Raw genomic sequence first — 72,089 nt, 5'->3', positions numbered from 1 at the left:
ACCTGAGCAACCGGGGGTTGCCTGGCAGGCTCTGCCCCTCTAGGGGGCGTGAGCAAAGGGGGTGGGCTGTTGGCCCACTGGGGGGAGGTGTCTTCCCTCCCCCTAATATGGCAAACACCGTTGGGCAAGGCCCCGGTGTAATTTGGCTCATCAGGTGGCAGGCGGCGAGGGGCTGCCTGCCTGAGGATCGCCCGTAAGCTACCCCACCAATCTTGGCATAGCTGTAATGCTAATAAACCTGCAGCAATATTTCTTTCCACACAAACGGTGTCGTGTCTGGTTATTTCTCTGAGATTGCTGTGGAAGGGTCTGCGTGGTGAGTGTTGCCAATATTGGCACTAAGAGTCTTGGATTGTAAACACGGTCATTTGCCTGTTCTACGAGATTGGCGATCGTAGTCTGGCCCTTCACTGGGGCCATGATTGTAATGGTGTAGCAGGTGCAGTGGCACCAGGCTCAAAAGCTCCAGGCACCCCACAAAACACCTAATATTGCTATATTCCACTATTAAACAGCCAGTCACAAGTGCAGTTACCTTGCAGACAACAGTCACGCCCCAATGTTTCAAAGGCCTCAAAGGCATCAAGGTCCTAGCTCAGGTCAGCAGAGAATCCAAAAGTGAAAGTAGAAAGTCTCTGAGTCGCTGTGATATCTCTCTGCAGACCCCGCTCTCACTCTACAGAGGAAAAACCTCCCCCTGGAGCCCAGCAAATACTCACAGCCCCACACTCACCTCTCAATGGGAGTAAAACACAGTGGCGGCATGTCTAGTGGCCTGCATTCCGAGCCCTGGGGAGCCTTTGCAAGACTGCCCGGGGGGGGTTGCGCAGCAACCCCCCTAAAAGGGCGGCCGCCTTAGTGCCGCATGATGGCACTGGGGGTAGCCGGTCTAGTCCCTGGGGTTTGCCAGGGAAGACGTCCGGCAAAAAGACCACTTCCGGCGGAGGGGGCAGGGGTATTTAGGCTGTCCCCGCCCCTTCCTCGCCCTCTTGTTCCTCTCGTCTCGCCTTGTGGTCATGCGTCGGCGTCGTGCAGGATTGCCCTGTCGCGTGGTTGATGGCCGGCCTCTTCTGTATGGCGGTGAGTCGGGCCCCCTGCCTCACGCACTGGGGACCCCTGGTCTGGCGGCGAGGAGTGTCGTGCACATGTCGGGTGCGAAGGATGCCATGGGGTGCCACGCGGTCGGGGGTTTGATCGGTGTTGGTTGTGGAATTAGTTTCGAGGCAGGGTGATATGCCTGGGACTAGCTCGAAGCAAGTTCTCCGTGAGAAGTTCTGGGCACCCTGTTTGCGAGGGACTGTTGGGTCACGTTTTCACGGGTCATGCGACGAGCCTGGGGTACTTGCTCATGTCATTACTGGGATAGGGGTTAGCAGCCTGGTCGCTCCGGTGTGGTTTGGGGAAGGTTCGCCCCCTGCGTGTAACCTGACTATCTGGTATGCTTCTGGTATGCGGGGTGAATTGGAAGCATACTGGTCTGGCTTTGGGGCACGTCCGGCACTGAGTTGAATGGGGGATCACAGAGCGGCGTTCGGTAGCAGAATCTTTGTCCCCGGGCAGGCTTTGTGTGTTCGCTACGCTATTAGACTATGGGTTGCTTCAATTTCGGAAGGTACAATGAGCGCAGGGTTACTGGGCTCGGGTGTGCTACGCTCCTGCCCACGCCCAGTGATGGTTCACGATTATGGGAACAATTGGATGATAATTTGACGAATATTGTGCGGGGAACCAGGGTTCGAGCCTCGCGGGCGCGCCCTCATCCTGGTGTCCGGGTAAAACAATTTTTCCCCGTGCCGGACTGTGTAAGGTACATACGGAGCTTAGGATTGCGCTCCTAGTCCGGGCAATCTATATACGGTGGTGGGCAGTAACCTTTGGGAGGCTCGCCTGGGGGTAGCAGCGGTGCTTACATCGCCAGTCGCTTGCCCCCCCTCCCCCCTCCCACACGGAGCGGCACTGTTTATCTTTGGGGAGGGCGTGGCGCTGCGATACGCAGCATTGGTGTCGGGGTCGCGGCCACATTATATGTCTCGTGGTGAGAGAGGTGGTCCGTCGTTTTTGCCGCCAACTTAGCTCGAGCCCGAGGGCGCGTCCCTAGCCTGGGACGAGGGCGCGCAGTTAATTTTTTCCCCCGTACTTGAATGGTAATGTAACTACGGTGCTATTATAGCGTTCCAATTCCTTCTCGAGTTCGCGCTATGGAACAATTTCGATCACGGTTGCTGTTCACCGAGCGTCACTTCTCATTTCCCAGGTAGAAGGGTGTGATGTACATGTGTTCAGAAAGGTTCCCGCGGTGGAGAACTAGAATAATGAGCAAGCAACATTCCCTTCTCTGCCATGGGATCTTCATTGATATTCACGAGCACTGAATATGATAGCAAGATAATACCCACCTGCAAAAGCAGGAAAAGTAATATTCGAGAAAAGATGGACTGATAAAGGATGCAGGTTCCTAATCAAACAGGTTTTACAGACACGCTTTATCCATCTGGGCATCCATCCTACAGTCAGAACCCAGGCACTAGTGCTTCGTAAATGTGGGAGATAATAGCCAGGTATCTGCCCTGAACCTTCCAACGGCAGGGATGTTTGTAGGCAGGCCTGCTGTGTCTGATCTTCGCCGTGTAGAATGAACTCTTATGGCCCTAGTACAGATTCTCAGAAAAATCACAGTTAACGCTGTTTTATCTACTAAAAGCAGGCAAAATGTCCGGATAAAAAGGGGCCCAGAAATGTGGGATACATGCGTGAATAGGGGCAAACTTTTTAAGGCTCGTTTTTTTTTAGGCATCCTGAAAGTATTACTACCTGTAATATTTGTACTTCGTGTGTGTATAGACCAATGCAAAAATCCTGCATCAGTTGTAAATAGGACTTCAGCCCGCCTGAAAGAGATTGTTTATTTGTTGTTACAATGCAGGATATGGTTTAACTTGGTTGAAGACTGTTTAGATAGCACCATCTGATTATGGAGAGGAGCATAGTTGAGTAGACTGCCTTAAGTCTTTAGTTTTGACTAGGCACTATTTAAGAACTCTGCTTCATGGGTGTGAAATGATTTTCATCTGGCAAGGAAATATATGGAAAGGGCGTTTAAGGGACAACATAATCTGATTGGCACAAATTAGAAATAACTTTGAGGAGGAAGGTAGGGGTCATGTTTATCATTGCCTTGTTTTTGAGAAATATGATATATGGCTTAATGAAACATAGGGGCTGCATTACACTAATTATGTGCTCAAGTAGTAGCAACTCAGCACAAACGGTGAACTGCAGCTATATGCAGGGGCTTTGAGATGGAAGGCATTCGTTTAAATAGCTTATTGTTAAGATCCCTGGGAGAACCCAACATATTTGGAGAGGAAACATTTGTACAAACTTCCATAAAATCCTTACTACTGGGAGAGTGAAGAAAGAAGTAGGGGAAGAACTTTGTCTATAGGCAGCAAGAGCTGCAAAGAGCTAAAAGTTGAACTTAATGAATTACAAAACATGGCCTAGTGCTGTCTCTTTTGGGCCCTTTAGTGAATCACCTGACCTCGTGGCAAACTTGATGCACAGCTTCTTCTATTTGCATGTGGAAGATGGCCAGATGCTCTTGGGATTTAACCGTCGACTATTATGTCTTAACCACTTTTCATTACTGAAGGAACTGTTTAAGTCTACGGTTCCTCTATTCTAAATTATTGTGCTGGTGGTTAAGACTATCTTATGTAATGCACACTGTATATATCCTGTACTATTTTATCATTTACCTTCATTTTCACTGCACCGTCACATGTAGCACCTTATCATTGATTGGAATTGTCACTCAATGGAGGTGATTTATCTCATCATTAAAATACCTAAACTATGTTCATACTCTTTTTTTTTATTATTAGCAGGATTCACTGAACTGCATTTCCCTGTCTACCTGCCTAATTTCCCCATAATGATTGACTTTGGAATATCTCTAATATTTATGGCCTCATACCATAGTTCCATTGGAAGGCAGTGCCCCTTTTCTTTATCGAGATGTGACATACTTAGCACAGTGACATTCTGAACATTTTTTGTAAGTGTATGGTAATTTTATACCAGTAATTGCTATGTTGCAGATTATAGGACATGACCATTTATGTGGCATCCCTTAAATGTTTTGCCTTCTGTGACAGAACCTGTTTTAGTTGGCCACAGGGCTCTGTACACTTCAACTCCTGCTAACCAATAGTAATAGGCTTGTGCTCTCCCTCTTAAACCTGGTAAAATTCCATACACCGATTTCGCACATTTAATTTACTAATAAGTACTTATTATATGGTGCTATTTGTACCTAGGACCTGTAAATTAAATGCTACAAGTGGGCTGCAGGACTTATTGTGTCTCCCTACTATGGAAACCTGAGCTAGTTGGGGAGCCCTGCAGACCAGTTTTGAACTCTTATTCAATACTTGAAGCTTGCGCAGGGTGCACTCGGCGCTGTGGGTGTCTTTCCTGAGAATTGGCTGTTTACTGGTGTGGGGGGACAGCCCAGCTGTCGTACTCGCAGGCAGGCTGACAGGAGATGGAATAGCTCTCGGTGGGCGTTGCAACTGAGCTATGATGAGGAATTCTTTCACTATATGCAATTATAAGCACTAATCAGCCGATAGATGGGCTTGGGTAGGTAGTGCTCTTTGCGTAGTAAATATAGAGATGCGATGCTAGGTGCGCAGTAGGTCATGTAACTGGAGCTCATGTTTATCGTTGCAACACCTTTGCGCTCACATACACAGACATTTGTATAATCAAAATGTATTTCTCTATGCGCATTAGAGTAACGCTATAATGGTGATCATGCAGGCTTCCACGGAGCGGGACACCTGTTAGGCATCTTAAGACTGTTGCCTTCCAGTGGGCCCACGGCACGTGCACGTTTGACCCTGTTATCACACGCTTCTGTTGGTCAGCTGGTTAGCCAATAGAGGGGCTGGTTGTAGGGAGTGCTTATTTTGTAGTTAAGTTAGGGACGCATGACAGGTGCTCAGTATCCCTTGTAACCGGGAGCTCTTGTTTCACGTTTCTACACCGGCGTCACATCATTTACATTTGTACATTGAGAGGTTTCTCAATGCGCGGAGATTCGCCATCAATAGTGATCAGTCAGGATTTCAGTGTGCGGAACACCTAGTAACGACGCGGTGTGCTGGTGGCTGGTCTGCTTGCCAGGGTAATCGCCTGAGCAAGCTGCGTAGCCCTGCAGATTAGTTAACTGTTAAACGATCCTTGAACTCGACGCTGGGCTCCCCCTGCCCCGTTGGTGTCTTTATGTTAGCCTTTCACTTCGGGTGACCGGTTTTCATGAGTGAGGCAGTGGAACCTATACCATTAGGGCTATCAGGTAGGTCTTTTGTTGGATCCTGTTGATGGTAGGATACCCATTTTCGCAGTAACTGTGCTCCCCTGTGTTGGGATTTGGCTCGTCGGTTACATTCAGCTTTCCTCCTGCCCAAGCTATCCTCCTAGCCTTGGGGGGGGGGCGGTTGTGCCTCTTTTGGCCTCTTGGAGTTCAAGGGAAATAGAGGCGTGTCAGCTCCCCAAGCTTGATTGCCACGTTGCTGCGCTTCATGACAGATGTTGAATGTCTCCAGACAAGTGCCGCTTGCAATTTTAGTTTACATTGGTTTGGTGAACACATTATCCTTTCACTTGCGGTCGGAGAACGTAGATTATGTGGTGGATTTAGCATTTCATGTCCTGGGACACTGAGCGGTAAGCTTGCTAGCATTAGGCCTAATGCTTCGTGAGTAAGGGAACCCCCTGGGTTAGGTGTGCACGGCTAGGATCTGAGGGTAACCAGCAAAGGCTTGCTTCCAAGGTTTGTGAAGTGGATCAGATGGGCCAAGCTGTGCTGCATAGCACCACGCATATTCTATAGGTCGCAGTTTGAATACTAGTTCCTATGCACAGTCACTGTTAGGTTCTGATTCCTACACGCCTGCACACCTTCGCGTATATTGTTCATTCGGGACGCATGTTATATGTTCCACCGACTCCCCCCTTCAGCGTTTAATTTCCAACGGGCCAAGAGGGGCGAGTTGTGGGGCAGCAAGTTTCCTGCAGCAGGGAGCGCCGCCAGGCGGCAAGGGCTTGGAGAGTATCTGGGATTTGAAGGTCCCGCTGGGGGCCTGCCACCTGGCCACTGCATGTTGTGGATGTTGATCTCCAAGGTCTTAGGAGGGGTCACGACGAATATCACCGGGGCTGATTCACAGGCGGGTGCTGTGGTCCTGACCTCATTTCGTATGATGCTCCCTGTCGGGTCTGTCTAAGGTTCGCCTAAAAGGGTTTTAAATCAACAGCCTCTCTACGCAGCCTTACGGTGAGCAGTATGCAAGCGGTCTGTGGATCAGTAGGTTGGGGGGAGCACGTCCGTTCCGGGGGTTGTGACTGAGTCCTGGTGTGACGCTTTGAGTCCTAGTCCTGCTTGCTGCAGGGCCGGATGAGGGTTGATTCATAATTGGTTGCGATGGATGAGGAGGCAGAACCCGGCAGCACACTCTGCTAAGCTATGTTACTGGCGGATTGTTTGACCTAAGGCCGAAGCGGGCGCTTCTAGAGCAGGGCCAGATGGATTAGGCCAGGCAGCATGACAAAGGTCTTTTCGGCACTGGCAGAATGGTGCAGGCTGCTAAGTAGTGCCATTGCAGAACAGAGATTTGTCAACATTCTTCAAGGAAATGATTATTAGCAGGAAGATATTGAACCATGGTGAGCAATTGGTTGTGGGTTCGTGCTCAACAGGAGTAAGGGAATTCCATTCTGTTCCATCAGGCTACGGGTACTGTCGATAGCACCAGAAACTGTAACGCTCCTATTTTCGCCCGGGACCAGGCTGCCAATGTCATCAAACTTTGCAGCCAGACACTGAGTAGGCAAAGACATACTTGCGATGGTGCAACGGGCACTCAGCAGTAGAGTAAGATGAGTGTCATCATACCCCGGTATAACGTCAGTGATAAAACGTAAGGTTGTGGCTACACACGAACAGGCACTCTAGGGCAGCTGGGGCGGGAGTGTGCCAGTGCCAAGAGGGTGCGGGTTGCCTGGTTAGGGCTGCTTGTTTGGAGGGAGCACTAATACGGATAGCCACAAGAGCACATTTTGCATTCATAGAAGGCTAAATTGATACTTTTATGGCATGGTGCCAGTTGCTTCAGTTATGCGCATGTTCCTTGGCAGTATCAGGAACATTCAGAATGCAATGTTGGTGGTTAGCCTGTTATCATGCTTTTCAGAGGTGTTTTAGCTCAGGCATGGCCAAGCATGGGCTGGAGGCCGGTGGTCTGCCCTGGGATTCGTGTTAACAGGCAGGTGAAGCAGCAGAACTTAGAGGGGCTTGGGTCTGACCTTTGGTTACATGGGCGGAGCCTGGTAAGCTCACTTAGTAGCCCGTCCTTGAGTTCGACAAAACAGGTACCATTGATGTGAGTAACAGTAACGGGTAACTTCTCCCGCCCTCCAGCACTGACTGGCAGCTATGCAGGTTGTGGAAGTGGCCTTTCAACGGGGGCGATTTGATCCATATGATTGGGGGAAACTCCTGGGAAACATATTTGGTCTACAAAGTAGAAGGAGAACTATTGCCATTCCCAGTATTCAACATAGAGAGGTATTCATGCTTTGGTTCCCCCCTGGGTCGCTCTGTCCTGTCTGCTCCCTGGTATGCTAGCAGAAGTTTGGGAGGGCAAGGCTTCACATAGGGCGGTGACTGTCGGAAGGTGATGGTCATACTCCGACTAGTGCTAGACTCAGATAACTGAGGAAAGAGGAAGTAGAGTGGGCTTGTCAACTCTTAACCCCACCCGCATTGGCACTTCCTGGCAGGAGTGGCTTGTCATAGGTATTGTTCTTCAGCCAGGCAAAGGTAACATTGGACCATCGCCTATTTTAGGTTTCAGGTCAATTCAGTCAAAAATCCACGGGGAGTTTAGAAAGGATGGGGGCACCTGTCCTGATGGGGCATGCTGGCCTCCGGTCCTGTATAGGTTAAGACTTGTTTTGGCTGGACTTGGGAGAAGCCCGGCAATCAGCATGTTGTAAGTAAAAAGGCCTACCTTGGTGGGGGGCCCTGGTATGGATCTTTTCCTACTGGACCTAGGGGAAGCTTTGGCTGCAGCAGGTTGTAAGTAAATAGGTCTATCTTGGTGGGGGGCCCTGGTAGTGACGGTGGCCATTCCCAAGGCTGTGGAGGAGTTACAGGGCGATCCCGAGTCTGCAGATACCAAGGGGTACTTCATGCAGCAGCACAGTGTGGTGCTAAGCCAGGATACCCAGGGATGTCTAGCGTTGTCCCCTGGAAGAACTACGGCGCCCCGTTAGTCCTACGGGCGGTTGTGGGTCTGAGCAACCGGGGGCTGCCATAATACGCTCCGCACACCTCTTTCGGGAGGGCGTGAGTAAGCAAGTGGACTGGTGGTCCACTGATGGGAGGGGGTGGCCCCTCCCAAGGTTTGGTATGCACCAATTGGCGACTGCCACGGTGTGATTCAGGCTTTTCAGATGGGCAGGCGGCATAGGGGTTCGCCTGCCCTGGGATCGGATCGCCCGTAAGATAACCCACCATGTTTGCATATTGGTTATGCTAATAAACCTGCAGCAATATTTCTCCACCTACATATGTGTTGTGTGGTTTATTTATGTACTTATGTGTTATGTCCAACAGTTGCTGATATTGGCACTATGCAAGGCTGCCCAGGGGGGTTGCGCAGCAACCCTCCTAAAAGGCCGGCCGCCTTAGTGCCGCATGATGGCACTGGGGGTAGCCGGTCTAGTCCCTGGGGTTTGCCAGGAAAGACGTCTGGCAAAAAGACCACTTCCGGCGGAGGGGGCAGGGGTATTTAGGCTGTCCCCGCCCCTTCCTCGCCCTCTTGTCCCTCTCGTCTCGCCTTGCCCGCCCCTCCGCTTACCCAGCAGACGGAGGTACAAGGGGGGGGTTAGGTTTTCTAACATGTTACTTTGTGTTGCAGGAGGAGTTACAGGGCGATCCAGAGTCTGCAGATACCAAGGGGTACTTCATGCAGAAGCACAGCGTGGTGCTAAGCCAGGATACCCAGGGATGTCTAGCGTTGTCCCCTGGAAGAACTACGGCGCCCCGTTAGTCCTACGGGCGGTTGTGGGTCTGAGCAACCGGGGGCTGCCATAATACGCTCCGCCCACCTCTTTCGGGAGGGCGTGAGTAAGCAAGTGGACTGGTGGTCCACTGATGGGAGGGGGTGGCCCCTCCCAAGGTTTGGTATGCACCAATTGGCGACTGCCACGGTGTGATTCAGGCTTATCAGACGGGCAGGCGGCATAGGGGTTCGCCTGCCCTGGGATCGGATCGCCCGTAAGATAACCCACCATGTTTGCATATTGGTTATGCTAATAAACCTGCAGCAATATTTCTCCACCTACATATGTATTGTGTGGTTTATTTATGTACTTATGTGTTATGTCCAACAGTTGCCGATATTGGCACTATGCAAGGCTGCCCGGGGGGGTTGCGCAGCAACCCTCCTAAAAGGCCGGCCGCCTTAGTGCCGCATGATGGCACTGGGGGTAGTCGGTCTAGTCCCTGGGGTTTGCCAGGGAAGACGTCTGGCAAAAAGACCACTTCCGGCGGAGGGGGCAGGGGTATTTAGGCTGTCCCCACCCCTTCCTCGCCCTCTTGTCCCTCTCGTCTCGCCTTGCCCGCCCCTCCGCTTACCCAGCAGACGGAGGTACCAAGGAGGGGGGGTTACGCTTCTAACATGTTACTTTGTGTTGCAGGAGGAGTTACAGGGCGATCCCGAGTCTGCAGATACCAAGGGGTACTTCATGCAGCAGCACAGCGTGGTGCTAAGCCAGGATACCCAGGGATGTCTAGCGTTGTCCCCTGGAACAACTACGGCGCCCCGTTAGCCCTACGGGCGGTTGTGGGTCTGAGCAACCGGGGACTGCCATAATACCCTCCGCCCACCTCTTTCGGAGGGGGCGTGAGTAAGCAAGTGGACTGGTGGTCCACTGATGGGATGGGGTGGCCCCTCCCAAGATTTGGTATGCACCAATTGGTGACTGCCACGGTGTGATTCAGGCTTATCAGACGGGCAGGCGGCACAGGGGTTCGCCTGCCCTGGGATTGGATTGCCCGTAAGATAACCCACCATGTTTGCATATTGGTTATGCTAATAAACCTGCAGCAATATTTCTCCACCTACATATGTGTCGTGTGGTTTATTTATGTACTTATGTGTTATGTCCAAGAGTTGCCGATATTGGCACTAGGTGGGCGGGCAGGCCATGGAGAGCCTCGGTGGACAGGCAGGCCACGTAGAGCCTTGGTGGGCATGCAGGCCATGGAGAGCCTCGGTGGACAGGCAGGCCATGCAGAGCCTCGGTGGACGGGCAGGCCATGGAGAGCCTCGGTGGACAGACAGGCCATGCAGAGCCTTGGTGGGCGGGCAGGCAGGCCATGGAGAGCCTTGGTGGGCAGGCAGGCCATGCAGAGCCTCGGTGGACAGGCAGGCCATGCAGAGCCTCGGTGGACGGTAGGCCACAGAGAGCCTCGGTGGACGGTAGGCAGAGGCGCAACTAGAGCCAAATTTCGGGGGGGGCTGAGCAAAAATTTCGGGGGGGGCTGAGCAAAAATTTCGGGGGGGCTGAACTTTAAGCAATAGGCAGAGTGGAGCTGCAGGGGCTCTTAGAGGGGGTGAAACAACAGCAAGGCCTCATTAACATGCAAATGGTCTTTTAAAGACCTGTGAAGTGCTCGGGTGCGGCTGCTTTTTTGCCCGGGAAGGTGTCTCAGCCCGGGCTGCCACACACGACGGGGGGGGCTGAAGCCCTGTGAGTCCAATGGGTGTTGCGCGCCTGACGGTAGGAGCTGGGGAGTCAGGATGGACGGGCAGGTCAGGGGAGCATCGTGGACGGGCAGGCCAGGGGAGGCTGGGTGGACATGCAGGCCATGGGCAGCCTCTGTGGAGGGCAGGCCGGGGGGGCCTCGGTGTATGGGCAGGCCACGGTGAGGCTCAGAGGACAGGAAGGCCACGGTGTGCCTGGGTGGACGGGCAGGCCATGGTGAGGCTCAGAGGACGGGCAGCTGCCCCAGGGCCCAGACCGTATCAGCAGGGACAGCCTAGGGGTATCGGGAGCCTGAGCAGGAAAAATCCTTTGGGCCATAAGGCACAATGTGACGAAGCGATGAACAGCAACAGTGATTTTCTATGCATTCATTCATGCATAATTATATAGCGCTGACATTACCCAAAGGTGCTGGAGCGCTATAGAAGAAGAATATTTTGTTGGGGGAGGGAAGGGTTTCCAGGTTTGTGGGACCTGGATTGTGCTAAGCGGGGGGCACTGGGGCCGGGGAAAGAAAGGTATAATCGGCCCCAGAGATTTGGTGAAAGGGGGGGGGGTCTGCAGTGGAGGGGGCATGAAAGAGACCTGTCAGGGCAATGGAATAGCTCCAGGAATGGAGGGGGGGAGCTGTGCTGCAGTCCGAGGGGTGCAGCCAGGGTAGGGGGGCAAGCGGGGGGGGGGCAAGCAGGGGGGCGGGGTGGAGGGGAGATCTGTGCTGCAGTCCGAGGGGTGCAGCTAGGGCAGGGGGGCAAGCAGGGGGGCTGGGGGTGGAGGGGAGAGCTGTACTGCAGTCCGAGGGGTGCAGCCAGGACGGGGGGCAAGCAGGGGGCCCTGGGGTGGAGGGGAGAGCTGTACTGCAATACGAGGGGTGCAGCCAGGGCAGGGCGGGGGCAAGCACAGGGTGTGGGGTGTGTTCAGGGCATGAAGGCACTTCACATGTCCCTACAGGAGGCTGCACCACAGACCACAAGTAGGAGGGGGGGGGTTAGAGGGAGGAGCGGTGGTGACAAGAGGAAGCATGAGGTGGGGGCTGGGGGAGAGGAAGTTACTGAGCACATGTCTACAAGATGCTGCCAACCCCTTCCTGTCTCTTGAGAGGAGCTGCACTAGAGAGCAGGGGGGGGGGGCACATTTATTGTGTAACCAGGGAGACAAAAGGGCCCCCTTGCCCTTATCTCTCTGTCCTGAAACCTCTCACCATCGCTTCGGGTGGGGGTGCTTGGAGGGTGTACAGGGGCTGCCCCGTTTGACCACCCCCTCAGGATGAAGCACTTCTGACGTCACGGCTAATGGTGGGGGCGACCACACAAGCCCTGGATGCCAAACATAGACAGGCGAGTTATTTTCAAAGCAAACGAAGAGCTGTGTGAAGTGAGCGCGCCGTGTGATCTGCTGCAGGTGAGTTCTCTGTGTGGGAGGGCTGGAGCCGGGGAAGGTACAGAGTGAGGGGGTTTTGTTCCCTTCTTCTTTGTGATGTAATTAGTGGAATAAAAACAGGCCGCTTTCGGAGGGTCTCAGGCCTGTGACCGGTGAAACTATGACTATAAATGCGACGGCTGTTCCGGTGCCGCCGCCCAACCCTTCCCTCTGCCTCATCCCTTCCCTCTATCTCTCTGCACCGTCTCTTCCTTCTCTCCCCCCTGCCCCCTCTCTCCCCCTCAGCCCCCCTCTCTCCCCTCTGCCTCCCTCTCTCCCCCTCTGCCTCCCTCTCTCCCCCTCTGCCTCCCTCTCTCCCCCTCTGCCCCCCTCTGCCTCCCTCTCTCCCCTCTGCCTCCTTCTCCTCCCTCTCCCCCCTCTCTACCCTCTGCCTCCATCTCTCTCCCCTCTGCCCAGTCTCTCACTCTGCCTCCATCTCTCTCCCCTCTGCCCAGTCTCTTACTCTGCCTCCATCTCTCCCCTCTGCCTCCATCTCTCCCTCCCTCTCTCCCCTCTGCATCCCTCTCTCCCTTTGCATCCCTCTCTCCCACGCCCCTCCTCTTTCTCTCTGTTCCCTCCTCCTCCCCTTTGTTTGTTCCATCTTTATTTTTCATCTCTACATACACTTTGGTCCTTGATTTTATCAGGACCAAACTATTGCACCTAAAAGAAGCCACTGGTGATCAACCTTCGACCCCAGTAGGGCTGTCTCAGCCTCTCATCCTTTTGAAGTGGATATTAGAAGCTGTCATGACAAAATATGGAGTGTGATGTCATCTTGAAGCGGATTTGATGTAATGTGATGTTTATTTAAACACTTTTTTAACAATTATGTGTTATTTTCGTGCTCAAGTGTTAGATTGTCTGCGGTTGTGGGTTCACATGACAGGGGTATTGTGGCTGGGGGTCCATGCATGTGCTCTCGTCCAGTGAGTAAATGTGGTGTAAGTGTAATGGTTCCCTCTGGATGGAATCCAGGCATCGAGGTGGAAGGGTGGGTATGGGGGTGGAATCCATTTGTCGGTGTTTATTCATTTTTTTATGACTTTGATGTGTTTGTGCTGCTTTCATAACTCTTTAAAATCAGTTTTTTCTCATAGTTTAAATTGCAGCGTCTGTAAGAAGACGCACAGCACTGTATTTCAGTGTTGGGCCGGCACTCTTAGATCTAACTCCAAGCACCTATTGTGCGTTCCCCGGCTTTCCAAGGCCAGAAAGGGAGCCAGGGCCTTCTCGGTCAGGACAGCTATCCTATAGAATGCGCTACCTCTGCATCGTCGCATACTGGACTCTGAATCCGACCTTCGAAGGCACCTAAAGACGCGGCTCTTCGGCTAGGCTAGCTAGCCGCGGCGTCCCTTATCTGCTCACCTGATTACGGATAAGCGCCCGGACACCTCTCGTTGAGGTAGCTGTTGGCTCTATAGAAGTAACTCTATTGTTATTATTTACTTTGCATGTTTTAATTACATGTGCAGCACCAAACACACAAGAGTGGGAGAAACAAAAGGAGATGGAGCTGAGGGTCAGTTGTGTGGGCCATGCAAGTGTCGGGGTGGACAATAGTGGCAAAGGTAGAATCACTCTTGAATCCTTCAAACCTCTCCCAGTATTGAGGTCTGTGAGTTGGACAGAAAGAGCTCGAGAAGCTGTCAATAAAGAGGTGAGTAGAGCCCTTCAAACGTCTCCCAGTATTGAGGTCTGTGAGTTGGACAGAAAGAGCTCGAGAAGCTGTCAATAAAGAGGCGAGTAGAGCCCTTCAGACCTCTCCCAGTATTGAGGTCTGTGAGTTGTACAGAAAGAGCTCGAGAAGCTGTCAATAAAGAGGTGAGTAGAGCCCTTCAGACCTCTCCCAGTATTGAGGTCTGTGAGTTGTACTGAAAGAGCTCGAGAAGCTGTCAATAAAAAGGTGAGTAGAGCCCTTCAGACCTCTCCCAGTATTGAGGTCTGTGAGTTGGACAGAAAGAGCTCGAGAAGCTGTCAATAAAGAGGTGAGTAGAGCCCTTCAAACGTCTCCCAGTATTGAGGTCTGTGAGTTGGACAGAAAGAGCTCGAGAAGCTGTCAATAAAGAGGCGAGTAGAGCCCTTCAGACCTCTCCCAGTATTGAGGTCTGTGAGTTGTACAGAAAGAGCTCGAGAAGCTGTCAATAAAGAGGTGAGTAGAGCCCTTCAGACCTCTCCCAGTATTGAGGTCTGTGAGTTGTACTGAAAGAGCTCGAGAAGCTGTCAATAAAAAGGTGAGTAGAGCCCTTCAGACCTCTCCCAGTATTGAGGTCTGTGAGTTGTACTGAAAGAGCTCGAGAAGCTGTCAATAAAGAGGTGAGTAGAGCCCTTCAGACCTCTCCCAGTATTGAGGTCTGTGAGTTGTACTGAAAGAGCTTGAGAAGCTGTCAATAGAGAGGTGAGTAGAGCCCTTCAAACCTCTCCCAGTATTGAGGTCTGTGAGTTGGGCAGAAAGAGCTGGAGAAGCTGTCAATAAAGAGGTGAGTAGAGCCCTTCAAACCTCTCCCAGTATTGAGGTCTGTGAGTTGGAAAGAAAGAGCTCGAGAAGCTGTCAATAAAGAGGTGAGTAGAGCCTTTCAGACCTCTCCCAGTATTGAGGTCTGTGAGTTGTACAGAAAGAGCTCGAGAAGCTGTCAATAAAGAGGTGAGTAGAGCCCTTCAGACCTCTCCCAGTATTGAGGTCTGTGAGTTGGACAGAAAGAGCTCGAGAAGCTGTCAATAAAGAGGTGAGTAGAGCTCTTCAGACCTCTCCCAGTATTGAGGTCTGTGAGTTGTTTAGAAAGAGCTGGAGAAGCTGTCAATAAAGAGGTGAGTAGAGGCCCTTCAAACCTCTCCCAGTATTGAGGTCTGTGAGTTGGACAGAAAGAGCTGGAGAAGCTGTCAATAAAGAGGTGAGTAGAGCCCTTCAAACCTCTCCCAGTATTGAGGTCTGTGAGTTGTACTGAAAGAGCTCGAGAAGCTGTCAATAAAGAGGTGAGTAGAGCCCTTCAAACCTCTCCCAGTATTGAGGTCTGAGAGTTGTACAGAAAGAGCTTGAGAAGCTGTCAATAAAGAGGTGAGTAGAGCCCTTCAAACCTCTCCCAGTATTGAGGTCTGTGAGTTGGACAGAAAGAGCTCGAGAAGCTGTCAATAAAGAGGTGAATAGAGCCCTTGCCATAAACTGTCACCTGCAGGTTACACAGTCCAGTCCCACTGAGAGGTCAGGAAGTCCAGTGCCTGCTGGGGTGGACTGTGGATAACATCAGGTTACACAGTCCAGTCCCACTGAGAGAGGTCAGGAAGTCCAGTGCCTGCTGGGGTGGACTGTGGAGAACATCAGGTTACACACTCCAGTCCCACTGAGAGGTCAGAATTCCAGTGCCTGCTGGGGTGGTCTGTGGATAACATCAGCGGCCCCTGACCCTCCTGGTAGGTCGCTCCCTCTCCACACAGCTTCGCCTGTGTGCCCCTGCCCCAGCTGCCGCTGCCGCTGCTAAGATCTCGCCCGTAAGTGTGCTTCCTCCGTTTCTGTGCCCTAATTTTTGCCTTCTGTACCATTGATTTTCCCCCTTCTGTGCCCCGATTTTTGCCTTCTGTACCACTGTTGTTCCCCCTTCTGTGCCCCGATTTTTGCCTTCTGTACCACTGTTTTTCCCCCTTCTGTGCCCCGATTTTTGCCTTCTGTACCACTGTTTTGCCCCCTTCTGTGCCCTGATTTTTGCCTTCTGTACCACTGTTTTGTCCCCTTCTGTGCCCCATTTTGCTTTCTGTGCCCTCGTCTCCCCCGCTGCTGTGCACCCTGCGCCCCGCCCCCCCTGACTGCCCACTGCCCATTCGCTGATCCCGCCTCCCGCCTCCCAGCTGCTCCTCCCTCCCACCTCCCCATATATGCCGGGCACTGCGCGATAAGGAGAGCGACCCGTGACCCTCCTGGTAGGTTGCTCCCCCTCCGCACAGCTCCACTTGTGTGCCCCTGCCCCAGCTGCCGCTGCTAAGATCTCGCCCGTAAGTGTGCTTCCTCCGTTTCTGTGCCCCGATTTTTGCCTTCTCTACCACTGTTCTTCCCCCTTCTGTGCCACATTTTGCCTTCTGTGCCCTCGTCTCCCCCTCCGCTGTGCACCCTGTGGCTCCGCCTCCCTGACTGCCCACTGCCCATTTGCTGATCCCGCCTCCCACCTCCCAGCAGCTTCTCCCTCCCACCTCCCCATCTATGCCGGACTCTGCGTGGCCGCGCTGCTGGCGTGCCTATGGCAAGCCCGTCCTCGCCCGTCCGCGCCTGGACCGCGTCCAGCGCGAGGAACCCTGGCCCCCGCACACACCACGACGCCCACCTCCACTACGACTCCAGCACCCTCCACGCACTCAACGCCGGGCGGTCTCGCACCTGCTGCCTGGCCGCCCCGAAGCGCACCCAAGGACTTTTCTCCTGCCGGAACTGCAGCTTCACCAGCATCCGGCCCGTCAACCCGCCCAACATGGAAACCAACTACCTCAGATGTATCCTACTCAACACCCGCTCCACCCGCAAACACGCCATCGAACTCTGGGACCTACTCGACTCCACCTTCCCAGAGGTCGCATTCCTGACGGAGACCTGGCTGACTCCCTCCTCGGCACCTGACATCGCCATAGCCATCCCGGAAGGCTACAAGATCACCCGCAAGGACCGCACCAACGGAACAGGAGGAGGAATCACCATCGTCCACAGGAACACTCTCAAAATCTCGACACATGCCGACGACACCCTCAGCACCGCCGAACACCTGCACTTCCAGATCCACACTGACCCCAACACCACCCTCAGAGGCACCCTCATCTACAGACCCCCCGGACCCCAACCGCAGTTCAGCGACTCCATCACCGACCTCGTCAGCACACACGCCCTCGCCTCCACGGACTGCATCCTCCTCAGGGACCTGAACTTCCACCTCGAGAACAACAACGACCCCAACTCCTCCACCCTGATCGACAACCTCCGCAACCTCGGACTCAGACAACTCGTCATAGCACCCACATACTCCGCCGGCCACACGTTGGACCCCATCTTAGATCTAACTCCAAGCACCTATTGTGCGTTCCCCGGCTTTCCAAGGCCAGAAAGGGAGGCAGGGCCTTCTCGGTCAGGACAGCTATCCTATGGAATGCGCTACCTCTGCATCGTCGCATACTGGACTCTGAATCCGACCTTCGAAGGCACCTGAAGACGCGGCTCTTCGGCTAGGCTAGCTAGCCACGGCGTCCCTTATCTGCTCACCTGATTACGGATAAGCGCCCGGACACCTCTGGTTGAGGTAGCTGTTTGCGCTATAGAAGTATCTCTATTGTTATTATTTACTTTGCATGTTTTATTACATGTGCAGCACCAAACACACAAGAGTGGGAGAAACAAAAGGAGATGGAGCTGAGGGTCAGTTGTGTGGGCCATGCAAGTGTCGGGGTGGACAATAGTGGCAAAGGTAGAATCACTCTTGAATCCTTCAAACCTCTCCCAGTATTGAGGTCTGAGAGTTGTACAGAAAGAGCTCGAGAAGCTGTCAATAAAGAGGTGAGTAGAGCCCTTCAGACCTCTCCCAGTATTGAGGTCTGTGAGTTGTACTGAAAGAGCTCGAGAATCTGTCAATAAAGAGGTGAGTAGAGCCCTTCAAACCTCTCCCAGTATTGAGGTCTGTGAGTTGGACAGAAAGAGCTCGAGAAGCTGTCAATAAAGAGGTGAGTAGAGCCCTTCAGACCTCTCCCAGTATTGAGGTCTGTGAGTTGGACAGAAAGAGCTCGAGAAGCTGTCAATAAAGAGGTGAGTAGAGCCCTTCAAACCTCTCCCAGTATTGAGGTCTGAGAGTTGTACAGAAAGAGCTTGAGAAGCTGTCAATAAAGAGGTGAGTAGAGCCCTTCAAACCTTTCCCAGTATTGAGGTCTGTGAGTTGTACAGAAAGAGCTGGAGAAGCTGTCAATAAAGAGGCGAGTAGAGCCCTTCAGACCTCTCCCAGTATTGAGGTCTGTGAGTTGGACAGAAAGAGCTCGAGAAGCTGTCAATAAAGAGGTGAATAGAGCCCTTGCCATAAACTGTCACCTGCAGGTTACACAGTCCAGTCCCACTGAGAGGTCAGGAAGTCCAGTGCCTGCTGGGGTGGACTGTGGATAACATCAGGTTACACAGTCCAGTCCCACTGAGAGAGGTCAGGAAGTCCAGTGCCTGCTGGGGTGGACTGTGGAGAACATCAGGTTACACACTCCAGTCCCACTGAGAGGTCAGAATTCTAGTGCCTGCTGGGGTGGTCTGTGGATAACATCAGCGGCCCCTGACCCTCCTGGTAGGTCGCTCCCTCTCCGCACAGCTTCGCCTGTGTGCCCCTGCCCCAGCTGCCGCTGCTAAGATCTCACCCGTAAGTGTGCTTCCTCCGTTTCTGTGCCCTAATTTTTGCCTTCTGTACCATTGATTTTCCCCCTTCTGTGCCCCGATTTTTGCCTTCTGTACCACTATTGTTCCCCCATTCTGTGCCCCGATTTTTGCCTTCTGTACCACTGTTTTTCCCCCTTCTGTGCCCCGATTTTTGCCTTCTGTACCACTGTTTTGCCCCCTTCTGTGCCCTGATTTTTGCCTTCTGTACCACTGTTTTGCCCCCTTCTGTGCCCCATTTTGCTTTCTGTGCCCTCGTCTCCCCCGCTGCTGTGCACCCTGCGCCCCGCCCCCCCTGACTGCCCACTGCCCATTCGTTGATCCCGCCTCCCGCCTCCCAGCTGCTCCTCCCTCCCACCTCCCCATATATGCCGGGCACTGCGCGATAAGGAGAGCGACCCGTGACCCTCCTGGTAGGTCGCTCCCCCTCCGCACAGCTCCACTTGTGTGCCCCTGCCCCAGCTGCCGCTGCTAAGATCTCGCCCGTAAGTGTGCTTCCTCCGTTTCTGTGCCCCGATTTTTGCCTTCTCTACCACTGTTCTTCCCCCTTCTGTGCCACATTTTGCCTTCTGTGCCCTCGTCTCCCCCTCCGCTGTGCACCCTGTAGCTCCGCCTCCCTGACTGCCCACTGCCCATTTGCTGATCCCACCTCCCACCTCCCAGCAGCTTCTCCCTCCCACCTCCCCATCTATGCCGGACTCTGCGTGGCCGCGCTGCTGGCGTGCCTATGGCAAGCCCGTCCGCGCCCGTCCGCGCCTGGACCGCGTCCAGCGCGAGGAACCCTGGCCCCCGCACACACCACGACGCCCACCTCCACTACGACTCCAGCACCCTCCACGCACTCAACGCCGGGCGGTCTCGCACCTGCTGCCTGGCCGCCCCGAAGCGCACCCAAGGACTTTTCTCCTGCCGGAACTGCAGCTTCACCAGCATCCGGCCCGTCAACCCGCCCAACATGGAAACCAACTACCTCAGATGTATCCTACTCAACACCCGCTCCACCCGCAAACACGCCATCGAACTCTGGGACCTACTCGACTCCACCTTCCCAGAGGTCGCATTCCTGACGGAGACCTGGCTGACTCCCTCCTCGGCACCTGACATCGCCATAGCCATCCCGGAAGGCTACAAGATCACCCGCAAGGACCGCACCAACGGAACAGGAGGAGGAATCACCATCGTCCACAGGAACACTCTCAAAATCTCGACACATGCCGACGACACCCTCAGCACCGCCGAACACCTGCACTTCCAGATCCACACTGACCCCAACACCACCCTCAGAGGCACCCTCATCTACAGACCCCCCGGACCCCAACCGCAGTTCAGCGACTCCATCACCGACCTCGTCAGCACACACGCCCTCGCCTCCACGGACTGCATCCTCCTCAGGGACCTGAACTTCCACCTCGAGAACAACAACGACCCCAACTCCTCCACCCTGATCGACAACCTCCGCAACCTCGGACTCAGACAACTCGTCATAGCACCCACATACTCCGCCGGCCACACGTTTGACCCCATCTTCTCAGCAAGCACCCATGTCTTTTTCGACAGCACCAACGAACTCCACTGGACCGACCACCGCTGCATCCACTTCACCTTCGGAAACCCACCACACACCACCACACCCAGCAGATGCCTCGCCGCAGCTGGGGCAAGATCACCGAGGACCAGTTAACCGCCGCCCTCGCCCAGAGCTCATCCACAGACCCAACCGAACCCAACGCCGCAGCCCGCAACCTCAAACAATGAATTAACGACTGCGCCAACACCCTCGCCCCGCTCAAGAAACCCCCCAACACCCACACCAGCAAGAGAGCCAGCTGGTTCATCGAAGACCTCCAGGCCTTCAAGCGAACCTGCCGAAAACTAGAAAAAAACTGGACCCGTGAAAGAACACCGGAAAGATACACAGCCCACAGGAACGCCACCCGACGATATCACCAACTCATCAGATCCGCCAAAAGGTCCGCCTTCAGAGACCGCCTCGACAACAATGCACACAACAGCAAAGAACTCTTCAGCATCGTGAAGGAACTCTCCAACAAGAGCTCCAACACCAACAACATCCCACCGTCACAAGAACTGTGCGACTCGCTGGCCAGCTTCTTCCACCGCAAGATCCCAGACATCCACAACAGCTTTGACGCCGTCACGACCCCGACAACAGCCGACACCCCCACTCCCACGACCACCACCCGCACCAACCGCCTGCTCGCCTGGACCAACACCAACGACGACGACACCACCAAGATCATGAACACCATCCACTCCGGATCCCCGGAAGACTGCTGCCCACACCACATTTTCAACAAAGCCAGTAGGACCATCGCATCCCACCTTCGGAAAACCATCAACATCTCCTTCGAGACAGTGACCTTCCCGGGGAGAGCTGGAAGCACTCAGAGATCAACGCCTTACTAAAGAAACACAAGGCAGACCCCAAGCACCTCAAGAACTTCCAACCCATCTCCCTGCTCCCGTTCCCGTCGAAGGTCATCGAAAAGGCCGTCAACAAACAACTGACCAGCTTCCTCGAAGAGAACAACATTCTGTACCCATCCCAGTCAGGCACAGCACCGAAACTGCCCTCATCGCCGCCACCGACGACATCAGGATCATGCTCGACAACAGAGAAACCGCGGCCCTGATCCTCCTAGACCTGTCAGCCGCCTTCGACACAGTCTGCCACCGCACACTATGAGCACGCCTCCACGACGCCGGAATCCAAGAGAAGTCCCTGGACTGGACAACCTCCTTCCTCTCCGAAAGAACCCAGAGCGTCCGCCTGTACCCCTTCCACTCCAAAGCCACCGAGATCATCTGCGGCGTACCCCAAGTCTCATCTCTCAACCCAACCTTATTCAACGTCTACATGGCACCACTCGCCCACGTCGCCCGACTGCACGACCTAAACATCATCTCCTACGCCGACGACACCCAGCTGATCCTCTCTCTCACCAAGGACCCCCACACCGCCAAAATCAACCTCCACGAAGGAATGAAAGCCGTCGCAGACTGGATAAGGAGCAGCCGACTGAAGCTGAACTCGGACAAGATGGAGGTCCTCATCCTCTGCTCCACCCCCTCGGCCTGGGACGACTCCTGGTGGCCGATGGCACTAGGAGCACCCCCTACACCCACCAACCACGCACGAAATCTAGGGGTCATCCTTGACTCCACACTCTCCATGACAAAGCAGATCAACGCCGTCTCCTCCTCCTGCTTCAACACCCTCTGCATGCTTCGCAGGATCTTCAAGTGGATCCCCACTGAAACTAGAAGGACGGTCACCCAGGCCCTCGTCAGCAGCAGACTGGACTACGGCAACGCACTCTACGCAGGAGCCCCGGCCAAACTCCTGAAACGACTCCAACGCATCCAGAACGCCTCCGCTCACCTGATCCTGGTCATCCCCCGCCGCAGCCACATCACACACCACCTGAAAGACCTGCACTGGCTCCCCATCAACAAGAGGATAACCTTCAAGCTCCTCACCCACGCACACAAGGCACTCCACGACAACGGACCAGCGTACCTTAACAGCCGACTCAGCCTCTACACCCCCGCCCACCAGCTCCGCTCCACAGACCATACCCCCGCCACCTTCCCCCGCATCCGAAGAGTGACTTGCGGTGGCAGATCATTCTCCCACCTTGCCGCCAAGACGTGGAACACCCTCCCCATCCGCCTACGGCAGACCGAAGACCTTCTATCCTTCGGGAGACTCCTCAAGACCTGGCTCTTCGAACAGTAGCAGCAGCCCCCCCCTCGCGCCTTGAGACCCTCACGGGTATGTAGTGCGCTTTACAAATGCTATGATTGATTGATTGATTGAGTCCAGTCCCACTGAGAGGTCAGAAGTCCAGTGCCTGCTGGGTGGTCTGTGGATAACATCAGGTTACACAGTCCAGTCCCACTGAGAGGTCAGAAGTCCAGTGCCTGCTGGGGTGGTCTGTGGATAACATCAGGTTACACAGTCCAGTCCCACTGAGAGAGGTCAGAAGTCCAGTGCCTGGTGGGGTGGTCTGTGGATAACATGCAGGTCACTTGTTATAAAGCCAGTAGAATAGCTTGGTTGATATATGCACCTGCTGAACATGTGCATGGGGGAGTCTGGCTGAAATCATATTGCTGAATTTGCTTTACCGAACAAAAAGTATAATTTTAGGAACATGGACAGTTCACCCACAACCACATGACGTGAGGCTACCATCGCTATTATCAGCACAGGGAGTGAGAGAAGCAAACCTTTAACATGTGAAGGGTTCCGGGCATCAGTGGGTGACAGAGCCATCAGGTGTCAGTCACTGCTGGGGCATCAGCTCTTACAGTGGGGGTCGCACCCGATGGTGCCAACGCACTATACCCCGAGGTGTTCTGAGTGACCCCTGAATCACCCTGACGGAACAGCTGTAGTGAACAAGCCAACATTCACAGCCCTTCTGTTTCATTATTCAAAACATTATGGTGCAATGAAGCACTTTAAAAAACTATTATTTTCTCAAATGCAGGACTTTAAGCCTGGGGCACTGTAAATGTAAATGTTGTAGACTTGTAAAGCGCACAGCTGCCCCAGCAACGGGGCGTCCCGGCGCTGTAGACCGCTGGGGAACCCGTCCTGGCTATCCCTGTGAGATGGTCCTTTTCTGGGTATCTCCAAGGTGAAACCAGGCATCCCCGGCGTCTGTGGGGGGCCGTTGTAGAGATGAGGCAAGCTTAATGCCCAGAGTTGCCGAGTGTGTTCCTGGTTAGAGTAGGTACCGAGGCGAGAATTATCAAGTCCGTTTTGACCCTGGTCCACGACCCTGCCGCGTCGGGAAGTGGACCCTGGTCCCTGGCCGATTCTCTGCTTACGGGTCTGCCGCCTCTAACCAGTGAGCCACACCTCTCCTGTGAGGATTTGGGTGTACTGTATGATATGGCGGGGGGGCCTTATCGTGCAGTACACTCACGAATACCATCTTGGGTCCAGTCAGACTCGTTTTTTCTTAACCTCAAGCCCAGCCGTGGGTAGCTGTGGCTGCGAGCACTAATGTTTAGCAAAGGAACTGTATGGGCCATATGTACGAACTTCAGCTTTTGCAACTCCGAAATTGCAATTTTAGCAACTCGCAACTTGTGAGTCACAAAACCTGATGTACAACAGTGCCTCAGACACTGCCTCATTAATATTCATGAGGCAGGTTGCAATTTACGACCTATGGAGAATGGTTGGCACTCATTGGGATGGTGGCCTGCTGGGGTCAGTAGACTGCCTTGGCTGTGACTGCTTTTTAAATAAAGCACTTTTTAAAAAACAATGCAGGCTGTTTTCCTTAAAGGAAAACAGGATGCCTTTCAAAAAGGAAAAAGCTTTCGTTTCATTTTTAGGTCTCGCATAGGCTGCGCTTGCGCTGTCTCATCGAGACTTTCTATATTCAGTTATGGACTTGAAGTTCCACCCATTTTCCTCCTATCTTTTCAATTAGCTCCTGATAGTGTCCTTTGTAAATGGTGCCTTTTTATTCATTAATAAGCTTATTTGTACTTCCTTAGTACCTCCCTTTCTCCTGTTGTAACCTCCCATGAGGACAGCCCCTGTTATGTGTGTCGTCACTCTACATATTTTAATTACAGTCCGTGAGCACTACTTTCTTAAATCACTCACTCGTGCCTGCACACTCTCCGTGAATGTTTTTTGTTTTTTACCCAGCGCGGCACACCTCAGCTGCAATATTGGTAGCCGCACCTTTCTTTTCTTATTTGGGGCTTGCCAAATTCCAATGCACTGTTTTTTTCTAATTTCTTTACTTTTCTTACAATTGCAGCACGCCCACTTTAGCTGTAAACATCTTAAGCTAAAGTGCAGGTGCCGCGATTGCTTCAAAAGTAAATAAATTGAAAAAAATGCATCCCTGTGCCTTTATTAGGTCTCGCCTGAGCCATCGCATGTGCTGGACGAGACATTTAGTGAGTGAGGGCTTTAGAAATGCGACCACAAGCTTTTGCTTGTGGCTTAAGGCTTGCTGTTACGCGCGTGTATATGCGCGCAGCCGGCATCTGGCTTCCTACCTCTTCCTCATTAAGCGCATCACTCAAGCTCATCACGGGCACCCTTAAATGCGTGTTTTTATTGCCATTTTTTTATGTGACATAGATACATTTCATTTGGCAGAACATTTCTGGGGCCATACTGCATGAAATACACCAGGTGGCGCTAACGTGTATTACAGAGCACAATACAGCATTAGATATAGTGACATTAAAGCGATATTCAGCGCTGCTTTTTTATTTTGATATCGTTTCGTAATTTGTAGAGATTCTGTATCTATTTATATAGAATGTTATTAAACCTCACAGCTTTGAAAAATCCCATAAACGGACGAAATATGTAATAAACAAATCTTTCTAAAACAAGCAACATTCTGACAGGTGTTGTTCTTCCATTATGTACATATTTCAAACGGGTTACTGAGCTGTCAACAATTCAACCCGCACTTTTTTTTGCTGGTCAGAGCATCCTCCGTTGTTATTCAAAGATATAAGAGTATATAAATAACATGGCACATGTCGTATATGTGCAACAGCGTTTAACCACTGCTACCTCTGTAGAGGTAATATTTGACAAAGACCTGCCAATTGCCCTGTCTGTCTGAGGCAGACAGTTTTGGTCCACTTGGCGACATCCAATCTTTTTGAATCTGGACAGCAACAGAGAGAAAGACGGTAAAATTCCTGGAAATATGCCCACACTGTATGATATAAACCTTTATGAGAGACATTCGATGTAACGCTGGCTTTACTGCCCTCTCCCCAGTAATGCGCGCGGCTTGTGGCTGCGTAACACGCGGTGCTTGCATTCGTTCCCACAGGCCAGGCCGTTTGGCCTCTTCAGGAAGCCTGACCAGGTTTAGTGTTTAACATTTGTGGGTTGCACTTTGTGCCTCTTCTGACCGCTGAAAGGTCCAAGGATTGCTAAATTTTGCCTCCACTCCATGTGGCTTCTGCTTCTGAGAGCACTCACTGGATGCTCAGTGTTAGATTAAAAGCTCTGAGATGGGTTGTGGCCAGAGTAGAAGGGTTGGGGTGCGGGGCATTAGCCAGAACAAAACCCATGTATTTACATTATATAAACTACAAGCAGCTCGTATTTGGTATATTCTCCATCGGTTTATTATTCAAACACTTCCATATACCAATAGTTATGAAGAATTGGAAACAGTTGAAAAAATAGTTTTGGCAGTAAGTTATGTTGGATATCTTGTTTGTGTTGATTTTTGGGTCGCAGTCTTTTGACTTGATATTTCCGTGTACTTTTCGATTGGACTCAGATTTTCACACACCACAGAGCGTTTCCCGCCCTATGAGGAGCACTCAATTTAGGGATAGCAACATTCTCGGCACCAATGGAACGTAGCTGCCTATTAGGATAGCACCATTGAAAACCTTCTCTCAGATATTCTGAGCCTGTCTCGTGAAGTGCTTGTAGGTGGTGCACAAGCTTCAGAGCTGATTCTCTGATAAGCAGCCAATGAAGCTTTTGCAGGGCGTGTGTTACAGCTTGAAATGTAAGAATCCTTAACCGCATGCGTTCCGCTGCATGTTGGAGACTTTGGAGCCTGTTCACAAACTATTGTTGCATGTTCAAGTAGAACCCATTACAGTAGTTTATTTTAAACAAGTCTAAGTCTGGCACGTAGGTTCTTGTAAAACCGATGGAATATAAGGGAGGGTTTTCTTCACTATCTTTAGTGTATAGAAGGAGGAGGAAATAGTGGCATTGACTTGATCTCCATCTGCAAGCTTGCTGTCTATTAAGACACTTAGATTGTTTACCTTCCTACTGGTAATGGGAGAGTTCTAGCTGGTAATGGGAGAGTCCTAGCTGGTAATGGGAGAGTCCTAGCTGGTAATGGGAGAGTCCTAGCTGCTAATGGGAGAGTTCCTAGCTGGTAAATGGAGAGTTCCTAGCTGGTAAATGGAGAGTGCTAGCTGGTAATGGGAGAGTTCCTAGCTGGTAATGGGAGAGTTCCTAGCTGGTAATGGGAGAGTTCCTAGCGTGTGATGGGAGAGTTCCTAGCTGGTGATGGGAGAGTTCCTAGCTGGTTGTGGGAGAGTTCCTAGCTGGTTGTGGGAGAGTTCCTAGCTGGTTGTGGGAGAGTTCCTGGCTGGTAATGGGAGAGTTCCTAGCTGGTAATGGGAGAGTTCCTGGCTGGTAATGGGAGAGTTCCTAGCTGGTAATAGGAGATTTCCTAGCTGGTAATGGGAGAGTTCTTAGCTGGTTGTGGGAAAGTTCCTAGCTGGTAATTCGAGTGTTCCTATCTGGTAATGCGCGAGTTCCTAGCTGGTAGTGGGAGAGTTCCTAGCTGTTAATGGGAGAGTTCCTAGCTGGTAATTGGAGAGTTCCTGGCTGGTAATGGGAGAGTTCCTAGCTGGTAATGGGAGAGTTCCTGGATGGTAATGGGAGAATTCCTAGCTGGTAATGGGAGAGTTCCTAGCTGGTAATGGGAGTGTCCTAGCTGGTAATGGGAGAGTTCCTGGCTGGTAATGGGAGAGTTCCTAGCTGGTAATGGGAGAGTCCTAGCTGGTAATGGGAGAGTTCCTGGCTGGTAATGGGAGAGTTCCTAGCTGGTTGTGGGAGAGTTCCTAGATGGTAATGGGAGAGTTCCTAGCTGGTAATGGGAGAGTTCCTGGCTGGTAATGGGAGAGTTCCTAGCTGGTAATGGGAGAGTTCCTAGCTGGTAGTGGGAGAGTTCCTGGCTGATAATGGGAGAGTTCCTGGCTGGTAATGGGAGAGTTCCTAGTTGGTTGTGGGAGAGTTCCTAGCTGGTAATGGGAGAGTTCCTGGCTGGTAATGGAAGCGTTCTCGGCTCTTGAGGCCACCAATATGGGTACCAAAAGGAGTCCTCTTTACTGAGCAGAAGGACCTCCGTCTTCCCAAAATTTAGCTTCAAGCAGTTATTGCTCATCCAATCCCTGACTGCCAGCAAAAAGTGATGAAATCTGTTACTAGTGTTATTGTCATTGCTAGAAAGGGAGTCTACGATCTGAGTGTCGTCTGCATAGAACGTAAGGGAGAAACAAAAATATATGATCAGGCAAGCCAGTGGCGTTACATAGACGTTAAATAGCATCTGGCTCAACAAAGACCCCTGAGGGACTCTGCAGGGCAGGGAGAAGGGGTCTGAGTTAAACTCCTTTATTGACACTGTTTGTTCTCCCCCGCTGAGAAAGGAACTGAAAAGGGCCCCTTCGTTTCCAATCTTAAAGAGGCGGTCAATCGGAAGCCATGGTTGACCGTATCGAAAGCCGCCGATGGGTCGAGTAAGGTGAGTGCCGTATCCAAAGTTGCCCTAATCTCCTCCGTTGCTGCTATCTATGCCGTTTCTGTGCCATGGTCGCTCCTAAACTCAAACGAAGTGGATCCGGGAGCTGGTGCTTCAGCATGAAAGTAGCTAATTGCTGATTCATCGCTTTTCCATGATTTTAGAGATGGGACGAAAGATATGAGGGTCTCTACGATTCAGGTTAGATTTTCTAGCAAAGGAAAAATCAATGCTCTTTTCCACTGTTTGTGAAAATAACCACATTTAAACCTTGTATTGAAGATTTTCAAGAGATGATTTGCAATAATGTCAGGAGCAGGTTGAACAACAGATGGGGGACATGGACACAACTCTTGGAAAGACTCAGACGTGGCTGGCTGAAAACCATCTAAAATTGAATGCCCTCAAAACCGAATTCCTCCTAATCACCCCTCCCACCCAAGTACCCATAATGCAAAGCTGGATTAAACACCTCACTGCACTAAACTGCCAACCTATCATCGTGGACTCAGCGAAATCGCTGGGAATAACACTGGCCAGAAACCTCAATATGTAAAAACACATCACCACCGCAACAAAAGTAGCAAACTTTCAGATAAATACGTTGAGAAAGCTGAAACCTTTCCTGCCGGAAAAGGACTTCAAGCTGGCAGTACAAGCCCTAGTCATCCCAAGAGTGGATTACGGGAGTGTCTCTCTCTGCGGCCTACCCAAAATCACAACAGCCCCACTAAGAGCATCAATCAACGCCGCAGCAAGACACATCAATGGCGCGAAAAGAAGCTCCCACATATCCCCTGATGTAAAATCCCTCAATTGGCTACCTTTTGAAACCAGAATTCATTTGAAAATAGCATGTATGACACATAAAGCCATTCATCACAGCGCACCCAGCTATCTGGCACAGAAACTGGCGCCCTCATGTGGTGTCAGATCTTCAAGGAGCGCTAAAAACCTACTAATGAAACTGCAAAGATTCAACAAGAAGAAAACATACAAACAAACCTTTTCAGGGATGGCGCCCAGAATCTGGAATGCTCTACTCCCGAAACTAGATTTATTCCCTCTACTGCATCTTTCAAAAAAGAGGTAAAATCGCTTCTCATGGCTTAGTACACCTGAGCTTGGACTACTGACAAGTTACGACCCACCGTATCTTCGATATGGAACTTTAGAATGCCTACGGTCCATCCAGATATCCTAGATAGTGTAACTACATGATGCTTGTTATTTTAGGATCGTTATGTTATGTACCATATAACTATGTACCCTACGAGATTATGTTTATGCCATCATTGACTTGCATTGAACCCTATATCATTTACATGGACTAGGTAATTAAGACACTTCCCCTGTAAAGCGCTCTGATACCCGCAAGGGTCTTGTTGGCGCTGTATAAAACTCTCAAAATAAATAAAATACATAAATAAAATGGATCAAACGGGTGCCTGATTTGGTAGAATTCATTAGCTCTTTTCGTTGTTTCTGCTTGACAGGGGCATATTCAGTGAGCGCGTTGTTCTCTGTAGAAGGGGAAACTGAACTACTTTCCTTTGACTCAGATTTGATGTTAGAGTCGAATCTATTGTAAATCCGTTCAACTTTGTTTTGGAAAAAGATAGCTTGCGTTTTGCAAAAGGATTGGCTACTTCCTGTTACATTGTTACAAGAAACGTTGACGGGCTTATTGACGTCTGAAACAGTTCCTTCAATGAATTCTTTGCTTGATTCAATTTTCCGGGTATTATATTGGGATTTTTCTTCTTCTAACAGGATCTTATATTCTGCTATGCATAGTTTATATTTGTATTTCTCTAAGTCATTCTAGTCTTTTCTCCACTTCCGTTCCTGCCTCCTGCAGTGTTGTTTCTGGTTCCTAAGTTTGTCTGAAAACCATGGCGTCAAAGTATTACTTCATAGATGTGCAGCTACTTCAGCACGGGCCAGAGTCAAAAGTGCGGGGCTCAGCCAATTGGAGTGGGTAAAAGTTAATTGATCGAAGTCCCCAGTCCAGTTGGGCTGAGACTCGGAATAAAGCTGATTAAAATAGTCAGATTGAATTTTGTCCCTAGCCCGATGTGTTTGAGAGGTGCGTGCGCTGTGGCCGAGCACTCCCCGTGAGCAACCTTTATATTAAATATTACCCCGTTATGATCAGACCGAGTCAGCGGTAGAATGTCTGTTTTGGTTAAAAAGGAGTTGATGGTAAAGGTGTCATCTTGCGTGTGTCCTGCAAGGTGGGTTGGGCCATCCACCCTTTGGGTGAGGCCAGAACAGGACATGATGTCACTCAAAGCGTCCGTATTCTTCTCCACGTGCACCTCCGAGTGAAAATTAAAGTCCCCTTGGAAGGTGTAATCTGATGAATGTAAACACTTTTCCAAAAGGGTGGTAACATCCTGTATAAAAATGTTTCTAGGTCCGGGTGGATGATAAATGAACAGACCAATGCCTAACTGGGTTCTCGACAAGTCACTATTAAAGGAAAGTGCTTCGACTCCAAGGACGGAACTGGTTGTAAAAGTGCCGGTACGTGGCCTTGATAAACGACAGTGAATCTGCCCTTCGGAGTCCTATACAGTCTGTAGAGCGCGTTACCAGGCGGTACTGCAGACAAAACCCAGGCTGTGATAATCAAGAAAGACTGCAAATTCTATTGAGTGTTTCACCAGTGACCTCGCGTTAATGACAGCACGGGTGACATTTCCTTGACTGGAGTGCGGGCGAGACTCCCCAGTATTAGTTGGGTTACCATTGCCACAAGTTTGAAAGCTCTCCAGTAAGTTATTACAGTCCTTAAGTCAAGTTAAGGGTATTAGCCACAGAACCTGGCTCAGTTCTGATGCAGGTACCCCCCTTGGCAGAGCTAGTAGCGCCTCACGAGTATAGCATCTCCGATGGGGGTGATGGGGCTTGACAATGCCATGGGGTATGGTTCTAGGCGCTGTCATGGCGCGGACGGGTGCTGACGGTCTTGCCATTGGTGCGCCAGTGTGGTGGACATGCTGGCAGAGGCTCTAAATAGCCCGCCATGCAAGGGGGGCATGTCCGAGGTCCGATGCTTTCCCAGCGTGCAATGGCCTGAAAAAGGTGGGAGAAATAAAAGGCTAACCGGGGTCCAGTAACCCCTCAAACTCCCCTGTGGGAGGAAAGATACTGGTAAATAAAAACAAATTCAAATAAAATCTGAGAAGGCAAACTGGTAAAAACAAGATAAAAAGGTACAAACATTCTACATTATGGTACACACTCTAGCAGGAGCCGGGCACCTCCTAAAATGGCACAGATATGCCTGCAAGGAAATAAAAAATGTGGGCTGAAACAGACTATTGCAACAAAGCTTTGGGCAGTTACCTGGCCATCAGAACATTTTTGAAGCAAAATCCAAACTTTACAGGACAACACCATCGACATCAATGTGGCGATCCTGATTACGCAGAAAGCAGCCAAAAGATGCTCCAAGAATGCTCCGGTTGTGGTGCTCGACAGGGCTGTCTTTTTGGGTGCTCCCCGTCCATGGGTGGACTGGGGCAAACAACTTTTCCCCAAGCCGGGACCTGCAGGCACAGTAAAAGCTTTACAGGTCCAAGGGCAGCATCAGGGTCCTTTGGTCCTCTCTCCAATTCTAGTGTGATCTAAGGGTCAGAGTGCCTCGGGTGCCATATTAATCCCAGGAAAGTGCCCTGAGGGTACCACGCGGTCACTAGCCAATGGGCTACTGGGTCCCATCCTATCTAATGATGACGCTCCTGTGATGTGTGCCACCTGGCTACCCCAGAGTGTCACATTCTTGCCCCTTTCAAGATGGCACAACCCTTCCTCAGTTGTTAGGAAGTTGGTAGCCAGCCCTAGAGGTGTGGCTGCCAGAGGGCTACCTGCCCATGGTAGAACCAGTTTGCGGGCAAGTTTTTCCCCGCTTGACCCTGTCTCCACTTTGTCTACAGTAGCAAAAGGCATCCTGCTCTGGGGTGTTGGTGCTACTTCTCTCACAAGGCGGCTTCACCCCTTGAAGCTCGCTTTTTGGGCTAACACTGAGTGGCCATTCTGGGAGAAGAGGTGATGCCTCATTCTGTACGAAAATGTTACTCCAGGAACTGCCATTTCTTCGATTGTTTTAAATCCATTCAGTAGCTTTTGAGAAATTAGTCTTCTAAAACATTTCTGGTGGGTTTGAAATGGTTAACAAATGGAATTATTTAAAGTGTTATTACACTGAGATCCGCAAATCTGTGTTCGTGCACACGCCGTTTGAAAGAATAACTCAATCTGATTGGATATGGGAGCTAATGTTTGTGCTGTCCTTATCTGGTTCTGGAAATCGTCTGTGAAGCTGGTTGACTAACTGCTGCATGAGAAGAATGTTGTGCCTGTCATTATTGGAATCAGTCAATCGCTGCCCACATCCTGAAAAAAAAGAAATGGCATAATAGTGGAGGGTAAGTAAACCCTGACCCCCAGACCATGTTGGGGGTCCAAACGGTTAACGTTCAAATAGCAAGCTTTTTGAAAGGTATATTCTGTTGTGGAATTTGCAGACCCGACTGCAGGAATAACATGCTTCAGCACGACTCCCGAGGTTTGCAAACGTGCAGCAAGTGGTCATGGTCCTTTTTTGGCCCTCTTGCACATTTGTAAACCCCATGGAAGGCTGGACAAGCAACCAGGAGCCTGCAAAAGTTTGCAAATGCTTGACTAGAGTCCACAAACCTCAGAAATATTTGTAAAGAACCCCAGAAATGTACTGAAAAATAAACATTTTGTTGTCACTCTAGTGGATGATACTATAAATGCTGCAGTTCGGGCCCGAAGCGACGTTTCCTTGCCACTATATTGGATAGCACTATAAATGCTGCAGTCCAGGAGTGAAGCCACGTTTCGTTGCCACTCTAATGGATGGCACTATAAATGCTGCAGTCCGAGTGTGAAGCCACGTTTCATTGCCACTCTAGTGGATGGCACTATAAATGCTGCAGTCTAGTGGATGGCACTATAAATGCTGCAGTCCAGGCGTGAAGCCATGTTTCATTGCCACTCTAGTGGATGGCACTATAAATGCTGCAGTCCGGGCGTGAAGCCACATTTTGTTGACACTATAGTGGATGGCACTATAAATGCTGCAGTCCGGACGTGAAGCCACGTTTCGTTGCCACTCTAATGGATGGCACTATAAATGCTGCAGTCCAAGCTTGAAGCCACTTTTCGTTGTCACTCTTGTGGATGGAACTATAAATGCTGCTGTCCGGGCGTGAAGCCATGTTTCGTTGCCACTATAGTGGATGGCACTATAAATACTGCAGTCCCGGCGTGAAGCCACATTTCGTTGCCATTCTAATGGATGGCACTATAAATGCTGCAGTCCATGCCTGAAGCCACTTTTCATTGCCACTCTAATGGATGGCACTATAAAGGCTAACATCCAGTCCTGAATCCACATTTCTTTGCCACTCTAGTGGATGTCATGATAAATGCTGCAGTCCAGGCCTGAAGCCACGTTTCATTGTCACTCTAGTGGATGGCACTATAAAGGCTGCAATCCAAGCTAACTGATCTGGCATTGGTCACCAGCCTTTTGACTTTGTCAATGCTTGATTTGTTCTGACATGGTTTTTGCAAAACGTTATTATTGAGGAAGCTGCCGGACCCTCGTCGCTCTAAAAGGAAAGGAAAAAATAATAAAATGTGAATGACTAAACAGACTTATAGATGACGTCTGACTGAAAGCCACTATAAATAACCGTGTCCAATACATACATTTGATAAAATCGAAAGGTCAAACTAACACCCAGCCTAAAAAATACAAGTGATCTGGTGTTGGCTGCCAGCCTCTTGCCTTTGCTAATGCTTTTTTGTAAATCTTTGTTACAAATAGCTAGAGATGTTTGAAAAGATAGATAAATAGAGAGGCTTGCAAAACAGAGCAGCTCGTAAAGACAGGCAGTCAGGGTTGAATAGACAGATTGACAGAGATAACCTTGTAGATAGTGACAGATACACCTGAAAAGATAGATAGACTGATTGATAGAATGATAGATTTGCAAAGATAAATTTCTTTGCAAAGAGACATAGAAGTCAAAAAGATTGATAGAGCTGCAAAGATAGAAGCCTTATAGATAGAAGGACAGACGGGTAGATTTAGGGTTACTAGATAAATAGACAGGATGATAGATAGACAGGTAGACACATATATATAGACGGACAGTGAGACGGGTAGATCGACACACACACAGACAGAGAGAGATAGGATTGCAAAGAAAGATGGCGCAGCGCAGATTCAATTAGTAATATAATAGTTAAATATCTATATCAGCACGACAAACGAACGCTGAAAGCAAACTAGAAAGACCTGCAACCAGGACATACAGACTAAGTTGGCTTACAAGCAGAGCTGTAGTCCTCAGTTAAAATACAGACAGGAGTGCAGGTATAATTGCATTTCATTGTGTGCATTCTAAAAAGTGAATTACTTTATAAAGAATAGGTTCAAATGGACACCATCTGGTATACTCTGATATAGCAGCAATCTGATAAAAAAAAGGCAGCTCCAAAAGGAATTTACAACATCATTAGCAGGAGGCAGGAACTGATAAATCTGAAATGTGTCCTGCAAGAGATATGAACTGCTACAATCGTAAAATCGTAACACAGAATGCGAAGTATAATACATACAGCGTTAGCAGTAAGATAAAATAATTCTGCAATAGCATGGTTTATAGCTATGACATATATTCATAAACATACATACATAAATAACAGGCTAAAGTGTGATTACTTATCTGGTGCTTCTAGCTAGTTCTTCCCAGTGTACCTAACCTAAGTGTAGTACGAGGTAAGAAGTAGGTGCTGTTTTTCTATAGTCTAGTTTAGCTATAGTTTGGATTGGTGTTGCCAAGATTTGCCAAAAGTCTGTCTAGGTTCTAGTCCGCTCCATACCTTAGAATGAGAGAGGTTGGAATCTCTTTCCGGGTCTCGATCTCTAACACCCCGCAAGGGGAGTCAGAAACACTGGAGCTGGATTCTCTGCGAGGAGGATGACAGCGTCTGGTCAGTGCGTCAGGCGGGGACTCGACTTCCTTCCGAACTTGCCGTGTCGAGCCGTGTCATGCAAGTATGCAGCCGAACCGTGGTTTGCCATGGCAAGTGAAAGTATATTTATACCTTGAAGGTGTTTAGGAATGCCATTATTGACGTAAAAGTCGGGCAGAAGAACGTCATGAATGAATCCCTAAGGAATAGATGTTCATGCATAATAAATGACTTCTTGGAGAAATCAATAATCCAAGCACGGGGAAGTCCTAAAGGCTTAAGAGTCTGGTTTTCCAAGAACTCGTTGTGACGTGGCTAGACGGATGTAGGTAGCCATGCATGTATTTGGTTAGCATGGATAATGCCTAAATAAGGGTAGGATTTCTATGCCTAAATATGGGCAATGCAAATTGTGCCTATATAAGGGCATAAATCAGGAAACCTATATACGGTATCTAAATCGACACACAACACCCACTCCACTTTCGTATGAACGACATTACTAAATTCTAAACATGCTAAACATATCTAAAATATGGCTATACACGGATTGCTAAAAACGGGTCTAAAATACATTGTAAAAAATGCATTAAAACTGTTGCTATGCATAACAAATGCATTGGGGTTGTACATATTAAAGCTATGTTTCATTCCAAGCATATATTTACAGTGAATGCTAAATGAATGAACATACATATATATACACATGATGAAATGGCTCGTAAATACAGAAGAAAAAGCTGAAACCATTTCATGTGAAGTTACATAAAACAATTGTTATTGACAAGGTGACATATTGTCTTTGAAAGTGTTTCAAAGATTTCTGTTCTCTATGAATAGTTCTACTGTAAGCAGATTACTGGGCCAAAAAAAGAAAAATTCAAATTTAGAAAAAAAAATTAATCATAGGAAAATGTTCAAAGTTTAGTCTTTGTTTTGAAAAATGAAGGCCAAATTCAGAGTCTTCCCGGTACACTGTGTGCTGATTCAAGAGTCAGTGTATGGGGATGGAGAAAACATAAAATCTTCTACAAAAAGTCATCTACTGTTGTAGGTGAAAGCTGGATTACCTCGTTTAGAAGACATAGATGAGAAGCATCGCCTTCAGCATTGGTCGCATCAGCAATGTTCTTATCGGATGTTACTTGTGCGCCTGTTGTTTCCTCTCGTACCTCAGCCGTATCAATTTGCGTCTGTGAGATCTCAATGAATGCCGTCATCAGGATTGGTAGCCGCTGGGGATAACACGGAGCATGGGCCGTTACCGGGTCCAGCAGAGTATCGATATCCGTAGGCATGACTGATGGGAGTGTTAGACAGATGTCTAGCACGCATTCTTTACCGCAAAGCAGGCAGCGTAGAACAGGTAAGATGCAATCTTGCCAGATTGGTCTGAATGACAGAAACCATGTGGTATTTAATTCTCATGGACTAGGTAAATCTAAAATGTGGACGATGCGCTCACGACACTTCATCTCCAATAGAGCTCTCTCTATGGTGCTTGGAGTGACGCTGGTGATTTGGCTTGCCATATCATAGCAGTAGGAGCAAAAATAGGATCCCTGCAACGAGTGCTAAAATTAGTGGCAGTCCGCCAAACACAGAGTGCACAAAGTTGGGAATTATTCCGAGGACTGCTTGAAAAGGTGCTAACAGTCCTGAACACACGTTCTTAAATACATGTACAATACCGCTCGTATCAGACATGTTTAAGATACGTTCCAACATTTCTGAGAAATGTACAGGGCAGTTTGTATACAAAAGGGCTTGTATCTCAGCTAAAGTCCTTGCGACTTGTAGATCATAGATTTCTTTGGCCGAAGTCAGAGGCACTGTTTGTTGTAAAAGAATGGCTTTCATTCTGCTTACAGTATCAATTCGTATAGAAGAGATGTTCAAGTGAAGGCCATAAAGGCGACTCCCTGACTGTCTCGGTCTGTGGGAACAATACTTGCATACAGCAAGTGACCCTGGCTGTAACCGTTACTAGATATGGAATACCTGGCAACATGCCACAGCAGCTGTGATCATTCAACATATGCAACTTCCATTCGAAAGTTGGCCAAAAATTGGATTAATCACTGCAGCAGGTGAACCTTGCAGGTGGCAGGATACGTTTATAGTGGAACCATCACAGGCCCCGTGTAAATTAATACCCTTGCATAGGAGAGAACCGCTTAGTGCGTTTTCACAGTTTGTACCGCTGAGAAACACTTCACACCCCCCACTCCAACATCTGAGTGTGTGTAAGGTAAATCCCAGGATATCTTGATGTATTCTTTACCCAACCTTTCATATGTGCCTGCTGGTATATGTTTTAAGCAATATTGAAAATGGAAAGTTGTAACAGGCAGAGTAATTTTACCATGTATGATCCACTCAGTAGCTGGTTTTTCTGCCACCGTGAATGGTAATTTTTCCAGTTTTTCAATGCTTAGCACCGTATAGTCTGCTCCCCCAAGGCACATTGCCAGAACGCAGGTTTTGAAGCGTACAGCCTAATAGCATGATAGAACGTAGCTGAGACTGACCATGTTGCAGCATGACCAAGTCTTGTTCTATAATGTCTATGGCAGAGGATACAATGCTGTCCAATGAATATATCCTGGATGACAGAGTCGTTAACCCATTGTTTACTACAGCGAGAGATTTCTCTAAATTAATACGATCAATTTCTCGTATTCTTTCTGTAGTTTCTGCTTGGTTAACCTTACATATTTCATTATAAGCAGGTAGATACCGGCATATAAGGATTTACAAAAGAGGTCTAGGATATAGGTACAGCACTTATCCCTGTCTCGGGAATGTCAGTAAACGTATGGTGCAAGGATCAGAGAAGCAAGACCCCTCCGCTTCCCAAAAAGTGGAAGAAAACTTTCACTCAAAACAATATAAGGAATTTTGATCCGCACTCATATGAAGAATACAAGTCCATCCAATTTGTGTATTTTTAGATTGTTCTTTATTTTCATATCCTTTCTTCTAGTAGCCAACGCGTTTCGTCCTGTTTAAGGACTTCTTCAGGGCTACAACATAAATAATAACTATTGTTAAAAAACTTTACTATAATAAAAGCTTGTTTTTCTCTTTTTTTAACCATTTTTTTAAAAGACAAACAAAGTGACAAATGCAGATGTATTGACTCAATGCCACTTTTTACATTTCCAAAGTTTCATGAATCCAATTCACCAGGCACATAGTCCTTCAGTAGTAATCAGTGTGTAGGTACAGAAATTTAGACAGTATGGGAAACTCATAGAGTACTGTCAAAAGATTAATAAAAGGACCATGTTGACACACCAAACATTTAATTTCTTCCTATTTTTTCAATAAAAATAAATACTCATGCAGCTTGCTTGTGTAAGAAAGGAGAGGTCCTATATTACATTCCTTTTTATCCTTAACCACAATATAGCCTCATCCATCATCAAGTGTTTTTTACATTTCACATTTATGTGCAAATTCAAATATAATTTCAATACCTCAGCAGATGATTTTCTTATCAGTATTTGAATGATTTTCAATACGCTGGTTTTACCTCGCCTTTCTTTCTACAGGAATATATATATTGCAATAATTACATATAGTCAACAGTCATATTTCATACAATCAATTGTATAACATTGCATCAGTGTTAATATGCAAACAAAAAGATCTGTCCAATTTCCAAATCTCTTATTTAAAGTCCTTAAAAATAATTAATCAAGCCAAGTCAATCGCAATGTTCTTTATACCAAATTCCAATATTATTGAACTTGTTCCATACCTTAAGCCATGTTCGATAGTATTATTAAATCTGTTTTTAAAATTGATGAATGTCCTATACGTAGGAAGATGTATCTTTAAATAGCTTTTAGGTCATCGCTATTATCCGGATCTAAAAAATAAAGGTAAGGACAAAGCTCCTTTATATATATCAAACAAACACATACGCATGTGATCAAATACGTGTAGTGACAAGTTACATAGGTCTAGATCAATGCAGCAAAGTGCAGCAAAGTGAGCAGACTGCCCTCTTTACTCCCAAATAATCCGTGAGCGCGGCTATTAATAACACCATTATTACCCAATTCAAAAGAAGCCCAGAATTGGTGGATCTCAAAGAGTTGTGACTCTGTTGCAATGCCTGTTAAGCCGAGCGCGTTCAGCAAGTCACAGACCTTGCTGATCAGATCATATGATAGGCGCCTGGACATATGTTATGTCAGCGAAATCCGCCATATTAGAACGGCTTTTTACTCACATTTAGCTGTGCGTTTGATCAATCTAAGTTTATTTTTGTCACATGTCAACACCGAAATTCGCGTACATACATGAATATTCGTACTTTAGTATATTAAGGCACATGAAACTATGTGCCAGGTAGCTGTTCCTATCATAAAATGCTAGGGTCAGCCCACAGAGTTGTTGAACGCCAGTTCATCACATGCATACATAAATGCACGATAAGAGAAGATTTTCACCCTAATTTACCGTAAATGTAGTATATTCATCCTTGTAGGCAAGACGAGTTCAACAGGACACCAGTTTAAAACGCTAAGTCCGAATTGACACATGCGCTATCCGACACATAATAGGTCAACTATATCCGCCATCTTAGAAGATCTAATTTATCAAACTCAAGCCTAGGAATCTGATACCGGCATATATGAAACGTTTTTGACGCGGTTTTCTTGGACAAAGCAAGGATTCCCTAAGGTCTGCGCTTTCTTGAAGTAAAATTAAGTGTTGTTTCACATCCTCTAGTGTAGCTTTCTGTAGCCAATCAAGGCAAAGCTTCCCTACACTGTATGTTGTTACTACCCCTGGATGCTGTCTTTGAACATAGCGTGGGTCTGGCCTATTGATTGTGAAACCCTGTGTTTTGTTCAGGAATCGATCTTGACAGTTGTTTGTGTCTGTGGGCCAGAGCAACCATTTGTTCCATTCTGGATCTGATCTGTTTTGATGCAAAATAGTATGTACGTAGACCTCCCCCTGTGTCGTGCTATTACTTGCAGGTGCAGGTATGGACAGAGTGTTCATGTCTTTGATCTTGGCTAACCCAAGGCAGGATGTTTGTTGGACAGTGTCATTCAAAAACATAATTTGCTCAGGGATGATACAGGCTCTAAACAAAGCTTCTACCCCTGCACTTGTCAATCTTTTGTACCCCAGACAGATTTTGTCTCAATGTTGTCTTTCCAAAAGTCGAAACCCTGTCTAGACAGTTGGGCAATAAAGGTGTAACGCCCTGAACGCCTCAGGATCGTTTAACAGACACGATAATGAGGACGCAACCACTTGTGAAGGGTTAGTTATTTTAATGAAGGCAAAAATAATACAAAGATAAACAAAAGTTATAGTCACTGGAATCCTCCAGGCTAAGTACGTTACCAGCCCACCGCACGGATGGTCCTAACCGTCCTCTGCATATACGCCGATCCCGGCGTATGCCAACAGAGGGCAGAAATGAAATGGCCGACAATGCCAATCGGTAGGCTGTGAGGGGCACGAAGAGTGTTGGGGAGAATCGAGGAGTCAGGGAAACACCCAGCCAGGGTCTCTACCTGAAGGGAGCAGCCGCTCAACCTCTTCCTCAGACTGCACCGGGACGCGGAGTCACCTCCTGGTGATGCGTCACCGATACCCCAATCAAATAGCAAGAAGACTGAACCGAGAGCAGCCGCTCGATCGATCCTGTGGACTTCCGAGTCTGTAACGCGGCAAACACCTCCTGGTGTGCGTTACAGCTGGCAGTCCCTGTATCTCTGGTCTGGCTGGGAGTTACGACTCCAACCAGCAAAAGCGCCACTGCGCTTTGACTCAGCCGAGTCAAAAAGCGAAGCTCAATGGTTGACCGGTAGAGCTTCCGGGTCCATCACAGGTGACGATGGGGCAAGACACGGCCCAGGGAGTAACGACTCGACCTACCTCCGTTCTTGCCTTACTGGAGCACCTCTCCGGAACACTGCTCTTCACGAAGCAGGTACGTCGGTGTAAACACAATATCCGACAGCGTTGTACCTCCCGGTTCCTCCCTTTATAGGGCGTGTTTTCCTTGAGTTATGTAACAGCTCTCCTGTTTACATAAGGGCGTGCTTTCCTTGAGTTATGTAACAGCTCTCCTGTTTACATAAGGGCGTGTTTCCCTTGAGTTATGTAACAGCTCTCCTGTTTACATAAGGGCGTGTTTTCCTGGAGTTATGTAACAGCTCTCCTGTTTACATAAGGGCGTGTTTTCCTGGAGTTATGTAACAGCTCTCCTGTTTACATAACCTCTCAACCGCTAAGCATCCTGGGAGATGTAGTCCGTTTTCGCTGGTTACCGTTTTCTTCCCCTCGCATGACAGGAATTCTTGACAGTACATCCTCCCTCTCAGCGGCTCCCCACGGGTCCAGCGCTGGCAGGAAAACGCCGATGGAACAAGGAGACCAAGCGCGGAGCATGAACCCCTTCAGCCGGTTCCCATGATTGCTCCTCCGGGCCATAGCTTTTCCACGCAACCAGGTACCACAGCTTCCCCCTGCGCCATTTGGACGCCCGTATGCCCGATACTTCATACTCCACCTCCGACTCCACGCATACCGGCCTAGGTGTCCCAGACGGCTTGGAGGGTGCAGGTTTGAGCAATGATACATGAAAGACAGGGTGTATCCGCAAGGACTGGGGCAAGCACACCTTCACGTTCACGGGACCCATACACTTGGCAATTCGATAGGGGCCCATGTACTTGGGATGGAACACACTGTTCTTTCGAAACCTCATGTTTCTTGTGGATATCCAGACGTAGTCTCCAGTGCGGTACAGTGGCCCGGGCCTTCTCTTCCTGTCTGCCGCAGCCTTGTATTTTCTCTTGGCCTCTATTAGGACAGCCCTTGAGCGCATCAACGTGTCTTTTATGTGTGCCACTCTGTCCGCTGTGGCGGGAATCCTGTCCTCTCTGAACGGATGTAGAAATGGCAAGAACCTGGGATGTTGGCCATAGTTGCTATAGAACGGAGATGACTGTGTGGAGCTGTGAGTGGCGTTGTTATAGGCTATCTCTGCAACCCATAGCAAGTCGACCCATTCTTCCCTGCCCTGGTCCACAAAACATCGCAGATACTGTTTGAGCGTTTGGTTCAGGCGCTCGGTTTGGCCGTCCGTTTGAGGGTGGTAGCTGGTGGACAGGGCGGTCTTAACATGCAGCGCAGTGCACCAAGTCTTCCAGAATTGCGCAGTAAACTGCGACCCCGGTCCGACACGATCACCCCAGGTAATCCATGCAGTCGTACCACGTTCTTTAGAAGTAGTGACGCCAATTCCCCGGCCGTAGGGACTCTCTTGCAGGGGATGAAGTGCCCCATTTTCGTCAAGTAATCCACCACCACCAGTATTGCCGTCATCCCCTGGTCTACCGGTAGGCCCACCACGAAGTCCAGTGATATGCTATCCCATGGTCTATCCGGGGTCGGAAGTGGATGTAAGAGCCCTTGGGTTCGGCCATGGTCGGCCTTCATGGTAGCACACGTAGGACACTCCTGTCCCCACCTCCTGACATCCACTCTCATGGTTGGCCACCAGAAATGCCGTCCCATGCTAGCCACCGTTTTTTCAAAGCCCAAATGACCTGCGCATGGAGAGTCATGGCACCAGGTGAATGCTTGTTTCCTTAGCCTAGGCGTGGGTATCAATAGGCACCTGCCCTTTAGGGGTATCCCGTCCTTCAGCTGCCATTCTCTGTGACTGAGGAGCCACCTCCGCCATGCGAACGACCTGATCCCTCTCTTTATTCCCCTCAGGAAAGTATCCGGTTGGATAACCCCCAATACCATCCTCGGGGAAATGATGGAACGCTCGGTCGCAGGCAATGGTTCCTTAACTGCAGATTGACGGGACAGGGCGTCCGCCTTCCGGTTTTCCGTCCCCGGCCGATATGTGATGCGGAAGTTGAACCCCGCAAAGAAGATCATCCACCGCAGCTGCCGGGGAGAAAGGTGTTTTGCGGCCGTCATGAACTGTAGATTCCGATGGTCCGTGTACACCGATACCACATGTCTTGCCCCCATCAACCAATGCCTCCATTCGGTGAAGGCGTCCTTGATTGCAAGAAGCTCCTTCTCCGCAATATGGTAGTTGCGTTCGGCGTCGTTGAGTTTGCGGGACATGTACGCAACGGGATGAAGCACCCCTGTGTCGTGGTTGCGTTGGGACAAGATAGCCCCCAGCGCCACATCCGAAGCGTCCGCTTCCACCACGTAGGGGAGATCCGGATCGGGGTGAGCCAACACCGGCGCCTTACCAAAGGCGCTTTTCAGGGCCTCAAAGGCTGTGTTCGCTTCAGGGGACCAGACAAACTCCTTGGACTTCCTCAGTAGCTGTGTGATTGGGGCCACCAATCCTGAAAATCCATCTATAAACCGCCTGTAAAAGTTGGCGAAGCCAATGAAACTTTGGACGTCCTTCACGCTTTGGGGCACCGGCCATTCTTTCACCGCCTTGATCTTTCGTTCTGCCATCTCCTGTCCCTCTGGACTCAGCATCACTCCGAGGAATTCCACGGACGTGACGTGGAAGTCACACTTGCTGAGTTTACAAAACAGCTTGTTTTCCCTCAGCTTTTGGAGCACAGCTTTGACGTGGTGTACGTGCTCCTCCACACTGGACGAGTAGATGAGGATGTCGTCGATATATACGACCACGTAGATATCCAACTCCTCTCTGAATACCTCATTCAAAAAGTACTGAAAGGCTGCCGGGGCGTTGCACAGACCGAACGGCATGACGAGGTACTCAAAAAGGCCGAACCTGGTCTTAAAGGCGGTCTTCCACTCGTCTCCGTCCCTCATGCGCACCAGATGGTATGCCCCTTTCAAATCCAACTTGGTGTAGATACGAGCTTTCTTGACCTGTTCCAGAAGTACACTGATGAGAGGCAAGGGGTACCGATTCTTTATGGTTATCGCATTCAATGCCCTAAAGTCCACACAGGCTCTCAGCTCCCCATTAGCTTTCGGGATGAAGAAGAGTGGCGAGGCGGCCGGAGACTTGGACGGGCGGATGAATCCTAGCTTGAGGAGTTTATCCAGGTACCCCCGGAGATGCACGTTTTCAGGCTCCGTCAGGGCATACAGCCTGCCGCTGGGAACGCTGGCCCCTGGCACCAGGTCGATCTGGCAGTCAAACTGTCTATGTGGTGGTAGCACTTCCGCCTTCACCTCATCAAATACATCCTCAAAACTGTGATAAGCCTGGGGGAGAGCCACATCTTTTTCTGCCGCTGTAGCCACCGTCTGACTCCCGCTCTCATCTGCGTCAAGGGATTCCGTTCTTTTTCCACAATGCAGGATGCAATACGGTGACGTCATTTCGACGCGATGTGTTGGCCAATCCACAGAGGGGTTGTGTTTCTGTAGCCACGGCAATCCCAATATGACGCCATATTGGGGCGCTCGGATGATGTTAAAATCGATTTGTTCCAAATGGTTCCTCCCATATCTCATCGGAAGGACCCCCGTGTGCTGCCCGATGGGCCCCGTCACCAATCGCCTTCCGTCTACAGCATAGACGTCTTCGGGTACAGCTTTGGGAAGAAGCACTAGCCCTAGCCTGCATGCCTCGTTGTGGTCCATAAACATGCCAGTGGCCCCGGAATCCACCATGGCCACAACAGGTATCCACTGGTCATGCACTCCCACGTGCACCGTGAGAAACAGGTGTCGGTGTCCCTTAGTGACCGAGTTGGAAAGTGAAGGGATGGATGAGTGACTCCGAGATGCCCCTTCTTTGGTCTGGGAGTCCTCTAGTTTTCCGCCGGTATGTCCACCACGGCTGTTACCGACCGGTTGGCCCGATAACGTGACGTCTTCGGTAGGCAGGGCATTCCCGTACGTAGTGGCCTTTTTTGCCACAATATAGGCACAATCCTTGTTTACGGCGTGACTCTTTCTCCGTGGCTGTGAGGCTCGCTCGTATTGCGCCGATGTCCATGGGTTCTTCCTTGGATGCGGTGGAAGTTTCAGGACTTCCCACTGTCACATAGGATGGAAGGGATTTTCCTTTTCTCCCATGATCCCCTTTTCTTTCACTTAGCCTATGTTCCAGCCGTAATACCAGGTTGATAAGGCCCTCACATGTCTTGGGTTGAGGGTCAATATGAGCCACGGCGTCTTTGAGCTCATCGCACAGCCCGTGATGGAAGAGCGCCATCTGTTTAGCAACAGGCCACTTGGTTTCCGCAACCAGCCGTCGGAACGCGTTGAGATACTGCACCAGGTCGTTGGATCCCTGTCTCAACTCAAGCATTTCACGGTCCGCCGTGTACGAGTCAGCCCTTCTTTCGAATACCTTCAGGAATTCCTCGCGAAAAGCACCCCAATCACATAAGATGGGGTCGTCCCTGCTCACCAGAGGTACGGCCCATTGTGCCGCGTTTCCAGCCAAATAGGAAATAAGGAAAGCCACACGAGCCTGACTCGTGGGGAACGCCTTTGGTTTGCACGATAAATGTAGCGCCACTTGTGTGAGGAATACCTGCACTGTGTTAGGATCCCCAATGTACCTCTCCGGTGTTGCCAAGGGGACGGCTACCGGCATTTCCACTACTACAGCAGGGGTCTGGTCCGTGAGGGAGGTGCTGGGCGTGAGCGGGTCCAAGTGGATAGCATCCAGTCTGGCTTTTACATCGGCTGTTTCTTGCCTAGAGGCAGCCAATTCAACTTGCACGGTCGCTAAAGCAGCCAGCACATCATCAAGTGTTGCCATGTCTGTTATCGACCGGGAGACAGTTAGTGTATTAAGGTCGGATATTTTGTAACGCCCTGAACGCCTCAGGATCGTTTAACAGACACGATAATGAGGACGCAACCACTTGTGAAGGGTTAGTTATTTTAATGAAGGCAAAAATAATACAAAGATAAACAAAAGTTATAGTCACTGGAATCCTCCAGGCTAAGTACGTTACCAGCCCACCGCACGGATGGTCCTAACCGTCCTCTGCATATACGCCGATCCCGGCGTATGCCAACAGAGGGCAGAAATGAAATGGCCGACAATGCCAATCGGTAGGCTGTGAGGGGCACGAAGAGTGTTGGGGAGAATCGAGGAGTCAGGGAAACACCCAGCCGGGGTCTCTACCTGAAGGGAGCAGCCGCTCAACCTCTTCCTCAGACTGCACCGGGACGCGGAGTCACCTCCTGGTGATGCGTCACCGATACCCCAATCAAATAGCAAGAAGACTGAACCGAGAGCAGCCGCTCGATCGATCCTGTGGACTTCCGAGTCTGTAACGCGGCAAACACCTCCTGGTGTGCGTTACAGCTGGCAGTCCCTGTATCTCTGGTCTGGCTGGGAGTTACGACTCCAACCAGCAAAAGCGCCACTGCGCTTTGACTCAGCCGAGTCAAAAAGCGAAGCTCAATGGTTGACCGGTAGAGCTTCCGGGTCCTTCACAGGTGACGATGGGGCAAGACACGGCCCAGGGAGTAACGACTCGACCTACCTCCGTTCTTGCCTTACTGGAGCACCTCTCCGGAACACTGCTCTTCACGAAGCAGGTACGTCGGTGTAAACACAATATCCGACAGCGTTGTACCTCCCGGTTCCTCCCTTTATAGGGCGTGTTTTCCTTGAGTTATGTAACAGCTCTCCTGTTTACATAAGGGCGTGCTTTCCTTGAGTTATGTAACAGCTCTCCTGTTTACATAAGGGCGTGTTTTCCTTGAGTTATGTAACAGCTCTCCTGTTTACATAAGGGCGTGTTTTCCTGGAGTTATGTAACAGCTCTCCTGTTTACATAAGGGAGTGTTTTCCTGGAGTTATGTAACAGCTCTCCTGTTTACATAACCTCTCAACCGCTAAGCATCCTGGGAGATGTAGTCCGTTTTCGCTGGTTACCGTTTTCTTCCCCTCGCATGACAGGAATTCTTGACAAAAGGCTGCAGAATAAATCTGTTTTGTATTGGTTAAGCTTTTTTTCATTCCTGTCTTGTTCACATTTTTAAAGAAAAACGTTTCTGGATTTCACAAGTTTAACCCTGAAAAATATGGAAATTTCTTTGCAAACGCTTTTGAGCTACCCTTTAGAGGAGTAGGACAATGTTCCCATTGGTTATACATAAATACATTTCTAGGTGTTGCAGTCTTATGCAAGAAATGATGGACAAAATAGTTATAACAATACATTTGTTCATAGTCTGATGAACCCTCTTAATATTCATGATTTGTGAATACTGCAGACATTTCTAGATCAGACATCATGCTATTAACAGTCTCGAAGTCCCAATCATCAGAAAAGGTACTAGAGGTAATAAAGTCACTTAAAGAAATTTTAAATAAGTGTGGAATCTTCAAAAGTTCCGATGGGCAAAAAATGCCATATTCTGTCTGTCCCAAACTATACCATCTGGTATAGTAACGGCTGTGATGTTCACTGCTGACAAGTCTCTTGCTTCTCTTGTGTGGCTGGAGAAGTTAGTTCACTCTTTTACTTGCTGTGTCCATTTGACTATATCTTCCATTTATCAGCATACCTAGAGTTATTACCAGAGATAACCAAAGTAGAAAGAAGAATATTCCCAAAACAATCCATAGTTCAATCCATGGTGAAACCTGGTAAGTCTTTTTCAGGAGATGAAAAAAGTCTGTTTCTTTTTCTTTGAAAGTTCTTTGTGCTGGTGTCGTTTCAGGTTCACTGGGATCCTCAGAAAATGTATCAAAGTTAATGAAATAGCCAGAGGCAGTTCTGTCAATGGTTTGAATTGCATCAGGATTCGTTGAAATCGCTGGAACCAGTTGATCACTTGTTACTTCGTTGTAGACTGGTGTATCAGGACGAACTGTTATTTGGATCTCAAGAGTGACGAGTTCCATGGCTTTGTTGCATAGTCCTTCATTTCTCACTGTACAATCTTCAAAGGTGATGAGTCTCTCAGTTTGAACCTCTTGGATTGTAGCTAGAGGAGTGCGTCTGCTACATTGTCAGAGTCCCCTTGGCCTACTGCTTAGTATCGGCTACAGAGTGTGGTTTGATGAGGTCAATGGACACAAATCTTTTATCCTTTTTACCAGCAAGGGGCGGCAAAAGTACTGTTCTTGATCCGTGGATTGCTAGGACAGGTACTGGTTGTCTGTAAGAAGGCCCAAATTCCTTCCTGTCCGCGATCTTTTCTCTGACTAGATCACCAAGCTTTGGGATCCAGACAGGCCTTGCAGGGACAGTTGTTTTCCCCAGTGGTGGTTGGCTTCAGGAACACGTTTCTTTGTTTTGATCTTAGTTCATTTAAGTCCTGTAAAACAGCCAAACGATCTTTGATATCAAACTTTTGATTTTCCACCACTGTGTCTTTCATGTCAAGGTCCGGTATCAATATTCTTGTCCCAAATAGGACCTCGTATGGAGTGACACCCCCTAGAGAACTTCTTGGCAAATTGTTTAATGAGCGTTGGACCCCATGAAGATGTTTGACCCACTCATCACCCAAACCTAATACCCTAGCTGTTATAGACTTCTTTATGTCCCGTTTTTTTCTTTCCACAACAGAATTACCCTCAGGATGGAATGGAGAAGAGTACCGCAATGCTACGCCCAAACTGGCCATGGCTTCTTTGTAAGCTCGAGAGCTAAACGCAGGACCCTGGTCAGAGTGTAGTGTGCCAATTGCATATGTGCCGATAAAGACTCGCAAATCTTTCATAACAGTTCGAGCATCAGCCGAGCGCTGAGGCCACATCCAAAGGAACCTTGAACGTGAATCCACTGAGACCATGATATATTTCTAGTTACCATCCCTTTGTAAGGGACCGCAGTGGTCCAGGTAAACACACGCTAATGGTTTATCTGAGATTAACAGGGGTGTCTGCGCAGGACGTTTCACAGTTGAGACTTTCATCTTCTGGCATTTTTCACAGTCCAAAACATAGTTTCTGGTCTGTTTCCTAATGCCTGGCCACCAGTATCTCTGTTTTAATAACGATACTGTGGCAGAAACACCTGCATGAGCGCAGGCGATCCCTTCATGTGCTGCTAGGATTAGTCCTAATCTAAGTTCCATGTTTAGTATTACCCTATCCCCCACCCCAGGGATTCGAGCAAACGGAACATTGTTCGCATCAATTGTATATGAGTATTTGAGTGGAAACTTTTTAGGTAACGCTGCACCGCTGCCTTTGCTTGAAGCATTGACAGCCGGTATTATTTCACTGTCTATTTTTGTTTTTGAACGAGTGATTGCAGCTACGGAACCTGTTTGCACAGCCCCCTTCGCGGTTTCATCAGCCAATGAATTCCCTTCAATGTGAACGCCATCACATTGATGACTCAGCGTGTGTATCACGTGAGTGTTTGGTAGTCCGTCTTGCAACTTGTTTCCAAAGCGTTTTATGCTTGATTGTGCCACCATTTGCATCTTTCAAACCATTTTGAAGCCAGTTCTGTAAATATTCATTATATGATTGAACACAGTAAAAAGAATCGCACTCTATGAGTGTGGGGAATTCGCGATCCGTATTTTCAAGTGCCATTTTGAATGCTTGTAGTTCAGCTCGCTGTGCTGTACAATCTCCTAGAGATTGCGTTTTTGTGACCATTGGTCTAAATTTGCCATCGCGCATACGACCTTTAACGATTGCGCATGCTGCACTATAAGCTTGCAACCCCCCGTAGCGAGTTGTGCAGATCCGTCAGTATAAATTATAAATTTGAACTGGTCAAGAGGGAGAATCTCAGTAGGCAGAGGACATTTGTGTTCGTATTGCAGGAATGCTTGTGTTTTCAAATAAGGATCAAAAACATATTCAACATCAGTTGCAGCAAGTGAATTAACCCATTGTATCCATCTTGGATGTAAAGCTTTTGCATTCGGAATGCTCGCTTTTGTAACTGCCTCTAAGGCTGGTACAGGAGTTACGACCATAATGTGTTTCCCCTGTGCTAGGGCTCTTTCTTTTGCTATAGCGGTTTGAACTGCTGTCAGAATTTTTTCTGTTGATTTTAAATTTTATTTCTGCTTGCGTGCACAAATGTGATTTGTATGCAATTGGTACTTTTTCACCTTCGTTAAAAGTTAAGTAGGTGAATCCGCATTGACCCGGAATGATTCGGACCACTAAGTTGCATACGTTTACGCGTGTTTGCAAATGTTTTGTTGCTAACATGGCTGTTTGGAGTGAACGCAAAATTTTGGTGTGTTTTTGTGTCCAATTTACTGTTTTGAAATCAGGTTTGATTAATTCGTAGAGAGGTTTAATCCTTTCTGTGTAATTTAGAATGTAAGTTCTTCCGTAATTCAGGAAACCTAGAATTGACTGTAAGTTTTCAGTGTTTTTGGAGGTTGGAGCAACGCACACTTTTCTAAAAAGTTGGCTGCCAGGCTCTTGCCTTCACTTGATAACTGATATCCTAGGAAAAGGACGTTGAGATGGGCAATTCTTGATTTTTTTAAAATTGAATTTGTACCCTTCAGAGGCGAAGCCCAGTATAATGGTGATTTGTTGCTTACATGTCCGCTTGAAGTGAACGCAGGATATCTGTGTGTTCCTGTGTCCAATGTGTGATTTTAAAATCAGGTTTGATTAATTCGTAGAGAGGTTTAAACCTTTCTGTGTAGTTTAGAATGTATGTTCTTCCAAAATTCAGGAAACCTAGAATCAACAAAGTTTTTCATCATTTATGGAGGTTGGAGCAGGGCACACTTTTCTAAAAAGTTGGCTGCCAGGCTTTTGCCTTCACTTGATAGTTCATATCCTAGAAAAAGGACGTGGAGATGGGCAATTCTTGATTATTTTAAATTGAATTTATAACCCTCAGAGGCGAAGCCCAGTATAATGGTGTTCACCCTGTTCAAGTGCCTGTTCAGGTCATCGTCTGTCAGATAGATATCATCGACATATGACAATGCCTCGTCATCATAAATTTGTTGTAACTCTGTTACCATTGCTGAGAATAAATCCGGACTATTCTTGAATCCCTGTGGGAGATGACAGAATTGACCCTGGGTCCCCATTATTGAGAAAGCTGTCAAATACCTGCTTTCAGGTGCTATGTTTTGACAAAAGAAACCGTTAGAAATATCTAAAGTGGTTTTATAGTTTTTTAAGCTCAATGTTATTTATTAATGCTGTACTATGTGCATTTTGACCTGCTAATGTTTTACAACAAGAGTTTAGGTGTCTTTAATCCAAAACTAGACAATATGTATTGCCTGGTTTGAAAACAGGAAACAAAGGATTGTTCATTAATGAGGTGCACGTTTCAATCACCCCTTGGTATTCAAGTTGATCTAAGATCTCCCTGACCTGTTTTTAGCTTCTTGCTTAATTGGGTACTGCCTCTGTGCAGTCCTACATGATTTTTGTATAATGCTGGGGCTTGGGCAACTGCCCATTTGCTGGCATAAGTATATTTTAAATGTACTGGAACATGGTTGGAGAAGGCTGGCATAATGATGTCTTCGCCATGTGGGCACTCCCTGACAAATTCTGGTGGCCTGTACTGTTCTGCTAGAAGTATATCATAACCCTCTGAAAGATGCTCCCAAAAGAGTGCTTTCACTTTTCTTGGTATGTCCCCCTCCATCTGGAGTGTTATTTCATATAACCTATGTGGAGAACTAACCCTGGTGTCTACAGTCTGAACTTGAATGTCTTCATTCAGGTCCACTGTCTCCAGAAGTCCCTTCAGGTTCTGGTGAGCTATTGTTACTTTTGCTGCACTGTCCAGCATTGTCTGAGCCCATTCTCTGTTCTTGAGTTGTGTTCTCAGAATCCACGGCATGTCTGATCTTCAGACCTGCTACCTTCTTCTTGGAGAATTGAGGTTTTGGTTTGTTTTTCTAAACGTGTTGATCCTCTTTGTACTTCACGCGTTCTTCTTTTTGATCTGACCGTCCTCTTCTTTCGGATGTCTGTGACGATATCTGAAAAGTACGAGAGGAACGTGTATCAGTATCTTCATACCTGTTAGATTTTCTCAAATTATCCCTATTCCTAAGGTTGTACCTCCTTTCAGAGGGCTCCTTTTGAGGAGACCTACCTCGGGTTTTAGAATGTTTCTCTTTTGAATCTTGTTTGTTATTTTCCCACTTCTTTTTTGAAGAGGTAGCATTGGGTTTAATAAAGTCCTTCTCAGGACCTCCATGCAGTTGTGGTTTAACTGGTTTACCACCCAAACTGTCTCTGCCTAATTCTTCATAGGATTTTTCAATGATTCTGGCTAATTCTTGTGGTTGTTCTGTTACATCAAATTCCCTTAATTTCTGGCGGATTGCCACTGATGCTGCTTCTCCTTTAATATTAGATCATATTATTGTTGAGACCTGGTCGAAATTTTTAAGTAACTTCATACCTAAATTCAGAGCAGGCTCTGCCCCGTATTCGTTTTGAATTTGTTTCAGGACATCAGGTGTTTCCGCCATAGACTGAACACCATGTGTTTTAATATAGATAGCAGCAAAGACTGTGCCCCAAGTGATAAGGTCTTCCAGATGTGGTGTGATCCCCACTGGTAAACAGATTGTTAAAATTCTGTTTCTCATAAGGGCTAGTATTATGAAATACTGCTTCAATTTGAGTAATTTTTTGAGCTATCCAGAACAGAATTTGCTTATGTTTTGTGGGCATTTTACCCAGGACTGTGTGTAAAGTCTGTGGAGTGATTTTTAGCGCTTTCCCCTTGTGAGACGTTTGTCTTGGAATAGCTATTGTTGGTTGGACTGTGAAAGTCCGCGTGACATATTGAACCAATTGTCTATAAATTTTGATTAACTCTTTGAGTTGAGCAAGTAATTCTAGATCTGTAATTTCTTCAATGTCAGGTGTATAACTGGCTAAAATCGTCCATGTCGCTCCTGGTCTACCTAGTGGACCAAGCCTGGTAATGTGATTTGAATGTTTCAGGGGGCCTTTAAACCAGAGATCATGCTCCTGGTATGTGAGTGGAATTTCAATATCCTCGAAAGGAATATATTCCTCGGGTGGATCATCTTCTTTGTAGAAGTGAAGCGTTTTAGTTACTGGATGTGATTCAGGGAATACTATCCATGAGTACAATACCTCTGTCTGGTGAGCTGCATATGCCTCTATCACAAAAACTGCTCTACCACCTCTTGGTGTTAGGCCATGTTTTATAAGTTTTAGAGTGATGGCTCTCCTTAAATTTGGAGCGATGATTATCGCATTTTCATCGGTTTCATTAAAACCTGTATAATCAAAAGCTACTACGACATTGTCGGGTACTGCCTCGTTGTTAATGCCGTCTTCTGTCATTGTTTAATGAAAGTTGCAGAGCAAGTTTCAAGGGAACAAAGATAAGGTGCACGATATTTTGGAACACTGTATCCTTCAACGTTGAACAAACCGAAAAGCTAATACATAGGATTTTCGTCCTACTCAGCTATGGTAGATATTATCCATACCCACTCCAGACGTCTTATGGAGTACTATGAGTAGGGGTCTCTGAGAAAAGCATGACTGAGTTACTTCAGTATCTAGCGTTAAATTGGTGCCTTACCAAACTGTTGGGTGCCATGTAGTGTAGTTCCTATATCCCTGATAGGCTCTGCTCATTGGAATAATATACACTATAGTTTTGACATAGGACTGAGGTCAGTATGTCTCTACTGAGTACATTAAACTTAATTACTTGTGTGTGCCAGCTAATTCAGAGGTCACTAGAAACTTCTTGAATAAACAAGAAGGGACGTGGATAGACAGATGTAGGTGGCCATGCCTGTATTTGGTTAGCATGGATAATGCCTAAATAAGGGTAGGATTTCTATGCCTAAATATGGGCAATGCGAATTGTGCCTATATAAGGACGTTAATCGGGAAACCTATATACGGTATCTAAATCTACGCAAAACAAGACTGAACACGGTAAACTGTGCATGTGTCAATCTGTAGGTGTGCACATATGTGGAGACATTTTTTCCAACCTACCGAATGATGCAAAAGTAGCCTCATCACAGCCCCTCTGTTTTTCTTTTTTTTCTAATGTTGTTCCACATTGGAAAAGCCTATACCCCTAAAAGGTGAGACTTATTGACTTTGCCAATGTGTGTTTAAAATGGTTGTAAACCTCCTGTTCCTTGAGTAGATCTGGTCAGAGCCTCGGATCTCTGGAGTTACACTATGTGGAGGATGCTCAGATTTCCTGTCCGGGTCCTAGCCCAGGCTCTCTGATAGTATAAAGGACTCCCTTGCAGCTGTTGCTTATGTTTTCCTCCGTTATTGTGATGCTCTGTGTTGCATGGTCCATTTACTGGAAAAGGCTCCATCTTGTATTATTTGTTAGGTAGGATAGGATAGGATAAATACTTATATAGCGCAACGAATGCCGAAGCGTCTTGGCAGCGTGATAATAGGAGCATTCCCTGGACTAAGGAGGCATCTTGTCGCTATGAATTTAACATTGTAGTTTGTCATAGGGGAGAGGGTCTCATTCACTTTAAAAGCAACCTTCTCTGGTGTCTTGGTTTCTCCTTGAGTCCATGCTCCTCGATAGAAACGGACCATGGGAGGTGTGTATACCCTAACTCTGATGATTGCATTTTTTCATTGAAAGTATAATCTAGAATTTCTTCACCTTACTTAACAATAGGGACAATTAAATGGCAATAGATTTTTGTGATGGACTCTGCATTTCAGCTTATTTAGTGTTTCTTTTTCTTAATCTAACAGGTGAAATAACTGCAGTGATAAACGAAAACGATAAAGCCATTAAACATCACTCGTGTAGGAAGTGATGTAAAACAGAATACCTCGAAATCTCCTTTCTTGAAGGTTAGTGCCTCGTCAAAATATGTTTTTTACAACAGAAAACCAAAACTGCCCAATGAGGTCTGTACTTGGGTCTTACGCATCAGATGATATACATAGAAGATATACCACACTGACATACCTTATGAGGTGCTGATACCGAAGGAAGAGATAACATGGTGTCAGAAAGAACACACAGGAAAGAAACTGTATGAATGTCACAAAACATTTATTCGGCAGAGAAAGAGTAAGTGCGACATCTGCAACTTCATACTGGAGAAAAGTCATATTGATGGACTGACTGTGGAAACGTTTTCTCTGAAATGAAAGAACTAATGCAGTAACAGAGTGTCCACGTAGAGGACAAGCCATATAAATGTGTAGAATGTAATAAAGTGTTTGGAAGGAAGAAGAATCTAGAGCAGCATCTACAAATGCATGCTGGTGAGCAACCATATGAATGTACACAATGCGACAAAGCATTTATAACAAATGGAAATTTAAAGCAACATCAGAAAGTCCACACTAGAGAGAAACCAAATGAATGTACAGAATGTAATAAAGTGTTCCGAAGTAAGGAGAACCTAAAGCAACATTGGAAAATCCACACTGGGGAGAAACCATATGAATGTACAGAGTGTGACAAGGCATTTATGAAAAAGCAAAGTTTAAAAATACATCAGCAGGTTCACACAGGAGAAAAACCACATAAATGTACAGAATGTGACAGGGCATTTAAAACAAATGGAGAGTTGAAGCAACATCAGAGAATCCACACTGGAGAGAAACCGTATAAATGCACAGAATGTGACAAAGCATTTGTAAGAAAAGGAGCGCTGAAGCAACATCAGAAAATCCACACTGGAGAGAAACCGTATAAATGCACTGAATGCAACAAGGTGTTTATCACCAATGTAGGCCAAATGGAACATCAGAAAGTCCACACTGGGGAGAAGCCATATCAATGTACAGAGTGTGACAAAAAATTGGTAACAAATGGAAAGCTAAAGCAACATCAACAAATCCACACTGGGGTGAAACCGTATGAATGCACAGAATGCGACAAGGCATTTATAACAAATGGAGATCTGAAACAACATCAGAAAATCCACACTGGGGAGAAGCCATATCAATGCACTGAATGTGACAAAGCATTTATAAAAAATTATCACCTAAAACGACATCAGAAAATTCACACTGGGGAGAAGCCACATCAATGCACTGAATGTGACAAAGCATTTATAACAAATGGAAAACTAAAACGACATCAGAAAATCCACACTGGGGAGAAAACATATCAATGTACAGAATGTGACAAAGCATTTATAAGAAATGGAGATTTAAAGCAACATCAGAAAGTCCACACTGGAGAGAAACCAAATGCATGTACAGAATGTGACAAGGCATTTATTGCAAAGCAAAGTTTAAAAATACATCAGCAGGTTCACACAGGAGAAAAACCACATAAATGTACAGAATGTGACAAGGCATTTATTACAAATGGAGTGCTGAAGCAACATCAGAAAGTCCACACTGGGGAGAAACCGTATGAATGTATGGAGTGTGACAAAGCATTTATAACAAATAGAGAGCTAAAACGACATCATAAAGTCCACACTGGGGAGAGACCGTATGAATGTACTGAATGTGACAAAGCATTTATAACAAACGGAGAGCTAAAACAACATCAGAAAGTCCACACTGGGGAGAAACCGTATGAATGTACTGAATGTGACAAAGCATTTATAACCAATGGAGAGCTGAAGCTACATCAGAAAATCCACACTGGGGAGAAACCGTATGAATGTACTGAATGTGACAAAGCATTTATAACCAATAGAGACCTGAAGCTACATCAGAAAATCCACACAGGAGAAAAACCACATAAATGTACAGAATGTGACAAGGCATTTATAACAAATGGAGTGCTGAAGCAACATCAGAAAGTCCACACTGGGGAGAAACTGTATGAATGTATGGAGTGTGACAAATCATTTATAACAAATAGAGAGCTAAAACGACATCATAAAGTCCACACTGGGGAGAGACCGTATGAATGTATTGAATGTCACAAAACATTTATAACGAATGGAGAGCTAAAACAACATCAGAAAGTCCACACTGGGGAGAAACCGTATGAATGTACTGAATTTGACAAATCATTTAAAACCAATGGAGAGCTGAAGCTACATCAGAAAATCCACACTGGGGAGAAACCGTGTGAATGTACTGAACGTGAAAAAGCATTTATAACCAATGGAGACCTGAAGCTACATCAGAAAATCCACACAGGAGAAAAACCACATAAATGTACAGAATGTGACAAGGCATTTATTACAAAGAAAAGTTTAAAAATACATAAGCAGGTTCACACAGGAGAAAAACCAAATAAATGTACAGAATGTGACAAGGCATTTATAACAAATGGAGAGCTGAAGCAACATCAGAAAATCCACACTGGAGAGAAACCGTACAAATGCACAAAATGTGACAAGGCATTTATAACAAATGGAGAGCTAAAGCAACACCAGAAAATCCACACTGGGGAGAAACCATATCATTGTACAGAGTGTGACAAAGACTTTGTAACAACTGGAAAGCTAAAGCAACATCAACAAATCCACACTGGAGTGAAACCATATGAATGCACAGAATGCAACAAGGCATTTATAATAAATGGAGATCTGAAACAACACCTGAAAATCCACACTGGGGAGAAGCCATATCCATGTACAGAGTGCGACAAAGCATTTGCAACAAATGGACAGCTAAAACGACATCAGATAATTCACACTGGGGGATAACCATATCAATGTACAGAGTGTGACAAGGCCTTTACTGCAAATAAAAGTAAAAAAAATACATCGAAAATACACTATAGAGAGAAGCCATATGAATGAACTAAATGTAACATTGTATTTTTAGAAAGCAAAATTTAATTGCCCATCAGAAAGTTCACACTGGAGAGAAACCATATCAATGTACAGAACATGCCAAAGCATTTAAGACAAGTGGAGAGCCAAAGCAACATGAGAAAATCCACATGGAGAGAAATCCTATGTATGCTAAGAATGTAATAAAGTCCGCAGGACGAATAAGTTAACGCAACATCAACAAATCGACACTAGGGAACAATCATTTTAATGTATAGAATGTGACAAGATTTATTACAAAACCAAAATCAATGACATCAGGATGTTTACACAGGTGAGAAACTACATACATTTAATGAAAGTGACAATATATTCATAAGATATGGAGGGCTAACGCAACATCAAAAGTCCACACTGAAGACTGCACGGAATGAGGTAAGGCATTTATTAGCAAGGGAGACTTAAAACAACATCAAAAAGTCCCCACTGAGGAAAATTTCTATGAATGTACAAAATGTGACAAAGTATTTTTGGAAGTAACCGCTTGAATGTACAGAAGTGACAAGACATTTATTACATGGGCACAGCACAAACCATCAGAAAGCCCACACAGGGGAGAAACCACATCCATGCACTTACTGTCACAATTCATTTGTTAAAAATGCAACCTCGCATGACATCAGAAAGATCACATGCAATAGAAATGATATGACTGCACTGAATTCAACAAAGCAGTTATTAGAAAGGCACAGCTAACGTAATATCAAAGTTCACAAAGTGAAGAAAGTCATGACATGAAGAACGCATATCACAACAAATATGTACAGGCATTTGTTAAAAAAGAAAGATCAAACACAACGTCAAAAAGCTCACCCTAGGGATAGACGATATAAATGTACTTAATGTGACAAATAAGTTGTTGGCCGGGCACAGCTCATACAATACCAGTAAGTCAACAGAGAGGAGAAAGTCATGATCGTGGAGAATGCATATCACTGCACACCATATGGGATGGCATCCTCTACAAAGGCAAAGCTGATGCAACATCAAAAAGTCATTACTAGTGGGACACCTGTCATCCGCACAGGAGCGACTCTAAACGTGATAAAGCAATCATTATGAAAGGACTATTAATGCAACATCTGAAAATCCACACTGGGAAGTAACTGAAGCAATATGTCTGGTCAGGTGCTGCTCAGATAGTCCACATTGGCAGAAACAACTTTTTCTTGCAAGTGTTTTCTCACAGTAGGGGCCTGATGTGTCAACATGTATTCCAGAGAGAAACTATATCTGTCTTCAGTGTGACAAGACATTCATTACAAAGGAATAGCTAACGCTTGATCAGAAATTATACACCGGGGAGAAGCCATTTGAATAATATAAACGTGGAAGAGCATTTCCTACCAAACGCTCTCCGATAAGGTATCAAAATGCCCCCCGCGTTTAAGATGTACTTATATTGAAGCCTTTCATTTGAAACGTCATCAGTTGCTATGTCAAAAAATCCACACCTCACACAGATGTAGGGGGACAAAATATTTGAAAAAATGTGGCACAAAGGAACAGCAATAGTGGCTGTCATCGTAGGTGCCAAAGGATTAATCAAGAAAAGGTCCCACCTTACCCCCATCCCGCAGAGATTAAAATTAGGGGTGGGTGGAATTTGCATAGTCACGCTACGCAAAGCTCTGCGAACTGATAAAAAATCTCCGCGAACACGCAAAGTTCTGCGAACACGCGGAATTGATTGTTCCGCCCGTTCGCGATGCTTTTTTCCTGTTCGCGAATGCTGTTTGCGTGCTCGGGGAGAAATATCTCGTGAATACGCATTTTGAAAATGCTAACAAGCAAAAAATTCCGCAAAGCTGCAGTTCGCGGAATTTTTGGCAATTCCGCGTTCTCCGCAGAACGCAAAATTACCCAAATTCCGCAAATTCGGTGAGCGGAACAGAATTTACTGCCCAGGCCTAATTAAAATATGCCAACTCCAGAGAGCATTAAACTTCGACAAAATGCAAATGTTACAGAAAACAACAGCTAAATGTTTTCCCTTGTTCCCAGCCTACTGTAGTATAAGGACAATTTTGGCCAGCTTGTGATAAGGCCTGACTCTGCCTATTTACTCAGTAAAGTGATATTTGTTCTGCAAGGCTTTCTCTAGGGCTTGTAAGCACAGTTTTAGGGACATTTCTGATAATGAAATTCAGTTTGTTATCTAGGATGTTATGTTCTTGCTGTTTATTGTTGACATTTCCTTTCTATCAATAGCAATCCTGCCCTGGAGATGACAAGTGGAGTTTTGGGGTCGGTTGGAAGTCGGATGCCACTGGCCTTAGAGGTTTGCAGCCCCCAAATTATGTGTGCATTAGGGTTATGGTTTCATGTGGGACAGGAGCATCCACCATTTGCACAGACGTTGATAGACAGTTTGCTGGACAATCTGAGTAAGAGGCCTCTACTTGCAGCAGTGATTATAATCTCCTATATCACATGTAGGCAACAATTGTATTCTTTCTACTTCTGTACGGTGTATTTGTTAAACATGCTCATCTGTAATAAAATGAACATCTGCTGAAAGTACCGAATGCATTCCTAAATGTTTGAACACTGCAAACTTTCTTATACCGTTGCTAAGCGCTCGAATGTCCATTCAGACTATGCCCATGCAATAGAAAAAAAACAACCCGTGTTTGTATCATCATTGCTCCCTGCATGTTCCCTCTTGCATTGTATGTTCTTGCATGTATGACCTGACTGCTATATGTAGAGTACTCTTGATACCCTGATGGGTTTATGTTTGAGCTTTAAAAAACTCTGCATATAAATAAATAAAGATAAACTGTCATGACAAATGCAACAGCATTGCACCACACTCCCATCCGACCTGCTCTCTGACTGGGCTCCCAGCTAGTAAAAATGATAAAAGACATATTACTGATCTGTATAGGCCCATCCGGTGACTGAAGAGCCGCAGCGGGAAGAATACGAAGATGAATCCGCAGTCCGTGAATGGACAAAAGGGGGCAATTGATAGGTCGTTGTTTCACCATCTTGAAGACATTGACACTTGGATAGAGACTATAAAAAATCTGGAAGCTTCTCTTCACTCGTTCATGAAAGGTGAACTGTTGTTAATTCCACAGTGAGCAAGACTTGCTCTTGTGCTATACATATTGTAAAAGAGGGAGGCAGTCAGTGTGTGAGTTAGCAAAGGTCTCCCCCATACACAACTCACCAGCTACTAATCCTCGAATAACCACCCACAGTCTCAAGACAAGTTTCATCTCTGATCGATATGCAAGAAGGACAGGCTTCTAACACTACTGTTATATCTAACACTGCGGAGCATCACTTGAGTCTGTACAACAATGTGATTGATGCCAGTTTAGCCACCCCGAGGCTAGACTGTGAAGCTCTGGTAAGGTTACTCATGCAATGTGGGTAGGGAATGATTGGGAGTGCAGTTAGTAGAACACAGGTGGCACAGGGGTTTGATGTCAGAAATGCTTCTGATCTGACAGAAGAGCTGAGAGGGAAGAGGGAGTGAAAACTACAGACACAACACATATGACTGAAGCAAGCCCTGAATGTAAGATTAGGCTACTTATCTGGAATGTGAGCGGTGTGAATGACAACCACAAGGCTCGAATGGTGATTGTGTACTTCAATAGACATTAGGTGGGTGTCGCATGCTGCTTCTGTGAGAGCTAATCATTTTGCCAATAGCTGGAGCTTGTACTTCTTTCACTCTTCCTCCTTAGCTAAGGAAGTGGCCATGTTGGTTAATCAAGGCTTACAGTTCAGGCCTCTGGATAAGTTCTGTGATGGAGAGGTCTGGTGTGTGGTTGTTGGGTTCAATAAGTATGGCTCAACTATGACAACCCCATTTTTTAAAAGTAAAGTAAGAGACAGGTTTGCAGCCACTTCCCCTCACTCTGTCATACCCCTGTCTTTAAACAGAAAACAGCCAAGCAATTTTATCTTACCTCATGGTAAACCAGGGCTCGGTTGCCTCTGGGGCTATGCGGTGGGAAATGTTTAAAGCCATTACTAGGGGTGAATGCATATCTAAAGTCACAGGATATTAAGATCGTTAAGAGATAGAATGTCATGCCCAGAGCAAGAGATATCATCGCTAGAGTTAGAATATGTGAGTTCTTCAGCCTAACCAACACTAGCTGTATTAAACCTAAAAAGGCTGGATTTCTGTGGCACAGTGGACAGTGAAGGTAAATTGCTAGATAAGCATACGACTGCCCAGTGGTGAGGCGAAGGGGAGTAGATGCTTGATTGCCTTTCTTACCCACACTAATAGAAGGGATGGGAATGGGCAAAGTTGTGCTCAAATGCATCACTCTACTATACACTACCCCCAAGGCAAGAAAATAAGTCAACAATTTGTATTCTCCAAAATCAAAACATAGGAGCATCAGGCAAGGCGGTCTTCTCTCTTCTATCTTTCTTCCCTAGCTGCGTAGCCACCGGCCAGCCTTCTTCCACCACCACAGAGGCCTACAATTAGGTGTGCGTATGGTCGTTTTCTGGGCATGGGACAGGCTGGCTAAACTTGTGGTGAAGGAAAGGCCACATTCGCTAAACTTCCCTCTGCTTCATAACCCGAGAGGAGAATTACCTAACGCTCGGGCGATTAGACAGCTGAGTAGTTGAAAACCTGGTAGCATTGGGGGACACCTTCAATAATAAATCATTTGCTATCAGAATGCTTGCAATGTGATGCCTTCGTAGCTAAGGTTATTCCGACATATCACCAACTTCGATGCTGTATGATGGAGTTATTCCCAGAAATTCCAGATGATCCATTGGATTGGGATCTCCTCAGTTTGGTCCTTGCGATCCCTGGCCCAGCAAAGCTGATTACACAAATGTACAGTTGTAGTTTGGATAAAGTGCACGTGGTGATTTAAGCATGAAGACAAGAATTGGGCCATGAGATTATATAAGTGAAGTGGATGTAATGCTGCCAACAGATTAGAGATATTTCCCCCAGCAGGTCATTTAGACTTAGGCTGCTGGAATATATACATAGAACAATTTCCCTGTTGCTTGCGCGCTAGCTTTGGACTCTACTTGTTAGATGTGTAGAGCAACAAATGCAAATTTCTTGCAGATGGCCTGGCAGTGACCACAGACATATGCATGCTGGCGGCAATCAAGGCTATTCTCTCTGCCGAGCTCGTCACCTCCCCCATGGTGGGCCTGCTTGGATATGTAAAGGAAGTCCCCAAGTCATCCCGGAAGCTTACTGCCATTGCCCTTTTACTGGCTAAGGGCAGGGTTGTTATCAAATGGAGGAAGCAAGGGGTACTGAGCTGGCTTAGAGATCCTACCACGTCCTGTGAGCAGTCCAGAGTCTTCAGATACTTATTGTCTCACAATTCTCACCCCAGAGATATTCAGGGGCCTTTACAAAGTTACCTGGCAGCCGTGGGTGCGCAGCACTAGATCTGTACATGTAACATTAGTCTTAGTTGTAGGAAGATGTATGCTTCTGTTGTTTGTATGTGTAATGTTACCTGGCAGCCTTGGCTGCGCAGCACTAGATCTGTATATGTAACATTAGCCTGAGCTGTAGGAAGATGTAAGCTTCTGTTGTTTGTATGTGTAATGTTACCTGGCAGCCTCGGCTGCGCAGCACTAGATCTGTATATGTAACATTAGCCTGAGCTGTAAGAAGATGTATGCTTCTGTTGTTTGTATGTGTAATGTTACCTGGCAGCCTTGGCAGCGCAGCACTAGATCTGTACATGTAACATTAGCCCGAGCTGTAGGAAGATGTACGCTTCTGTTGTTTGTATGTGTAATGTTACCTGGCAGCCTTGGCTGCGCAGCACTAGATCTGTATTTGTAACATTAGCCTGAGCTGTAGGAAGATGTACGCTTCTGTTGTTTGTATGTGTAATGTTACCTGGCAGCCGTGGCTGCGCAGCACTAGATCTGTACATATAACATTAACCTGAGCTGTAGGAAGATGTACGCTTCTGTTGTTTGTATGTGTAATGTTACCTGGCAGCCTTGGCTGCGCAGTACTAGATCTGTACATGTAACATTAGCCTGAGCTGTAGGAAGATGTACGCTTCTGTTGTTTGTATGTGTAATGTTACCTGGCAGCCTTGGCTGCGCGGCACTAGATCTGTATATGTAACATTAGCCTGAGCTGTTGGAAGATATACGCTTCTGTTGTTTGTATGTGTAATGTTACCTGGCAGTCTTGGCTGCGCAGCACTAGATCTGTATATGTAACATTAGCCTGAGCTGTAGGAAGATGTACGCTTCTGTTGTTTGTATGTGTAATGTTACCTGTCAGCCTTGGCTGCGCGGCACTAGATCTGTATATGTAACATTAGCCTGAGCTGTAGGAAGATGTACGCTTCTGTTGTTTGTATGTGTAATGTTACCTGGCAGCCTTGGCTGCGCGGCACTAGATCTGTACATGTAACATTAGCCTGAGCTGTAGGAAGATGTACGCTTCTGCTGTTTGTATGTGTAATGTTACCTGGCAGCCTTGGCTGCGCGGCACTAGATCTGTATATGTAACATTAGCCTGAGCTGTAGGAAGATGTACGCTTCTGTTGTTTGTATGTGTAATGTTACCTGGCAGCCTTGGCTGCGCGGCACTAGATCTGTATATGTAACATTAGCCTGAGCTGTAGGAAGATGTACGCTTCTGTTGTTTGTATGTGTAATGTTACCTGGCAGCCTTGGCTGCGCAGCACTAGATCTGTACATGTAACATTAGCCTGAGCTATAGGAAGATGTACGCTTCTGTTGTTTGTATGTGTAATGTTACCTGGCAGCCTCGGCTGCGCAGCACTAGATCTGTACATGTAACATTAGCCTGAGCTGTAGGAAGATGTACGCTTCTGTTGTTTGTATGTGTAATGTTACCTGGCAGCCTTGGCTGCGCGGCATTAGATCTGTATATGTAACATTAGCCTGAGCTGTGGGAAGATGTACGCTTCTGTTGTTTGTATGTATAATGTTACCTGGCAGCCTTGGCTGCGCAGCACTAGATCTGTACATGTAACATTAGCCTGAGCTGTAGGAAGATGTTCGCTTCTGTTGTTTGTATGTGTAATGTTACCTGGCAGCCTTGGCTGCGCAGCACTAGATCTGTACATGTAACATTAGCCTGAGCTGTAGGAAGATGTACGCTTCTGTTGTTTGTATGTGTAATGTTACCTGGCAGCCTCGGCTGCGCAGCACTAGATCTGTATATGTAACATTAGCCCGAGCTGTAGGAAGATGTACGCTTCTGTTGTTTGTATGTGTAATGTTACCTGGCAGCCTTGGCTGCGCAGCACTAGATCTGTATTTGTAACATTAGCCTGAGCTGTAGGAAGATGTACGCTTCTGTTGTTTGTATGTGTAATGTTACCTGGCAGCCGTGGCTGCGCAGCACTAGATCTGTACATATAACATTAACCTGAGCTGTAGGAAGATGTACGCTTCTGTTGTTTGTATGTGTAATGTTACCTGGCAGCCTTGGCTGCGCAGTACTAGATCTGTACATGTAACATTAGCCTGAGCTGTAGGAAGATGTACGCTTCTGTTGTTTGTATGTGTAATGTTACCTGGCAGCCTTGGCTGCGCGGCACTAGATCTGTATATGTAACATTAGCCTGAGCTGTTGGAAGATATACGCTTCTGTTGTTTGTATGTGTAATGTTACCTGGCAGTCTTGGCTGTGCAGCACTAGATCTGTATATGTAACATTAGCCTGAGCTCTAGGAAGATGTACGCTTCTGTTGTTTGTATGTGTAATGTTACCTGTCAGCCTTGGCTGCGCGGCACTAGATCTGTATATGTAACATTAGCCTGAGCTGTAGGAAGATGTACGCTTCTGTTGTTTGTATGTGTAATGTTACCTGGCAGCCTTGGCTGCGCGGCACTAGATCTGTACATGTAACATTAGCCTGAGCTGTAGGAAGATGTACGCTTCTGCTGTTTGTATGTGTAATGTTACCTGGCAGCCTTGGCTGCGCGGCACTAGATCTGTATATGTAACATTAGCCTGAGCTGTAGGAAGATGTACGCTTCTGTTGTTTGTATGTGTAATGTTACCTGGCAGCCTTGGCTGCGCGGCACTAGATCTGTATATGTAACATTAGCCTGAGCTGTAGGAAGATGTACGCTTCTGTTGTTTGTATGTGTAATGTTACCTGGCAGCCTTGGCTGCGCAGCACTAGATCTGTACATGTAACATTAGCCTGAGCTGTAGGAAGATGTACGCTTCTGTTGTTTGTATGTGTAATGTTACCTGGCAGCCTCGACTGCGCAGCACTAGATCTGTACATGTAACATTAGCCTGAGCTGTAGGAAGATGTACGCTTCTGTTGTTTGTATGTGTAATGTTACCTGGCAGCCTCGGCTGCGCGGCATTAGATCTGTATATGTAACATTAGCCTGAGCTGTGGGAAGATGTACGCTTCTGTTGTTTGTATGCATAATGTTACCTGGCAGCCTTGGCTGCGCAGCACTAGATCTGTACATGTAACATTAGCCTGAGCTGTAGGAAGATGTTCGCTTCTGTTGTTTGTATGTGTAATGTTACCTGGCAGCCTTGGCTGCGCAGCACTAGATCTGTACATGTAACATTAGCCTGATCTGTAGGAAGATGTACGCTTCTGTTGTTTGTATGTGTAATGTTACCTGGCAGCCTTGGCTGCGCAGCACTAGATCTGTATATGTAACATTAGCCTGAGCTCTAGGAAGATGTACGCTTCTGTTGTTTGTATGTGTAATGTTACCTGGCAGCCGTGGCTGCGCAGCACTAGATCTGTACATATAACATTAGCCTGAGCTGTAGGAAGATGTACGCTTCTGTTGTTTGTATGTGTAATGTTACCTGGCAGCCTTGGCTGCGCGGCACTAGATCTGTACATGTAACATTAGCCTGAGCTGTAGGAAGATGTACGCTTCTGTTGTTTGTATGTGTAATGTTACCTGGCAGCCTCGGCTGCGCGGCACTAGATCTGTATATGTAACATTAGCCTGAGCTGTAGGAAGATGTACGCTTCTGTTGTTTGTATGTGTAATGTTACCTGGCAGCCTTGGCTGCGCGGCACTAGATCTGTACATGTAACATTAGCCTGAGCTGTAGGAAGATGTACGCTTCTGTTGTTTGTATGTGTAATGTTACCTGGCAGCCTCGGCTGCGCAGCACTAGATCTGTACATGTAAAATTAGCCTGAGCTGTAGGAAGATGTACGCTTCTGTTGTTTGTATGTGTAATGTTACCTGGCAGCCTTGGCTGCGCAGCACTAGATCTGTACATGTAACATTAGCCCGAGCTGTAGGAAGATGTTCGCTTCTGTTGTTTGTATGTGTAATGTTACATGGCAGCCTTGGCTGCGCAGCACTAGATCTGTACATGTAACATTAGCCTGAGCTGTAGGAAGATGTACGCTTCTGTTGTTTGTATGTGTAATGTTACCTGGCAGCCTCGGCTGTGCGGCACTAGATCTGTATATGTAACATTAGCCTGAGCTGTAGGAAGATGTACGCTTCTGTTGTTTGTATGTGTAATGTTACCTGGCAGCCTTGGCTGGGCGGCACTAGATCTGTATATGTAACATTAGCCTGAGCTGTAGGAAGATGTACGCTTCTGTTGTTTGTATGTGTAATGTTACCTGGCAGCCTTGGCTGCGCGGCACTAGATCTGTACATGTAACATTAGCCTGAGCTGTAGGAAGATGTACGCTTCTGTTGTTTGTATGTGTAATGTTACCTGGCAGCCTCGGCTGCGCAGCACTAGATCTGTACATGTAACATTAGCCTGAGCTGTAGGAAGATGTACGCTTCTGTTGTTTGTATGTGTAATGTTACCTGGCAGCCTTGGCTGCGCAGCACTAGATCTGTACATGTAACATTAGCCCGAGCTGTAGGAAGATGTTCGCTTCTGTTGTTTGTATGTGTAATGTTACCTGGCAGCCTTGGCTGCGCAGCACTAGATCTGTATATGTAACATTAGCCTGAGCTGTAGGAAGATGTACGCTTCTGTTGTTTGTATGTGTAATGTTACCTGGCAGCCTTGGCTGCGCAGCACTAGATCTGTACATGTAACATTAGCCTGAGCTGTAGGAAGATGTACGCTTCTGTTGTTTGTATGTGTAATGTTACCTGGCAGCCTTGGCTGCGCAGCACTAGATCTGTATATGTAAGATTAGCCTGAGCTGTAGGAAGATGTACGCTTCTGTTGTTTGTATGTGTAATGTTACCTAGCAGCCTCGGCTGCGCAGCACTAGATCTGTACATGTAACATTAGCCTGAGCTGCAGGAAGATGTACGCTTCTGTTGTTTGTATGTGTAATGTTACCTGGCATTCTCGGCTGCGCGGCACTAGATCTGTACATGTAACATTAGTCTTAGTTGTAGGAAGATGTACGCTTCTGTTGTTTGTATGTGTAATGTTACCTGGCAGCCTCGGCTGCGCGGCACTAGATCTGTACATGTAACATTAGCCTGAGCTGTAGGAAGATGTTCGCTTCTGTTGTTTGTATGTGTAATGTTACCTGGCATCCTCGGCTGCGCGGCACTAGAGCTGTACATGTAACATTAGCCTGAGCTGTAGGAAGATGTACGCTTCTGTTGTTTGTATGTGTAATGTTACCTCACAGCCTCGGCTGCGCGGCATTAGATCTGTATATGTAACATTAGCCTGAGCTGTAGGAAGATGTACGCTTCTGTTGTTTGTATGTGTAATGTTACCTGGCAGCCTTGGCTGCGCAGCACTAGATCTGTACATGTAACATTAGTCTTAGTTGTAGGAAGATGTACGCTTCTGTTGTTTGTATGTGTAATGTTACCTGGCAGCCTAGGCTGCGCAGCACTAGATCTGTACTTGTAACATTAGCCTGAGCTGTAGGAAGATGTACGCTTCTGTTGTTTGTATGTGTAATGTTACCTGGCAGCCTTGGCTGCGCAGCACTAGATCTGTACATGTAACATTAGTCTTAGTTGTAGGAAGATGTACGCTTCTGTTGTTTGCTTGTATGTGTAATGTGACTGATTATTAGAAATATGAACCCTCTTACTGTTAAACTGACCAAATAACAATAAAGTATGTGAGCTGACATTGTACACCTTATGAGTTTTTTCTCTGCCACTGGAAACCTGTTCACATTCATTTTCTTTTGCCGGGAGATTAAGTGATTTGCTCAGAATCACAGATTGTAGAGGCGACACCGCTTGTTTTTTCCAGCCGAAGCCCTTCAATGTTGCAATTGTTGAGCCGCTAATGCACCACTGTGGGCGGGCTTCAGATGGTGCTGTTTTCAGTCAGCAGCAGTAAACACGCTACCCTGCACTTTAACTGTTCTCATTACCAGGGTCGGACTGGGACAAAAAGTAGGTCTGGCCACAAACATAAAAGTGGCCCTGATTAGTGATCCAGGTCGCTAAAAAGTTGCCCATGTTTGCAATTTAGGCCAGTTTTGAACTTGTAAAGACACCCTGTGTGGGTATTTTGCAAGGTACAAGAGACTGCATGCATGTGTGTTTGTTGCAGGCAATGCTTGTGGTAATATCAGGGAAGTTATCAGTAAAAGCTGCCCCACTTGGCCCTAAGCCAGCCCTAAAAGAGCCCCACAGATACCTGTCAGACCAACCCATCAGGCACCCCGTTTTGTACCGCTTTGTTCGCCCTCAGTTGGCAGGGTATGCTCAGACGTGAGTCCCTTGCTCACTTTGCCACTGGATTCAAGCAAGCCTGGCTGAAGACGGCTGAAATGCCAGAAACCGGTCCTAGAAAGCTTGTGTCCGGTCCAGGGAAGGCATGGCTTGGCAGTTCGGGCTGGACTGTTCCCATGAGGCACAGGGTCAGACTGATTTCAATATGGCCATGTCTGAACTGGGGTGGCAGAGTGGGCTAAAGAACGGTGATGGATCAAACCCAAATCTGTTGACTGGGTGTGAGTGTTTGATTGGTTCTGATGCTTCGTCCATCACCACACACTTTTGTACCGCTTTGTTCGCCATAAGTTGGCAGGGTATGCTCAGACGTGAGTCCCTTGCTCACTTTGCCACTGGATTCAAGCAAGCCTGGCTGAAGACGGCTGAAATGCCAGAAACCGGTCCTAGGAAGCTTGTTTCCAGTCCAGGGAAGGCATGGCTTGGCATTTCGGGCTGGACTGTTCCCATGAGGCACAGGGTCAGACTGATTTGCATATGGCCATGTCTGAACTAGGGTGGCAGAGTAGGCTAAAGAACGGTGATGGATCAAGCCCAGATCTGTTGACTGGGTGTGAGTGTTTGATTGGTTCTGATGCTCCGTCCATCACCACCCCCTTTTGTACCGCTTTGTTTGCCATAAGTTGGCAGAGTATGCTCAGACATGAGTTCCTTGCTCTCTTTGCCACTGGATTCAAACAAGCCTGGCTGAAGACGGCTGAAATGCCAGAAACCGGTCCTAAGAAGCTTGTTTCCGGTCCAGGGAAGGCATGGCTTGGCATTTCGGGCTGGACTGTTCCCATGAGGCACAGGGTCAGACTGATTTGCATATGGCCATGTCTGAACTGGGGTGGCAGAGTGGGCTAAAGAACGGTGACGGATCAAGCCCAGATCTGTTGACTGGGTGTGAGTGTTTGATTGGTTCTGATGCTCTGTCCATCACCACCCCCTTTTGTACCGCTTTGTTCGCCATAAGTTGGCAGGGTATGCTCAGACATGAGTCCCTTGCTCACCTTGCCACTGGATTCAAACAAGCCTAGCTGAAGACGGCTTGAATGCCAGAAACCGGTCCTAGAAAGCTTGTTTCCGGTCCAGGGAAGGCATGGCTTGGCATTTCGGGCTGGACTGTTCCCATGAGGCACAGGGTCAGACTGATTTGCATATGGCCATGTCTGAACTGGGGTTGCTGAGTGGGCTAAAGAACGGTGATGGATCAAACCCAGATCTGTTGACTGGGTGTGAGTGTTTGATTGGTTCTGATGCTCCGTCCATCACCACCCCCTTTTGTACCGCTTTGTTCACCATAAGTTGGCAGGGTATGCTCAGACGTGAGTCCCTTGCTCACTTTGCCCCTGGATTCAAGCAAGCCTGGCTGAAGACGGCTGAAATGCCAGAAACCGGTCCTAGGAAGCTTGTTTCCGGTCCAGGGAAGGCATGGCTTGGCATTTCGGGCTGGACTGTTCCCATGAGGCACAGGGTCAGACTGATTTGCATATGGCCAAGTCTGAACTGGGGTGGCAGAGTGGGCTAAAGAACGGTGATGGATCAAGCCCAGATCTGTTGACTGGGTGTGAGTGTTTGATTGGTTCTGATGCTCCGTCCATCACCACCCCCTTTTGTACGGCTTTGTTTGCCATAAGTTGGCAGGGTATGCTCAGACATGAGTCCCTTGCTCACTTTGCCACTGGATTCAAACAAGCCTGGCTGAAGACGGCTGAAATGTCAGAAACCGGTCCTAGAAAGCTTGTTTCCGGTCCAGGGAAGGCATGGCTTGGCCGTTCGGGCTGGACTGTTCCCATGAGGCACAGGGTCAGACTGATTTGCATATGGCCATGTCTGAACTGGGGTTGCAGAGTGGGCTAAAGAACAGTGATGGATCAAACCCAGATCTGTTGACTGGGTGTGAGTGTTTGATTGGTTCAGATGCTCCGTCCATCACCACCCCCTTTTGTACCGCTTTGTTCGCCATAAGTTGGCAGGGTATGCTCAGACGTGAGTCCCTTGCTCACTTTGTCACTGGATTCAAGCAAGCCTGGCTGAAGACGGCTGAAATGCCATAAACCGGTCCTAGGAAGCTTGTTTCTGGTTCAGGGAAGGCATGGCTTGGCAGTTCTGTCTGGACTGTTCCCATGAGGCACAGGGTCAGACTGATTTGCATATGACCATGTCTGAACTGGGGTGGCAGAGTGGGCTAAAGAACGGTGATGGATCAAACCCAGATCTGTTGACTGGGTGTGAGTGTTTGATTGGTTCTGATGCTCCGTCCATCACCACCCCCTTTTGTACTGCCTGATTGCCCTGCAGACAAGCCTGACACGGCCCATTACAAACCCGTCATGTAGACTGCGTTACACAGGCTAAAAACAAGAGGGTGGTTGGAAGTCACCCTGTTGTAGGACCAATTGCATGTATGTGACCTGGTCATTTCATGCGGTTAAAATTATTTTCAAGAATGCCGCCCATTTGCATATTCCATGGCGACCGCTGCTGCTTTGTAATCGACCCTACCCCTATCTACCCCACTCCCCTACAATCTATCCAAATCTACTCCACATTTCTCCACTCTACTCTAGGGGTGGGCAGAATTTGCGTAATCGCGTTACGCAAATCTCCGCGAAACGGTAAAAAATCTCCGCGAACATGCAGAAATTCCGCGAACACGCGGAATTGCTTGTTCGCGATGCTTTTTTCCTGTTCACAGTTGCTGTTTGCATGCTCGGGGAGAAATATCTCGCGAACACGCATTTTGAGAACGCGAACAAGAAAAAATTTCGCGAAGTCCCGGAAAGAAGAATTTTGGGCAATTTCGCGTTCTCCGCGGAACGCGAAATTACCGAAATTCC

General features: G+C 47.5%; 1 protein-coding gene across 1 annotated transcript; it reads left to right on the top strand.

The window, feature by feature from the left end:
* Positions 1–11,928: 11,928 nt before the first annotated feature.
* LOC146822497 (uncharacterized) lies at positions 11,929–60,140 on the top strand. The gene is made up of 2 exons (XM_085613606.1): positions 11,929–12,240; positions 54,605–60,140. Exon 2 carries the CDS (start codon positions 55,117–55,119, stop codon positions 57,484–57,486), a length of 2,370 nt encoding a protein of 789 aa, XP_085469732.1. The 5' UTR covers positions 11,929–12,240; positions 54,605–55,116; the 3' UTR covers positions 57,487–60,140.
* The last annotated feature ends 11,949 nt before the right edge of the window (positions 60,141–72,089 follow it).

Source organism: Triturus cristatus, chromosome 6 (assembly GCF_964204655.1).
Source record: "Triturus cristatus chromosome 6, aTriCri1.1, whole genome shotgun sequence".
NCBI lineage: Eukaryota > Metazoa > Chordata > Amphibia > Caudata > Salamandridae > Triturus > Triturus cristatus.
Note: the sequence above shows the minus strand (reverse complement) of the source record. Positions and strands in the feature narration are given on the sequence as shown.

Excerpts from the sequence above, each read along its gene's own strand:
- LOC146822497 (XM_085613606.1), top strand. The coding sequence starts at position 55,117 with ATGCATGCTGGTGAGCAACCATATGAATGTACACAATGCGACAAAGCA.